Source organism: Seriola lalandi, unplaced genomic scaffold, assembly GCF_002814215.2.
Source record: "Seriola lalandi dorsalis isolate HSWRI2012SDOR001 ecotype SW California unplaced genomic scaffold, Sedor1 jcf7180002054973, whole genome shotgun sequence".
In the NCBI taxonomy this organism is placed as follows: domain Eukaryota; kingdom Metazoa; phylum Chordata; class Actinopteri; order Carangiformes; family Carangidae; genus Seriola; species Seriola lalandi.
Window position 1 is genome coordinate 502,148 of NW_019525523.1, and position 72,089 is coordinate 574,236.

At 38.2% G+C, this 72,089-nt stretch overlaps 3 protein-coding genes across 8 annotated transcripts in view; 1 reads left to right on the forward strand and 2 right to left on the reverse strand.

Annotated features, from left to right (window-relative positions):
* Window positions 1-1,961, forward strand: part of fgf18a (fibroblast growth factor 18a) — a 9,211-nt gene extending 7,250 nt beyond the window's left edge. For 2 of the 3 annotated variants that reach the window (XM_023396212.2, XM_023396213.2), the window contains exons 4-5: window positions 1-59; window positions 226-1,961. The exon at window positions 1-59 is cut by the window's left edge and continues 48 nt beyond it. In XM_023396212.2, the coding sequence (XP_023251980.1) occupies window positions 1-59; window positions 226-498 (332 nt within the window). In that variant the 3' untranslated portion in view covers window positions 499-1,961. The remainder of the gene's footprint in view (window positions 60-225) is intronic. The other variant, XM_087171056.1, reaches the window with a different exon arrangement.
* A 13,051-nt stretch (window positions 1,962-15,012) lies between these two features.
* fbxw11a (F-box and WD repeat domain containing 11a) lies at window positions 15,013-29,340 on the reverse strand. 2 transcript variants are annotated; one of them, XM_023396191.2, is made up of 13 exons: window positions 29,209-29,340; window positions 24,664-24,732; window positions 23,424-23,643; window positions 22,761-22,947; window positions 22,404-22,494; window positions 21,581-21,718; window positions 20,206-20,324; window positions 18,426-18,675; window positions 17,870-17,988; window positions 17,409-17,519; window positions 17,246-17,324; window positions 16,460-16,624; window positions 15,013-16,346 (listed from the first exon to the last, which is right to left on the reverse strand). In XM_023396191.2, exons 1-12 carry the CDS (start codon window positions 29,245-29,247, stop codon window positions 16,463-16,465), a joined length of 1,584 nt encoding a protein of 527 aa, XP_023251959.1. In that variant the 5' UTR covers window positions 29,248-29,340; the 3' UTR covers window positions 15,013-16,346; window positions 16,460-16,462. The 2 variants fall into 2 exon arrangements, with proteins under 2 accessions (XP_023251959.1, XP_087027162.1); XM_087171036.1 differs by lacking the exon at window positions 29,209-29,340 and adding an exon at window positions 28,748-28,979.
* A 1,551-nt stretch (window positions 29,341-30,891) lies between these two features.
* etf1a (eukaryotic translation termination factor 1a) lies at window positions 30,892-39,627 on the reverse strand. 3 transcript variants are annotated; one of them, XM_023396185.2, is made up of 11 exons: window positions 39,473-39,627; window positions 38,965-39,075; window positions 37,435-37,610; window positions 36,459-36,598; window positions 36,181-36,319; window positions 35,821-36,011; window positions 33,577-33,706; window positions 33,287-33,460; window positions 33,123-33,187; window positions 32,882-33,029; window positions 30,892-31,621 (listed from the first exon to the last, which is right to left on the reverse strand). In XM_023396185.2, the coding sequence occupies exons 2-11, from the start codon at window positions 39,048-39,050 to the stop codon at window positions 31,539-31,541; spliced, it is 1,332 nt and encodes a 443-aa protein (XP_023251953.1). In that variant the 5' UTR covers window positions 39,051-39,075; window positions 39,473-39,627; the 3' UTR covers window positions 30,892-31,538. The 3 variants fall into 3 exon arrangements, with proteins under 3 accessions (XP_023251953.1, XP_087027167.1, XP_023251954.1); XM_087171041.1 differs by having other exon boundaries at window positions 39,477-39,601; XM_023396186.2 differs by lacking the exon at window positions 39,473-39,627 and adding an exon at window positions 39,200-39,334.
* Window positions 39,628-72,089: the final 32,462 nt, after the last annotated feature.

The following is a 72,089-nucleotide window of genomic DNA, read 5'->3' on the forward strand; positions in this document are numbered from 1 at the left end:
GTGGCAAAGAAACCAATTTCTACCTGTGCATGAACCGCCGCGGCAAGCTGGTAGGAAAGGTGAGACTTCTTTTTTCTAGAGACACGTTTTACAAAAACATCTATTAATCTTACAGTTTCCTGACCAGCCTCTCTTTGTTTCTTCCAATGTGTGTGTGTGTGTGTGTGTGTGTGCGCGTGTGTGTGTGTGTGTGGGTGGGTACCTGTGGTTTCTCTGCTCTCTCAGAAGGCCAGTAATCGAAGCGCCGACTGCGTCTTTGTGGAAAAGGTTCTGGAAAACCACTACACAGCTCTGATGTCAGCGCGCTACACGGGTTGGTATGTGGGCTTCACTAAAAGAGGTCGCCCTCGCCGTGGCCCCCACACACTCCCCAACCAGCAGGACGTGCACTTCATGAAGCGCTTTCCGCCTGGGGAGCAGCCTGACCTCACCACCCCCTTCCGCTTCACCACCGTCAGCAAGCGTGGCAAGAGGGTGCGCGCTACCGGGCCCCGCTAGTAGTGGCTAACGCTAGCACCCACTGTCTCGTCATCCAAAGCCTTGACCTGAGCCTGGCAATGGCTAACCCAGTCATCTCTTCTGTCACACATGACTGAACAACTCCCTTTTATGGGACAAACATTGACCAGAAACTTGATGAATCATTCACGGGGTTTAGCTTTACACCAACTAATTTGCCACTACAGCCCCATAGTTAGTGATCATTCCTCTCAGTTTTAGTTCCCTTACTGGACCAACTGGACCATTACTGGTCTGTGGCTGGAAGCTCTATGGACCTGGTCTGCTTCCCTTCATTGGCCAGAAATACTGACAGGGAACCTGAAGGGCAGCCAGAGTCCCAGGCTCGACAAAGGCCTTTATTCCCCTCACCACAAAAACCACAAGGCCTTCATGTCTCCTTTTCTGGACCAGCTGGACACTGTCAAGTATGGGATTACAACTGGACCATACAGAGAGAACAAGGGTGGGAAAAGCTGACTGAACAAGAGAGTGGGTGCCTAGCCTACGGATAAAGGGAAAACAGGAAGGAGAAGACAAGAAAATGGTCGAGTGGACAAAGGGAGTGATCTTCACAGATCAAATGGACCAATAATGAACTGTTGACATGTGACGCACTTATTTGTCTCACTGCTAAATTGGTGAGAACCTGTGAGACTGTTGGACGAATGGAAGGATGGATGACAAGAGGATGAATGAAGGAATGATCGCGTGAGTGACTTGAATAAATGAATGTTTGTAAGAAGAAGACAAGGACATGTACGTAAGAGTGTGTGTGTATGTGTGTATGTATGTGTGTGTGTGTGTGTGCGCGCTTGTGTGCGTGAATGAGTGCACCAACAACCATGAGTGAAGCTGGATCACGAGGGACTCTGGAAAGGGACCATGCAGTCCCTGCATGAACCCGTGACAACTCACCGCAGGGACTGAAGCTTTAGGAACTGGAATGTATAAAAACCAAGCTGCACCAAATACAGCCAGCCAATCACAGCAAACCAAACCAACGACCAACCAAAGACAACTGGAGACCTTCTTCATGACTCCTCCCCATGCCCCCCATCCCCCCCCCCCTTCCCCCAAGGACACATCACCCTCAGCTTATAGGTGCCGAGGGTGACGAGCGCAGGGACGAGCACGGCGGGGAGGGGACCTTCTCTATTAGCATTGCTATAGAAACGACCCAGGGGATGATGCTCCTGTGCGATACCGTGGATACAGAGTGCTGCTACCAGGACATTCAGTGGAACAAACCAAAGTCTCATGCATACACACAGGAGAAAAAATATTAAAGGGAACAATTTATTGAAAGTTATATATATTATATATATAAAAGAAGACAGAAACCCTAAATAAGCAATCTTACTATGATGGTTACTATAATTATTATGATAAAATTATTTCATTTATTTATTTCAGCTCTGTGTGCAGCAGTCTTTCTCGACTCAGTAAACCTTACAGAAACATTTCCTGTGTCTCCAAGCCTTTTTACACTGCTTCCTCACACTCTTTTCTCTCAACAAGTTGACTGTAGAAAGAGATTCAAGGTCACAGTTGCTCCATATGTGGTCGGATGACTTTACTGCTCAGTTGGTTGATTGACAAAAAATTGATTGGTAACAATTTTGACAATTAAGAGTAGTTTAAGCCAGCTTGATTTAATTCTGAACTGAATATCTTTGGGTTTTGGAATATTGGTTAAACAAACAAGCAAAATATCACCTTGGACTGGACATAGTGTTAGGCGATGTGATGATTCTGTATATAGCATGATACAATATAAATCTGGCAACCATCAGAGATTACGTCATGGCAACGTTTGCAGAATTTTTGCATCAATGTACCTTCATGTTTGAGATATTTAATTTTACTGGTTAAAACAAGAACAGGCGTTGCCCTCTAGTTATTTTATCCATAAACAACTCTTCACTTGAATTTACTGAACATTTACTTCATCACAATAGACATCAATATTTTAATATGAAATTACATTTACCATGATAGTTTTTTAACCATATTGTCCACTCCTAAGAGGCATTTTATATTTTTTGAATTTCTTTTTTTGCATTTTATAGATAATGACCAATTAAATAAAAGAAATGATCATGTAAAGTACTTACAGCCACAACTGGCTTCAGAATTATTAGAAAACTATATAAGAGATTTAAAAATATTCTCTGGGCAAGTATCAAGGGCCACTAGTAGACAACTATTCTCTCTTCCTCCTAACAGGTATGAGAGTTACTCTGAAGCTGAACAATTTCCCACAATAATTCATCAAACAAACTGGGGAAAGTTCTTCAAGCAGCAGATTTCTAAAAGAGACAAGGCACAAGTATCTTAAGGCCACAGAAGAACAAATTCTCAAGTTTTTGTTGGTTTGGCTTGAAGTAGTCACTGAAGCTCAAACCTCAGATATTAAATTACATGAAAAATTCAAATCTAAGGTGGGCCAGCTTCACTCAGGAACCCCTTCAAATTGCCTAAGAAAACTGTTGAGCCCCAACTGTTGTGCAAAAATTGACAGTGAGTTCCACATTATAAAGTTCAGCAATGAATATGCAGCATGAAGGGTCAGACAGAACAGTGGAAGGGAAACATGCAGTAGCTAGATAGAGTTTCATAGCTGCTTCTCCTCTCATCTATCCTGCTCTTATCCCCCCCTCCCCCCTCCCCTTCCTTCCCTGTCCTAGCAGGAGGTCACTGAAGAGATGTCGCTGCCAAATGACCCAATCATGCCGGCAGACACAAACAGCTGACTCAGGGGGAAAAAAAGGGTTGTACCAGAGGATTCCTATTGCAAGGCAGCAGGAATCTGTGCTGGAGGGGGGGGGCTGGTATAAAGAGGAGACAGTGGGGTGGGAGAGAAACGGGGTGTGGGGGTGGGATAAAGAAGACTGAGTAGGGGGTAGTGGTGGTGGTGGGGTGAGTTGTTCATTTCTGGAACGTTGCTCCAGTTCCACTCGGGAATGATGGAAATATCCCGTGTAGCCAAACCCAGAGTGGAAGGTGTATGGTAATCATGTCGGTGAAGGAATGCCAAATATGTGCGTGAGAACGGAGCTGTGACCTGAGAGCTGCAGGAATTATGGGCCAAAATCCCACAGACCCAGAGGAAGCACACACACCCATATCCAACACATACACACATCATATACTAATGGTGCTCCACCAAGCACAAATCCATCCCACATAACTTATTCCCAGAATTTGAAACATTCTACTATACTGAACTAAACCCAGAAATGCACAAAACCAACCCCACCAGCAGGCCAACTCCCCTCCTTCTCCTAGCTGAGAGAATACACACTGCACAATCACCAGGCAGACGTATTACAGAGCTCAAATACACTCGCCTCAGCTTTGCTATAAATGAACCACTTTAAGCATTTCAAACATACATTTCTCCTTCGCAGTTATGGTGTTTACAAGACTGAGTATGTGATCTACAGTAACAGGTTGTTTAGACTCTAAAGTTGGCAACCAAACAGTCAGAGCCCAGGTCTCATAAACAGATTACACTGAAGAGATAGCTGAGTTCATACTCCCACCTGGTGGCCATTCTTAATACAGTGAACACACAGCACACTTAAACCAACATTTGTTTTTTGTTAAATGACTTGAAGCAACTGTAAAAAGAAAGTCTTACTTACAGGTGCATAATGTCAAACCTATTGGCATTGAGTTGTAAAACATAAAATGTGGTTAGAATTGAAACAAGTTTGAGTTTATTATGACTTGGTGGATGCAAAAAGGCCTTTAGTTATTTTACTCTAAACATTTTTTGACTGTCAAAGTTGTGTTACTGTCAAACACTTTATGTTTATGTTGACAGTCTAAACTAATTTTACCCGATGACTGAAACACTGTTAATGAAGTGAATATAAGTGATTGACCATTCTGGGCCAATATGTTTGAAAAGTAATGAAAGGCCATTTTGAATCAAGTTAGTTAACTTAGTCTCATCTTTACCCACATGCATCTTTCTACTTAACAAAATACTGTAATTTTTCAAGAAACAGTATGTTTATACAACATATAATCTCTTGAGAACAGCTGTGAGCGATTACTTATAGACATTGATTGGACTAAAAGATTTAAAACTACCTACATGTTGCTGTCCATATTGATAAATACAGCTGATAGAACAGGATTGCAGCCACTTCTCACCTACATAGGATCATTTAACACAGAACTGCAGAAAATGTAGTGATCTAAATGGGTGTGTGTTGGGTAGGTACATCCTGGCTTCTAAATCCTGGATATGCTACACATCAGTATATTATGACATGTAAACACGTTATCCAGGCATTCTTTCTTGGTACAAAACGTAATAATATATTAAGTAATAAAAACGAAATAGTATGCTGAAGCATTAAAATGTGATAGTATAGTAAGTTATAGAAACGTCATGCTAACACCATAGTACAGTAAGTCATAAAAACGTAATATTATAGTAAATCATAAACAACGTCATAGTATAGTGAGGCATAAAAACGAAATGGTATATTAATGTATTAACACGGCATAGTATAGTAAGTCATAAAAAAATATCATAATATAGTAAGGCATAAAAAATGACAGTATAATAAGGCATAAAAACTCAATGTATAAGAAGTCATAAAAACGTCATAATATTGTAAGGTATAAAAATGTGATAGTAATGACATAGTATGGTAAGTCATGAAAATGTCATAGTTAGTAAGTCATAAAAACATCATAGTATACTAGGGCATAAAAAAAGTTATAGTATAGTAAAGCAAAAAACGTCAGAGTATAGTAAGTCATAAAAACTTCATAGTGACGACGTAGTATAATAAGTCATAAAAATGTCATAATATAATAAGGTATAAAAACATGATAGTAATGACATAGTATACTAAGGCATAAAAAAGTTATAGTATAGTAAAGTTATAGTATAGTAAACTTCAAAGTATATCAAGACATAAAAAATGTCATAGTATAGTAAGGCATAAAAGGCGACATAGTATAGTAAGGTATGAAAACGTCATATTACCAACATAGCATAGTAAGTCAAAAAAACGTCATCATATAGCAAGTCGTAGAACCGTCATAGTATATAGTAAGTAATAAAAACGACAAAGTATAGTACGTCATAAAAAACGTCATAGTACAGCAAGTCATAAAACTGATATATTATAGTGAGGAATAAAAAGGTCACATTATATTTAGGCATAAAAACGCCATAGTAAAGCAGGTCATACAAATGTCATAGTATTGTAAGGGAAAAAAACAACATGGTGTAGTAAGTCATTAAAAATGACATTCTATAGTAAGTTATAAAAACTACATGGTATAGTAAGTCCTAAAAAAAACATAGTATAGGAAGTCATGAAAACGAAATAGTGTAGTAAGGCATAAAAAATGTCATAATATAGTAAGGGACAGAAACGTCATAGGAACGACATAGTATAGTAAGTCATGAATACATCATAGTATGGTAAGGCATAAAAATGTCATAGTAACGACATATTATAGTAAGGCATAAAAAGTCATGGTATAATAAGGCAGAAAAACGTCATAGTGTAGTAAGGCATAACAACGTCATCGTGTAGCAAGTCATAGAACGACATAATATTGTAAGTAATAAAAACAACATTGTATAGTAAGTCATAAAAACTACATAGTATATTAAGGCATAAAAAACGTTGTATAACAGTAAGCCATGAAAATGTCATAGTACCGAGATAGTATAGTAAGGAATGAAAAGTCATAGTATAATACTGCATAAAAATGTCATAGAATAGTAAGGTATAAAAACGTCATAGTATCGACATAGTAAAGTAAGGCATAAAAAACAAAACAGCATAATAATTCATAAAAACGTCATATTATAGTAAGTCATAAAAACATCATCGTATTTAAAATTATAGAACGAACATTGTATTGTAAGTAATAAAACCTTCATAGTATGGTAAGTCATGAAAAGCGTCATAGTATAATAAGTCATAAAAACGTCATAGTATAGTAAGGCGTTAAGTATAAAAATGCGTTAAAAAACAACATACCATTGGAAGGTATAAAAAAATGTCATAGTTTGGCAAGGTATAAAAACGTTATAGTACCAATATATTGTAGTAAGTCAAGAAAACAACATAGGATAGTAAATCATGAAAATGAAATAGAATAGTAATGCATAAAAATCATCATAGTATAGTAAGGAATAAAAATGTCATAATTCCAACATAGTATATAGTAAGTTATAAAAACTTCATATTGGAGTAAGTCAGAAAAATGTCATACTATAGTAAGTAATAAAAACAAAATAGTATAATAAAGCATAAAAAAGGTCGTAATATAGTAAGGCATGAAAACGTCATAGTATAGTGAGTCATAAAAAATGTCATAGTATAGTAAAATATAAAAACGTTATAGTACCAATATAGTGTAGTAAGTCATAAAAACTGTCATAGTAAGTCATGAAAACAACATGGTATAGCAGTTTCTAAAAACAACATAGTATAGTAACTCATGAAAATGAAATAGAATAGTAAAGCATAAAAATCATCATAGTATAGTAAGGTATAAAAATGTCATAATACCAACATAGTATATAGCAAGTCATAAAAACTTCATATTGGAGTAAGTCATAAAAACATCATACTATAATAAGTAATAAAAACGAAATAGCATAATAAAGCATAAAAAAGGTTGTAATATAGTAAGGCATGAAAACGTCATAGTATAGTAAGTCATAAAAACATCATAGTATAGTAAGGCAAAAAAAAAGAAATAGTATAGTAAGTTATCAAAACGAAATAGTATGGTAAATATTAAAAACAACCTCGTAAAATAAGGTATACAAAGTCATAGTATAGTAATGTATAAAAACGTCATTGTATAGCAAGTCATAGAACCGACATAGTATGGTAAGTTAAAAAACGACATGGTATAGTAGGGCATAAAAAAGGTCATAATGTAGTGAAGCATGAAAATGTCATAGGATAGTGAGTCATAATAACGACATAGTATAGTAAGGTATAAAAACGTCATAGTATCAACATAGTATAGTAAGTCATAAAAACGTCATCGTATTTAAAATCATAGAACAAACATAGTATTATAAGTAATAAAACTGTCATAGTATGGTAAGTCATCAAAATGTCATAGTATAGTAAGGCATAAAAAATGAAATAGCATAATAATTCATAAAAACGTCATATTATAGTAAGTCATAAAAACGTCATCGTATTTAAAATTATAGAACGAACATTGTATTGTAAGTAATAAAACCTTCATAGTATGGTAAGTCATGAAAAGCGTCATAGTATAATAAGTCATAAAAACGTCATAGTATAGTAAGACGTTAAGTATAAAAATGTGTTAAAAAACAACATACCATTGGAAGGTATAAAAAAATGTCATAGTTTAGCAAGGTATAAAAACGTTATAGTACCAATATATTATAGTAAGTCATAAAAACTGTCATAGTAAGTCATGAAAACAACATAGTATAGTAAATCATGAAAATGAAATAGAATAGTAAAGCATAAAAAGCATCATAGTATAGTAAGGAATAAAAATGTCATAATACCAACATAGTATATAGTAAGTTATAAAAACTTCATATTGGAGTAAGTCATAAAAACATCATACTATAGTAAGTAATAAAAATGAAATAGTATAGTAAGTTATCAAAACGAAATAGTATGGTAAGTATTAAAAACGACCTAGTATAATAAGGTATAAAAAGTCATAGTATAGTATAGCAAGTCATAGAACTGACATAGTATAGTAAGTTCAAAAACGACATAGTATAGTAGGGCAGAAAAAAGTCATAATGTAGTGAAGCATGAAAATGTCATAGGATAGTGAGTCATAATAACGACATAGTATAGTAAGGCATAAAAAACGTCATATAACAGTGAGCCATAAAAACTTAATCGTAACAAGATAGTATAGTAAGGCATAAAAAGTCATAGTATAGTACCGCACAAAAACGTTATATTATAGTAAGTCATGAAAACAAAATAGTATACTAACTATTAAACGTTACCTAGTATAGTAAGGTATAAAAGAACGTCATACTACAGTAAGTCATAAAAACGTCATCATATATCAAATCATAGAATCGATATAGTAGTAAGGCATAAAAAACATCATAGTAACGACATAGTATAGTAAGTAATAAAAACGTAATAGTATGGTGAGTCATAAAAAAGTCATAGTACAGTAAGTCATAAAAATGTCATCATATATCAAATCATAGAACTGACATAGTATAGTAAGGCAAAAAAAAAAAGAAATAGTATAGTAAGTTATCAAAACGAAATAGTACAGTAAGGTATAAAAATGTCATAATACCAACATAGTATATAGTAAGTCATAAAAATATCATACTATAGTATTAAAAATGAAATAACATAATAAGGCATAAAAAAGGTTGTAATATAGTAAGGCATGAAAACGTCATAGTGTAGTAAGTCATAAAAGCGTCATAGTATAGTAAGTTAAAAAAACGACATAGTATAGTAGGGCATAAAAAAGGTCATAATGTAGTGAAGCATGAAAATGTCATAGGATAGTGAGTCATAATAACGACATAGTATAGTAAGGCATAAAAAACGTCATATAACAGTGAGCCATAACAACGTCATCGTAACAAGATAGTATAGTAAGGCATAAAAAGTCATAGTATAGTACCGCACAAAAACGTCATATTATAGTAAGTCATAAAAACAAAATAGTATAGTAAGTATTAAAAACGACCTAGTATAATAATGTATAAAAACTTCATATTACAGTGAGGCATAAAAACGTGATAGTAACCACATAGTATAATAAGTAATAAAAACTTAATAGTATGGTGGGTCATTAAAAAGTCATAGTATAGTAACTCATAAAAACGACATAGTATGTCATAAAAATAACATAGTAAGGTATAAAAGAACGTCATAGTACAGTAAGTCATAAAAACGCCATCATATATCAAATTATAGAACCAACATAGTATAGTAAGGCATAAAAAACGTCATAGTAACGACATAGTATAGTAAGTAATAACAACGCAGTATTATGGTGAGTCATAAAAAAAGAAATAGTATAGTAAGTTATCAAAACAAAATAGTTTAGTAAGTATTAAAAATGACCTAGTATAATAAGGTAAAAAAAACTTCATGTTAAAGTAAGGCATAAAAAAGTCATAGTATAGTAAGGTATAACAACGTCATCATATAGCAAGTCATAGAACCGACATAGTATAGTAAGTTAAAAAAAACGACATAGTATAGTAAGGCATAAAAAACGTCAGTAACGAAATAGTATAGTAAGTTCTAAAAACGTAATAGTATGGTGAGTCATAAAAAAGTCATAGTATAGTAAGGCATAAAAAAAGAAATTGTATAATAGGTCATAAAAACGAAATAGTATAGTAAGGTATAAAAATGTCATAGTAAATAATAAGTCATAAAAATTTCATATTGGAGGTAGTCATAAAAACGTCATAGTATAGTAAGTAATAAAAATAAAATAGCATAATAAGGCATAAAAAAAGGTTGTAATATAGTAAGGCATAAAAAAAATCATAGTATAGTAAGTCATAAAAACTAAATAGTATAGTAAGGCATGAAAAAAGAAATAGTATAGTAAGTTACCAAAACGAAATAGTATAGTGAGGTATAAAAATGTCATAGTAGTATGTCATAGTATATTATAAGTACGTCATAGTAACAGAATACTACAGTAAGTCATAAAAACGACATAGTATAATAAGGCAGAAAAAAAGGAATAGTATAGTAAGTTATCAAAACGAAATAGTTTAGTAAGTATTAAAAACGACCTAGTATAATAAGGTATAAAAAACTTCATGTTAAAGTAAGGCATAAAAACTCATAGAATAGTAAGGTATAAAAATGTCATAGTACCAACATAGTGTAGAAAGGCAAAAAAAAGTCATAGTATAGCAAGGTATAATAACGTCATTGTACCAACATAATATAGTAAATCATAAAAACATCATAGTATAATAAGGCATAAAAAAGTCATAGTATAGTAAGGCATAACAACGTCATCGTATAGCAAGTCATAGAACCGACATAGTATAGTAAGTTAAAAAAACGACATAGTATTGTAAGGTATAAAAAAGGTCATAATGTAGTGAAGCATGAAAATGTCATAGGATAGTGTGTCATAATAACGACATAGTATAGTAAGGCATAAAAAACGTCATAGTAACACGATAGTATAGTAAGGCATAAAAACTCATAGTATAGTACCGCAAAAAAACATCATAGTAACAAGATAGTTTAGTAAGGCATTTAAAGTCATAGTATAGTACCGCACAAAAACGTCATAGCATAGTAAGTCATAAAAATGAAATAGTATAGTAAGTATTAAAAACAACCTAGTATAATGAGGTATAAAAAACTTCATATTACAGTAAGGCATAAAAACGTCATAGTAAAGTAAGTCATAAAAATGACATAGTATAGTAAGGCATAAAAAACTTCATACTACAGTAAGGCATTAGAACGTCATATTATAGCAAAACATAAAAAACGAAATAGTATAGTAAGTATAAAAAATTATATGGTATAGTAAGGTATAAAAAACTTCACATTACAGTCAGGCATAAAAACGTCATAGCATAGTAAGTCATAAAAATGTCATAGTATAGAAAAAGCATAAAAAACAACATAGCAAAATATGTCATAAAAACAACATAGTATAGTAAGGTATGAAAGAACATCATAGAAGGGTAATTAATAAAAACGTCATAGTATAGTAAGTAATAAAAACGTCATATAACAGTGAGGCTGAAACGTCATAGTAACGAAACTGAATAACAAGGCATATAAAAGGTCGTAATATAGTAAAGCTTTAAAACGTCATAATATAGTATGTACTAAAGACGACCTAGTATAGTAAGGCATAACAACATCATCGTATTGCAAGTCATAGAACCAACGTACTATAGTAAGTAAAAAAAACAACATAGTATAGTAAGGCATAAAAAGGGCATAATATAGTGAGGCATGAAAATGTCATAGTATAGTGAGTCATAAAAACGACATTATAGTAAGATATAAGAAGTCATAGTATAGTACTGCACAAACACGTCATAGCATAGTAAGTCATAAAAATGTCATAATATAGCAAGGAATAAAAAATGACATAGCTTATGTCATAAAAAGACATAGTATGGTTAAGTATAAAATAACGTCATAGTATAGTAAGTCATAAAAACGTCATCATATATCAAATCATAGAACCGACATAGTATAGTAAGTAATAAAAAAGACATAGCATAATAAGGCATAAAAACGTCATAGTATAGAAAGGTATAAAAACGTCATAGTATATCAAGGAACAAAAACGACAGTATATTAAGGCATAAAAAAACCTCATATTGTAGAAAAGCATAAAAAGTCATAGTATAGTAAGTCATAAGTACGTTCTAGTATAGTAAGTAATAAAACGATCTACAATAGTATGGCATAAAATCGTCATAGTAATGCCATAGCATAGTAAGGCATAAAAAGTTGTAGATTAAGTTATAAAAACGTCATAAAAACGTCATAGTACCAACATAATATAGTAAGTCATAAGAACTTCATAGTATAAAGCGACAAAAAAACGTCATGGAATAGTAAATCATAAAAAAGTCACAGTATAATAAGTCATACAAACAACATAATATAGTATGTCACAAAAACGAAGTAGTATAGTAAGGCTTAAACATTCATATTATAGTAAGTCATAAAAATACCAGAGTATAGCAAGTCCTAAAAAGGTCATAGTACATTAAGTCATAAAAATGTCATAGTATAGTAAGGTATAAAACGTCATCTTATTGTAAGTCATAGAACCAACATAGTAAAGTAAGGAATAAAAACGATATAGTTCAGTAAGGAATAAAAAAAAAATGTCATCGTATTGTAAGTCATAGAACCAACATAGCACAGTAAGGAATAAAAACGATATAGTTCAGTAAGGAATAAAAAAAACGTCATAGTATAGTAAGTCATAAAAACTTCATAGTATACTCAAGCATGAAAACGCCATAGTATTCAAGTCATAAAAACATCAACGTATATTAAGGCATAAAAACGTAACAGTATAGTATGTCATACAAACTACATAATATAGTATGTCACAAAAATTAAATAGTATAATAAATCATAAAAACCACATAGTATATTAAGGTTTAAAAACAACATAGTAAGGCATAAAAAATGTCGTAGTATAGTAAGGTATAGTAAACGTCATAGTACCAACATAGTATAGTAAATCATAAAAATAACAGAGTATAGCAAGTCCTAAAAAGGTCATAGTATAGCAACTCATAAAAACGTCATAGTACATTAAGTCATAAAAATGTCATAGTATAGAAAGGTATAAAAACGTCATAGTATATTAAGGCATAAAAAAAACCTCATATTAAAGTAAGGCATAAAAAGTCATAGTACAGTAAGTCATAAAACGATCTAGAATAGTATAGCATAAAAAACTTCATATTATATTATGGCAGAAAAACGTCATAGTAATGACATAGCATAGTAAGGCATAAAAAGTTGTAGATTATGTTATAAAGACGTCTTAGTACCAACATAGTATAGTAAGTCATAAAAACTTCATAGTATAAGGCAGCATAAAAACATCATAGTACCAATATAATATAGTAAGTTATAAAAACTTCATAGTATAAGGCGGCATAAAAAACGTCATAATATAGTAACGCACATTAATGTCATAGCATAGTAATTCATATAAACGTATATATATATATATATAGTATATTAAGGCTTTAAAATTCGTATTATAGTAAGTCAAAAAAGTTGTATTTTAAGTTATAAAAATACTTAGTACCAACATAGTATAGTAAGTCATAAAAACTCCATAGTATAAGGCGGCATAAAAACGTCATAGTATAGTATGTCAAAAATCCGAAATAGTATAGTAAGTACTAAAAACAACCTAGTATAGCAATGCATAAAAAATGTCATATTACAGTAAGGCATAAAAATTACAGTAAGGCAAAAAAATGACACTGTAAAGTAAGTCATAAAAATGATATAGCATAATAAGTCATAAAAACGTCAAATTATAGTAAGTCATAAAAACGTCATAGTATGGTAATTCGTAAAAACGACATATTACAGTAAGGCATAAAAAACAACATAGTATAGCAAGTCAGAAAAACGTAATAATATATGTGACAAAATACGTCATTGTATTGCAAGTCATAGAACCGACATAATATGGGATAAAAACGTCATAGTATGATAAATCAAAAAAAGGTCAAAGTATCAAGATAGTATAGTAAGTCATAAAAACGTCCTCATATTGAAAGTCATAGAACCGACATAGTATGGCATAAAAATATCATTGTATGATAAGTCATAAAAACGTCATAGTACCAATATAGTAAATCATAAAAACGTCATCGTCACCGACATAGTACAGTAAGTCTTAAAAACGTAATAGTATAGTAAGGCATAAAGACGTCATAGTACTTTAAGTCACATAAAAACGACATAGTACAGTAAGGCATAAAAACGTCAAATTACAGTAAGTCTTAAAAACGTCATAGTATATTAAGTCATAAAAACATCAAAGCATAATAAGGCATAAAAGTGTCACAGTGTAGTAGTCATAAAAACGACATAGTATAGTAAGTCATAAAAACGTCATGGTATATTAGGTCATAAAAATGAAATAGTATAGTAAGCAATAAAAACAACATAGTATATTAAGGTTTAAAATTTCAGATTATAGTAAGGCATAAAAACGCCATAATAAATAAAGTCATAAAATCATCAAAGTATAATAAGGCATCAAAACGTAAAAGTATAGTAAGGCATAACGTTATAGTATAGTCAGTCATAACAACGACATAGTATAGTTGGCCATAAAAACTAAATAGTATAGTAAGTAATAAAAATGAACTAGTAAATCAATGCATAAAAATGTTATAGTGACCGAAATGGAGAACAATACATAGTTAGCTATACATAGCTAGAATGACATACACAGGGATGCGAATAACCAGGTTTCACATGCTCCATTTCAGCATAAAATCCCAAATATGGTAAAAAAAAAAAACTAGGATAAGACTCAAAACCAGAGGTTTTTATGGTAAGTATGAACGTTCTTGCTTGACCTTGGAAACAGGAATTTTACAAAAAAAAAAATATTTACATAAGTACACTTTCCATGCGTTTTCATTGAGCTTTCGATTACATCTTCCTCCATCTTCTTAAGCAGTTGTAGTTTGCTCAGTTAACTCCTTGCCTGTTGAGTTGGTCAACCAATGGTCCAGAAAATTGCAGAAACTCGATCTTGAGTTAAGAATTTGTTGTGTCAAGTGTTTTTTGTCAACTAGCACCAATAACCATCTAAATTCTTTCTTTCCTGCTCGTTTTATGAAGTAAAAAAGGAACAGACTTAAGTTCTACTGTGTGTTCTACACTCTACTACTACATGTCAGATAGAAATTCAGGACAAATCCACCCACACATACACACAGACAAGAACAGACAGACAATTAGACACTCATTCATGTTACAGTTGGCTCAACACTCCACCACTGTCAAGTACTTTATTCACAATAAGGTCATTTTCTTCTTTAAAAAATCATTTTTAATATACAACACAATTTTTGACAAGACAACTCCGTTTACAGCTAAATTTGAGCTCTTGAGTTCCAGCTTCTCTCATAACCAAAGCAAGCACGTAGTTGATGGGGGAGAGAAAGATGGAGTGAAAGGGACAGATGAACAAGGGTCAAAGTTAGAAGAAAGAATGAGGAAAAAGACAGTGAAAGAGAGAGAGGGAAAGAGAAAGAGGACTACGCTTAGTATGATTTTTGTACTAAGAACCAAAATACTCAAATAAAATTAGAAAATAACAGTAATAAAAAACAGTAAGAAAGTAAGAGTTAAAGAGAAAAAAAAAAAAAAAAAAAAAAAAAAGCAGAGGTGTACCAGGACGCTGTATCCAAGGCAACCTCACATGCATGTCTGTCTGACGCTTCTGCTCTGTTCTGCCGTTTCACAAGTCCACATACACAAACACACACTCATGCAAACTTGAGTGTGTGAGCCCCCCGTATTCCAAGCGAGTGTGCATCTCTGGGGGTTAGAGGGGAGGGAGCAAGGGAGGGGGGCGGGGTGGAGAGAGAGACAGGGCGAAGTGAGAGGGAGTGAGAGGGAGCAGGGAAGTCATCCCCGACACATTTCTCCCTCATTCACTCCCTCAATCTCCCATCCTTCCCTCCTTTCCTAGAGCTGAGTAAAGAGTCTCTGTCTCCCGCATCACAGCTCCGGTCATCCTCTGTCCAACTGTGCCACTGTGTGTCTGTTTGTGTGTGTGTGTGTGTCTGTGTGTGTGTGTATATATATGTGTGTAATATATATAAATATATATCTATAAGCGATTCCATATCTGTGGGAACCTGTTTTGGCAGGTGTTGAAAACTGAGGAGCAGAAGCTGCTTTAAGTTTCTATCAAGGGGACAAAGGGGAGCTTGTGACTTATATAAGATCTACGTTAATACTGTCATTAGTGTACTTTACAAACATAAATTAAGAGTAGAAGGTGAACTTCTTGGGAGAGTTGCGTTGGTTCTGTAGTAGGGCATCTTGATCAGTGTTGACCTGTGTGTCTGTGCGTGTCTGTGTGTACATGTCACGGTACTGGCAGGCAATGGGCACAAGCTTAAGAGTCTGTCAGAACGGGCAGGGAGGTGGAGGTGGCGGGGGCAGGGTGGGAGGTGGACAGAGAGATGACGAGGAGGAAAGAGAAGAGATGGGCTCCTTTCCATGATGGACGCACCCATCAGTCAATCAGCCCTGGGCTCCTCCAAGGAAGGGTGCGGTGGATGGCGCCACCTAGGGAAAAGAAAAGTTACACAAAAACTTAGCAAACACATTGCCTGGATATGATTCTCTGAACTGTTTATCAGCGAAGAGAGAGTTTGTGTGTGTTTGTGTGTAGCTTGTACCTGCTATCTAGAAATGTAAGTGTAGGTGCGGGAGGGAGACCGTCCCTCTGACTGGCCGTTGGTCGAGACGTTCAGGAAGTCCCAGATCAGAATGGTGTCGTCATGAGAACTGCTGATGATCTGAAACTCATCGAACTGGAGACGGAACACACGGCCAGAGTGCTCCTGAAAACACACAACACATTAGGAAATTATGTTTACATATTGTGTGCATACAAGCAGAACATGGACTCTAAAACATGGATGTATGTGATGTCACCATCGCAGCTGAAAGTGCAGGTTAACCAACCAGGGTAAAACTGTTAGTGTTAGCTGTGACTGTTAGTGAACTTGTGAGTTCAGTTCTGTTTTGCTGCCAACACAGTGCTGTTTTTACAGGACCACATCCCCTCCAACACAACAACCACAAATAAATTCTCAAAGTTTGGCAAATGCTGGATTTCCCCCATAATTTCATGTGAAAAGACAGGGTTTAATGTTGTATTAGAGAGAATTACAGAAAAACTACCAACTGAGTGATCACCTCTTTCATATCTCCTAAATGACCCTCACAATCGGCAACAAGATACACGAGTGAAATTAACCGTTACCGGCAGTTAAAACCAATGTGAAAATCACTATGTATTTTGAGAGAAGTTTCAAGTTTGAATTTTTAAAAATCCTTTATAGCTGAGATTCTTTTAAGCCGACATCTAAATTCCTTGAGAAATACAGTGGTTTAAAGACACTTGTGCATTAGCTCCATCAGTTAGCCATGTGGCAACACATTAAATCAATGGTGCTCACCACTAGAGTGCGCAGACATAATGTGCTGGCGGGGGCTCGTGGGTCGAGGGCTGCCTGCAGGTCCCACACCTTGATCTTACTGCAGAGAGAAACATTGAAAGGACAGAATGTCAGGAACAGATTGAGTCTCTGTGCACAAAACCGTGTGTGTGTTTACACTCACCCGTCGTAGGCGCCGCTGACAATCCTCTTGTTGTCGAAGCGAATGCAGCGCACCAACTCCTCATGACCTTCCAGCACTCGCAAACATGCCCCGCATTCTATGTCCCATAACCTGCAGAAAAGAAAAGCCTTAGTGCACAAACACACAGTACATAGTACACAGTAATCATAGCTCAAGTATGATTTCAAACGACACTTCACTGTTGGATTATTCTTCTGGCCAACTACATTTTTATGATAGATTGTGTTTTTAGCCTCATCAGTGTTTGGGTAAGAGATCCAAATTGATGTTACAACAGTGAATAAAGTGCCAATCCTTGTTCAATTGATTTCAACAATGTACATTTTAATATTTCAATATACAATCCATAAATATCGTTAGCAGACAGCAAACACTAAAGGCTCCAACAAAAACAACTTGGTTGAAATTTGCTAGTTTATGCCTAAGTCTCATACACGTACCGGATTGTGTTGTCAGATGAGCCACTGACCACTAGACGATCTCTGTACTGTAGACAGGCAATACCCCGCTTATGACCATTTAGAGTGCGCACAAACTCACAGGTGCTGGTGCTCCATACCTACAGAGTCAGGGTATTACAGACAGCTTTGTAAAACAATGACCATTATTTAATGAGATTAGTACAGCTTAACAAACAAACAAACCAAAACACTCACTGGCTGGATTTGAAGCTAGAGAGCAAATCTGACATCTAGTTTCATTTAGAGTATCTTATAAGTAAATATCAAAAATTTTCTAATGTCCACCTTTGATTTGTTTCCCCTCAATCTTTCACATTGCAAGTTGCTATCTTTCTTTTCAGGCATTCACAAATTCGCCAATAGCTGTAGAATACAGAAAAACTAATAAGAAACAATGTCTAGTCTAAAAACTGTGAATTTGGAAAAAACCCTCCATGTGCTACGGTTTTCAGTAGATAATGATATATAATAAAACCTACGCTGCAGCAACTATCAGAGACATATTTCTAGTAATCAAGTCCTTAGCCGTTGTTACCTTGATGGTGCGGTCCCCCGAGGCGGACACAATGTATTTGTCGTCAAAGTCGACCACGTTGACCGCAGCCCGGTGTCCCACCAGGACCCGACGTAGGCTGATGTCAGTGGGTGAGGCCATGTCCCAGACTGCAATTGAACGGTCCTTGGAGCAGGTGACCATCAAGCCATTGGCGAAGCGAAGGTGAAGAACTGCCTCATTGTGGTGAATCAGTGTGTTCAGTACCTCACCCGTCATTACCTCCCACACCCTGTAGAGGAAGAGAGATGGCAGGAGAGGGGCAGAGTGAAACAGGAGGAAGTAAAAACAGAGGTAGGGAGAGATGGTAGGGTGGTCAATTGATGAGGGCAAAGGTGAGAGAGGGATAAAAAGAAAAAGGTGGAACATGGCAGGAGGGAAAATTATAGATGTGGAATGAGAGGGGGCAGGTGTGAGAAGGAGGGAAGGAATGACAAAGGGGTGAGAAAAGTGGAAAATGATAGGAGTAAGGGGTGGGTAGGAAAGAAAAATGAGAGGGGGGCAGCGGGAAGAGTGGTCAAAATGATAGAAAAGAAGATGCAAAGTGGAAAAGACATGCAATGGGAGTGAAGGAAAAAGGAAAACAATGGAGACATGAAAGAGAATTATGTTTATTAGTTTTACAATGGGGAGTAACTCAGAGTTAGCACGCACACACACGCAGAGGAGTGGCTGTGAAGAATATGTTACTGAACAGCACTGCTGGGCATTGAGAGTCAAATGCAGAACACACTGGAAAAGCTGACAACCAGACCTACAAACAAAGTGCCTGTCAAGCTGTTGCTAAGGAAGTGAAGTCACATTTTCCTTTGATACCGCCCAGTGAGTACGGCTGAAGTGTGAAATAATAAGAGAATTAATGTTGAGCTTCTGTGTGCAGTAGCCAAACAAGTGTCAACATACACGCACAAGCCAGGTCTCTAAATATCTGCAATAAAAACATACCCCACTATCTCTTGTAATGATAGTAAATCTAACTCATGAAATAATAAACTTCAGTGTTTTATATTCCATCTGATATACAGTAAACTGTAAGTAGTATATTTACTGCCTATCTGTGAGGAGCAGCTGTAGATTGGATGTTAACTGATAGTAAAACTGGGGGCTACACAACAGGCTGCATTTTGGGTATTTTGGTCATGACTGTGTGAAAAACAGACTATAAGCAGACAGGGTGTGAAATCATAGATGTATGTCTACAACAATAGAATCATATTTTGACAACTGTAATCAATTTGTTGCAATAAGGTAAGGTACGCATATTGTATTTCTCTGTTATTTTTCCAAAATTAATATTGTGCAGTCAACTACACTGACAGCAGAGATCCATGTTAAAGGCAGGTTTTAAAACCTGCTGTTTTTGGTGTCATACAAACAATGCCAGTGGTAGTTTTTTACATTTTGCTATGTGGATGGGCTATTAGGTATATTCTTCATGAATTTCCCCTAGGGGATAAATAAAGTATCATTTATTTATCTATCTATCTATCTATCTATCTATCTATCTATCTATCTATCTATCTATCTATCTATCTATCTATCTATCTACAGATGCAGTCAATTGTGGGTGACACTTGATACTTGACAGTACATTGTGTTCAAGCTGAAAAAAAGTTTAGTAAATAGAAAGAAATGATGGAGTAATCATCCAGACATCCAGCCTAATCCACAATGAATGAATAACAACTTTCTCTTCAGTAATGTAAATCATTTTTATCTTGCTGATTTTATCTTACAGATTGATGTAAGATGTGTCTTGTACCTGACAGTTGAGTCAGAAGACCCAGTGACGATGACCCTCTCATCATACTGCAGACACAACACTGAGCCTGTGTGACCGGTCAGTATTTTCAGACACTCCAGAGACTGCTTATCCCAGATCTGTAAGGAGAAAAGACAGGAACACATTGAAGAGAAATGTGGAAGTGAAGCAGAGATCAACAGAGGAGGACACAGAAAAAAGGAAAAAATAAGTGGTATTGAAAAGGTTGCAGATTTGGGTCAAGCTAAGAATGTGATATTCTTACAGCAGTGTTCATGCACTGTTCATGCCCCATTTCCCCAGTGCTGTTCTGAGCTCTGTGTGTTTATGTGCGCGCGTGAAAGAGAGCCAATCAGCTCTTCTCTGGGTGCGCGTAAGCCTGCTCAAGAACAATAAGACAAATCCACTCTTCTCCTCCCTCTACCTCCCCTCCTCTTCATCATCATCATCTTCTTCTCTTCTCCCAGGCCAAGCAGATAAGTGGAACACACAACGGGTCTGGAGCTGAGCCCTTTTATCCTATAATTCACTTGTGTTATGTCTCAGTGTCTGCTGGTTTAGCTCAGCGCCATAGACAATAAGATGATAAGCCACAGTGAGCCAGAAGAAAAAATTAAATTCATAAACACACACACACACACACACACACACACACACACACACACACACACACACACACACACACACACACACCACTTTTGGCTCTCTCCACTACTGGTGCTTAAATGCACAAATGGGATCAATGTTAATTACTTCTACAAGTCGGTTTGGACCAGTAGGGCAGACTGATACATGCCCACAGAATGTTCTCGCTGCCTCAGCAGCAGGAAACAACAAGTTGTGAAACTTTAAAACTGGCTTCATTTTTATTTCACCTCTAAATCTTTTGACACAAACCAAAATGTCAATCAGGCTCTAATATGGATCAAACTAATCACTCCTGAGAGATTGAGACACTGAGTCATTAAAAAAGATTGACGAAACGGTGGGGCAATACTTTTGTACAACTGTTCCCATTCACTAAATCAGCTGGTCCTGATGAGTTTCATACCCTGCTGCTCTCTGTCGTACAGAACAGGTGCTATCGGCTACAATCCAAGGAAATAAGTATTTGTTTCCAGGAGCTGTCAATGCAGTGCTCCTTCTTATACCCTCCACTTCAATACTGATGACAGGAGTGACTTAACATTAGATCAGAAAGAAATTATGTTTTATGTAATCAAACAATCTTTTATTAAATTGAAAATCCAAGTATCTGCTAATATGTCCACTCTACACACCACATTGTTAGAAAATGGGCCAGTGGGTGGCAGCATGCAGTGGAAAAGATAACAATAAACTGTCCTAGATTTTTTAAACTTTAAAACACACATACCTTGATGGAATTGTCCCTAAGGCCACTGATGATCTTGTCATCGTCGTACTGGAGACAGTAAACCCCTTTACTATTTTCTGAGCGACACTGAATCCTCTGCAAGTTGTGTCTGCCACATCGCCAGTTAGCCTCAATAGTCTGGAGGGAAGAGAGAGAAATAATGAGAAAGACAAATTCAAACACAAACACAGGACACATCTAAAGACAAGACACAAGATGCATTTCAACAAATATAAGATGGAGTCAAATATCATGTAATATAATGTTATTAGGGGGGACAGAAATATGTGAGATCTAACAAGGTGGAAAATGGTCTTGGGATCAATGTAATGAGAATGTAACAACAAGATTATTAACTCAACTTTATCAATTAGCTGTTATCAACATTTTCTGTGTGAATGAAGAAAGGTTTTGTAAACCATTCTGTCTAAAAAAAAAAAAGAAAAAAAAAAAAGAAGCTGCTACACAAGCGTGAATAAACCTTTTAAATATATTAGAACACTTAAATTAGACAATTAAATGTAACATTCCAGTCAAGTTAGTCTATTCACCTTTTAAGGGCAATAAAGAAGTCAAGTGACAGTCAGTGATGCATACCGTATACACCTAAAAGTGTGTTATGTCACTCTCAAATATGAGTCAAGAGCAATCACTTCATTCAGTTATTGTTGTCTTAAAAGACTTCTTACAGCCCCCACAGATGAAAATGTGGCATTTCAACATAAAATATGGTGTAATAATGAAAGCTGTGCAAAGTACTGAAATCTTATATTCTTTATCATTTTCAGTTAATACTAAAATCCATTTAGCTGCTGTGTCTTACCTCTATGTCTTGAATGATCTTGGGATAAAGGGAGTGATAGTAGGAGTTGGGTGGGACTTCTGACGTGCGGTTCTTGAACAGGTATTTCTCCCTAGGGCGAAGAAAAATATGAATGACGGCTGCTTTGTGTCAACTGGAATTTTTTTCACCTATAAATAGACACTCAAGAGCAACAAAATCTAATCTTACTTTCTCTTTCTCAGCCTTTATTCTAATTTAATTAACTAAAGACAAGACTTTTGGAAACAAATAGTCTCTTAACCAGCATCCACTGAGTTTCTGCCATTGTCAGACATTTTTTATATTTATGTAATACAGTAATAGGAGAGCCACCTCTGTGTGTGTGTTAAGTCTCACCACTGGTGTCTCTCTGACAGGCCTTTCCAGAGCGGGTCGGTGCGGACCATGCGTTCGATGAGCTTCTTCCACAGCATACCCTCAGAGATGACCCTCTGCCACTCCTTACACACCAGCTCTGCCGAGCACAGCGAGCGTGCATCCAGGAAAGACAGGATGTTCTCCGCTATGTGATCCAAGCCTTGGGCTAGAGAGAGGGAGAGACGGAGCAGAGTAAATGTTTGCTGCAAAATTAATAGGATTTCATCTGACCTGTTTCTCTTTGCCTACGGCTCATTATTTTGTTTTTGTTTTTTTTTCAAAAATAAGCTGTGAATTTATTGGTATTTATTTCTAATATAAAAAATCCCAAAAGAATCTGAGACAGAAACCTAGGTGAAAATTTTAGGACCACCATTTGTGGTATAAAATCCATTTTGATGCTGCTGTGTTCATTAGATAAGGGCCACATTTATTCTAAACAACAAATTCATCACTTTTGAATGTGCAGACATAAAATCTGGAAGATAATTAGCTTTAAATAATTTCTCTTTTATAAGTGAATAATAAGGGAAATCCGTGATGAATCTTATATGTGTCACACTGTGAAAACACAGACTGAAGAAGGAGCTCATACAGTCGAGTTGTTTGTGCTAAATGTTGCATTTAAATCTGTATTTGTACCTGGCAGCGCAGTGATGAAGTCCCTCTGCAGCATGGGTTTGAGGTAGGAGTTGATGTGGCCGTGCTGGTAGTGGCACATACGGGAGATCAGGCGCTCGACAAACTCCACCTGGTCGGCCTCCGACCACTGGTCAAACAGGGCGATGCAGTGTTCCTTCTCCTTCTCATAGTTTCCCTCTGATGGACGCTTGCGGGACCCCACAACAGGACCATTACTAAGCTATATAGATCAGGGGCACATGCACATTTATTAGACTTTTTTTTTTTTTTTTTTTTAAATAGTAACTTGAAAGATTTATATGAAACAGTCAGTCAAGTGGGGGCACTCTTCTACTCTGGGTATTAAATAGAAACTCATTTGAGCTGTATGCTAAATTTTGTTGCCCAAAATGTTACTTCTGCATGTAGAAAAACATTGGATGGCGGCGTCACCTGTAGCCTGGCGAATATATTTGAAATCTGCCGAGTCAACTCACAGTTACCGCCAGAACAAGGTGTAAATCTTAGATTAGGAATGACTTGAAAAATACAATTTAAATCTAAATCTAGTTACAACAGTGGCACTAACACAATAACACTCAAATAATTTTTCCATTACTGAAGTGAGTGTGTCAGATTAAAATGGGGATCGAAACAGGAGGTTGTTGTGCTGGGCCTTATGACGGTCCCTGTGCAGGATCAAGAGGAGTCTCTTACTGTTGCAGAATTGATTAAGTTACAAGTCAATTTTCATTGCCATGAATTAAAGCTCGTTAAACCACCCCGCAGTGGTGAGGCTTGTGTGTGTTGGAGCAGGAGAAAATAATGCTTCAAAATAAATGTTCATGTCAACAACACTTGTCAACATCAGTGTGTGGTGTTCATCTGAATGGAGGCATGAAGTGATCACGATATCCATGAAAAAAATTAGTGTCACAGTATGTTGTCCAAAATAAATCATATTCAATATTATTTAAATTTTACTTTCTCAAATTTTCAATGATTTTTCATGAAAGTTTTAAACTCTGTATCATCAACCTTTACATGAAGGTTTGCTTGTTTGGGATATTTACCCAAAAGTGAACAGTTCATACATTATGGATTATTCCTGCGTAGCAGATACAGTAATGTTTGAAACACTGTAAATTCAAGTAAAGTGAGCTGCAGATCTCGATTCTTCAGCAAGCTGTGGTCATGGATAAATAAAAGATTCACCCACACATACACACAGCAATGGGAAAAAAAGGATGCGCACACACACCTTGAGAACTGTGTTCTTCTTTGGCGACAAATCGTCCACAAGGTTCTGTGACTCCATCCCTGATGTGTTCTGTAGAAAAAGAACAAAACAAAGAAAAGGTGCAGGTTAGTGTTTTATTCTCTATGTGTCTGTATTAAAAGGCACTGTGAGAGCCAGGGCAGCGGTGTGGATAGCGCTGGACACAAGAGTGCCACAAACACAGCCAAGGAAGGGTAACCATTATGACTTCTGAGGCGTGCACGCACAAACACCCGTGCATACACACACATATGGAGTGAAAAAAACTGAGCACTGCAACAAAAGGAATCTATCTGCTTTCTTGTCTGATGTGGGCTAAGTAGTCTGGGCAGGAAATTAAACTGCAGCATCTTGGGTATGTCACTGGCAGAAGCTCAAGCATGACTGTAATGAAACTCAAGTCAGATACTGGTCTTAAAGCATATACAGAGGACAGAAAAAACTGGGAAGTAACCAGATCCCATCCATTTCTAGCATGACTTAAGTCATACAATGATCTGAGTCCTTTACAAGTGCAAGCTAGGGAAACTTGAATCATTCTAACTACAGGGTTATGGCACAAATCACATAGCACGTATACTCAGTAAGGCAGCAATACTATATTGTTACATACATCATTTCATGCATACGCCACCAACATGGAGACCTGCTATCATCTTTGCTGTCAAATAGTTTCAGTTCTGACTGAGGATACGCTCGACTATTGATGTTAGGAGGCCATCTTCAAACATCATGTTAACATTTTCATCAAACTAGCATGTCCATGAACTATGAAGGCATACACTGCAAACTTTCCAGAAATGAGCAGGAACAGCACGACCGTGTCAGAGCATAACTACATGTGAAACAACAAAAAGGGGCCTAATCATTATTATCATTATCAGTATCATTATTGTTTGCCGGTTCACTTCTATGTGTTGATTATTTCTAACAATGTATATTCCCTTTCACCAGATATGTTCAAACTAATTTGAGGAAATGGGACACACAAAGTCTTTACCTAAGAGAGGATCAATTATATTGCATATCTGAGCCAAGGTCAGTCTTTGAAAATGACTATGTTGGCAAAAAAGCTAGAATACAGGCCTGCCTGTCTATATATTGTAATAGCACATCTGAGGGTGTTTCTCCAGAGGCTCAAGAAATGCCATTGGTGGTCTCTACCGGAGACTTATCTTAAAAATATGATTGCAGAGTTATCTAGATATTCTTTATTATGTAAAACCAAGAGCTGCATGGAGCAACAGCTGCTCCAGGTTGTGCTCATTGCAGTTGTCCATCAAACTGGGTGATGCTGCTACATGTGGAGAGCAAAACCAACAGATAACATTAGTGGTTGCCATTAAAACAACCACACAACCACACAAACAAACAAACAAACGGTCAGGTACCAAGACCAAAGCAGACAGGACAAGAAGCCAAAACGGATTTGTTGGTGATGATGATCATGCAGAGCAGAAGAAGAGAAGGGAGGAGAAATAAAAACAGACAGACCAGGTTTGGCCAAGCAGGCAGGCAAGCAAGCATGTAGCCTCTCAGAGCTTGAAGGAAGACCCCCCACCTCGGCCCTCACACCTCCAGGTAGAAGGGGAGAAAACTTTACTCCTCAATGTGGGGTTATTCTCTGGTACCCCTGCATCCTTCCTCGACTCACACCAAAGTTCTTAGGAAGTAGACTACTATTCAAACTCATCTGAATGTAAAAGTGTGCAGTTTACATTATGGGGCACAATCATTGTTTGACTTTTTATCCGTTCTGAGGCCTGATTTAGATGCAAGAACTGTGATTTGACATGATTATAAAGAAGTGAATTACAGTTTTCAGAGCTAAAAATTCAGTTCAAAACACAGCGAAATTGAGGGCGCACCAGAGAAGAACCTGAGAGCAGTGTGCTTCCAACAGGGAGGAAAGGACAACGGAAGGTGAGGAGGTAGGAGGGTGAGGAGGGGTGAGTGGGTGCTGTCCGCACCAAGGTGGTATGAGGAGTCGTATGGAGTGGGCGAAGAAAAGTGAAGGGTGAGGAGATGGCGAGGGAGGAAGGGAAGGGAGAGGAGTAGGAGCAGCAGAATTAAGAGGAGAGAGGCAGAACCTGGTTGTGAGCCCGGGTGGAGGGGATGCTCTGCAGGCACCTGAGTGCACACAAACTCTCAGCCACCGAGGAGCAGCCCAGCCAGAGAGAGCGAGGCACAGAGCACTGTGTGAAAGAGAGAGAGGAAGGGAGGAAGGGAGGAGGAGAACGAAGTGGACAGGGTGAGGGAGGAGAGAAAGGGAAGAGCGAGAGACCAGAGATGGGAAGTAAAGGAAAAGAGGAGGGGGGGTTGATGAGGGAAGTTGAGGAGGAAACCAAAGGAGGGGAGTGAATGGATGGATCAATGAATGGACAGATGGATGGAAGTGGTGAGGTGTTGGTGAGGAACAGGACAGGTGGTGTGTGGAAAAGTGTAAGAATACAAAAATAATGCATAAATAAGGTTTGGTTTGAAATTGAGAGGAGGTGGGTGTGTAATCATCAAAAGTGAGGAGAGAAGAAGAGGGGAGGAGGTAGTGAGGGGAAAAACCAGTATTAGAGCTACACACACATTGGCACAGTGAGCGCAGGAACACACACTCCTTCACACACAAGATACAGACTGATAAACATACACACAGAAGCATTATTAGACATGAACTGGGTGGGGATAGGTAGAGGAGAGGGGGGGCAATGGGATTAATTGTCAATTATTGTCACTCTTGTTTTGACAGAAAACCCCACCCACTGTTCTGCCATCCCCACTCTCATGAGTGGTTAGTGAATAACACTGGGACAAAAAAAAGAAGAAAAAAAAAGAAAATCAAAAATCAAATTAAATACACGGACACAACCCAAACAAAATTCAAATTTTTCTCAAACCCTGCACCTGTGTATAATATTTCCTCAGATTAAGTGCAGGGAAATAGAGATGAGGTGCAGAATCCATGAGCTAGCCACACAGCATGTCTCTTCATCCTATTTGAACACTTAGATTTTTTTTTCCAACATTGATTTCTTTTATAATATGGCTTTTTAAACTTTTTAATTATTATTATTATTTATCTATTTCGACTTTTAGACCAAATTAATGCTCAACCAATTAAATACCTGGAAACCAGCGCATGTCTTATATTTTATTTATTTTTCTGTTATTTGCTGTTTAAATCTGATGAGCTCTTAAACACTTTAAAGTCTGGCGAGAGTGTAATCTACTGGCTGTTCCATTAGTAATTTATCTCTATACTGGAATTTAGTTTCTCACAGCGATCGCTATTCATGGTCTATAAACATCTGTTGTGCTTGTGAATAGGACCCTTTAGTAAAAATAGGCACGAACCACTCACTCAGGCACGTTTATGTCCCTCAGGATATGTCTGGTCCATATATTCTACTAATCTATCCAGGATATGATTTTCTCAGCATATCTTGGTATTAGGTCTGCATGACAATACCAAGGATTTGTTTGGCTGAGAAACTAAAGGCTGTGCGGTATATCATATATGGGGTATGAATACCGGCCAAACTAAATCTATCGATTTGAAATTTAATTGACAAAATACATTTATGCCTTATCTTAATTGACGTCTTCTTTACGACCACTTTGACCCCTGTAACGTTAATGTTAGCCATTAGTAGGCTAACGTTAGCCTAGCTTGCTAGCATTTCACGGTAGCTAATCATTTCACAAGAAACCTATGTTACTTGTTGACCAAATCTGGCCGTTTACAGAGGAAAACGAAGCCATAGTGATAGTTCATGTTTATAGTTACCGAAAGATCTTCTATCGCCCTGAACAATTGACTGTTTTGGTATGGAAATGGCTGTCATGTATACCTAGCATTTTTAGCATCCTAGCTATTAAGCTAATTGCTACCTCGTTTATGTGAATGAAAAAGCAATACACTTCCTTCTACGCACTTTAAAAATATAAACAGACAAGCACCGCACTACTACAATTTAAGCTACAATCAGTTGTGCTGTGGAAACTATCTGACTGCTCCACACATCTATTACAATCTAGGCTGTCTTACCATAAACTAGATAATATAACATACCCTTAAATTTACGTGGTTCATCGCCTTCTAGCCAGTGTTAGCTGGATGGCTAAGTATCAGACTGGGCCCAGTTAAAGTGGCGCAGCGTCACCGCAGTGAACGCTAACCCGAGAACGCTCGGCTGTCTTCGGCCGACGACTGTACATCAACCTTCTAATTTCCCCGTTGATTACCAATTTAACCCAAAAGAACATATGTTTTACATCTATCAGATGTTAATGTCCAGGTCTTGTTTACCAATCCGACCAGTACGCGGAGCATTCTTAGCAAAATGTATCGATAATTTCAGGCCCTCCCTCTGGTTTCTGGTCCCCCCCACCCCCCTCCTTTCTCTTCCACCTCTCCGGACAAGCCGCCTCAGCCAGTTCCTACCGTCGAACCGAGCCTCGGCGCTTTCCCTAATATAAGACTGATACTGAAACCTTCGGGTGTTCAAGATGCCATATCGAAACGATTCTTACCATCAGTTCCAACGTTTTGTCCTCCATCTCCGGCTCCATGTTGACGATCCCCCCCGAAACTCGCTCTGAAAATGGAAACCCAGCCCTGCGTCGGCGGCCCGCAAATGCAGAGACGTCATTCACTTCGCTCAACCACACGCTCCGGTAGGGCAGTGTCAAAGGGTGGGTGGGGGATGGGAACGCCCATGCTATGAAAAAGACACGCTAATTGGACGGATTTTGTCAAAAGGGGGGGTGGTTTCATTGCTTTGCTTTTTATTGATTGGCTTACCGTGCTACCAAGGCTTCCCCGGTGACTCCCCCAAACAATAGGGCAAATGGATGAAGATGCTGTTGCTATCCTGAAGAGGAATACACTAAGGCAAAATCAATCATCCGCATAGCTTTGCTATGAGATGCTGCAGGATGTTGGCTCTTTTAATGTCATGTGTGATCAAAGGAAATGGTTATTTAAATTCAGCTCCATAAAACAGTAGCATAAGTTGTGAGGCAAGGATTCAAGGTTCAATATTTCTATAGATTTGAGATATGTTAAAATACAATTTTTTAGAACAGGTTTAGGTGTCAGTACATTTCCATCCAGCTGCATATTTTAGTAAAGCCATACAGGATCATGCATGGTTAAAATTAATGCAATGAATAAGAAGAGGGATAATCAAAGGTGACAGTTGTTAAACCAAGGGCCTCTTGCAAAAGTTAGAGTCACAGAAGTAACTACTACAAAGTAAAACCTGGAACTGCCTGAGCATGGACTGATGACAGACGACCTGTTCCAGACTTTACTAGGCAAAGTTATCCAGACAAGAATGTTACTGTCATCATTTACCTTAGTTAACCTTTGTTGATGGCTTTTAAAGGAATCCCACATGCATGAAAGAAATATGGTTTCCAGTTAATTGACCATGTTTGAATTACTCACATCCCAAAGTTGCAGAATTGTAATGTAAAATGGAAATGTTTTAATGCTTTAATGTGCATGTTTTGTTTCACTACACCCAGTAATGAAAGATTTCAAAGTCAAACTCCTAATTGCAGTTTTACTTCCTTAGCTTTTCCTGTGAATCAATTATTTGGAAAAAAAAAAGGGTATAACGTGCATGTAACAGCTCCTTGGCTAGTCCTGTCTTCACAAATCTTTATGAATGATAATTTGCCCTTATCTTATTTCAGTGACAGAGGCAAACAAATGGCAAATGCCAAAATCTCATTTTCTAGAAGACCAAGGTATTACATTTAAAACTATATCCACAGGAATGCATTAACAAATTTAGATTATAAAATTGATTTCTGATTACATGAAGCCATCACAGATTAATTTACAAATGCACTGAAATGTCATAGGTGGAATCTGGTAATTGGGATTCAAATACTTCAATGGTGAGAGAATTCAATTTCATCTAAACACATTATCTCATATCAAGGGGGACATTAATGAATACATTTATCCAAGAGCTATATTATTGCTGTCTTCAATTTAAAATTATTTCACTTTCAACATGAGGTGGTGATCTTCATCCAAATAGACAAGTGAATCTCCTAAATGCAGTCACACATACCCATCACTCACACAAGACTATCACAACATATTCTTTTGATGTCAGGAAAGCAGAGAAAAGGTCCAGCTTTCCAGGAAAAGACAGACACAGCACAGGATTGAGACCACAGCAGATGAGGAGGTAGCAATGGTTTTCAGCAGTTCAAATTTAATACTTTGTCCCCCTTTCTCTACAGAAACCCAGGTAAAAAAAATCCCCCACTCTCATAAAATACAACAGCAGCAGTTACCAGTAAAAAAATGAAATGCAAAAAAAAAATAAGAGAGAGAAAGCATAGAGGGGCGAAGAGAGAGAGGGTAGGGACATGATGAGGCAAGAAAGGAAAATATATTTTCTATATGTGAGGAGTGAGTCCAAAGTTCATCTTCAGACCGGGTTAGGGGCAGCGAGGAATCTGGGAACTTGCTGTTGTGTTCATTCAAAATGGAGGGGAGGAGGAAAAAAAAAGAACAAAATGAGTCGAGTCCAATCCAACTAGGGGAAGGAACCAGCACTCTAAGGCAGGGATTTATTCAGGAAGGGCTTTCTCCCTCTCTGGATGAAAGAAAATCTCACTCCTCTTCAGCCTGTGTGATGTATTATGTCGTGTGTACAGATGAAATGTATGTGCAAGTTTGTGTATGCAACAGGTAAATTGGAAGGTGTGTCTGTCATATATATGGTCAACACGATTGCACCTCTCACTTGCTGCAAGAGAGGTGGCATTTTTCTTTCCTTATTTCTTCATTCATTCCTTTGCTTTTCTTTTTTATCCCAATATCAGTCCCCGACTACCTAGTAGTCATCCAAATCAAAGAACTCATCGTCCTCTCCTTGGTACTCCATGCCCTGGAAATCCACCCTGTACCGAAGGATACCTGAGGAACACATAGATGATAGATTAACAAGGGTAATATGATGGCTAGCCAGCTTATATCATGTTAGGTTAGGTCATGGAAGCATTAAAGAAAGAATTTGTATTAGGATAGGCTAATCCACATTAGCTATGGGGGTGGGCGTATTAGTATCTAAAAAGCATGAATTCCTGAAATCCTCTTTTTTAAGTGCTACTTAGTGAATTATGAAACCAAGAATATTGTATTTGCCTTTACAAAAAGAAAGAAATGTAATAACTGTTTGAATGTCTTTCCTTCTTTTCTTTAGTATTTGTTTCTCTCTTTAAAAAATACCGCAATTGAACTCATTTGATTTGTCATCATCAGCTCAACATTTTAGACGCTCATTTGTCCTGCTATTAGTTGTGTATCATAACTGCAAGAATACAAAGGACTCCATAATACTAATGTCTGTCACAACAACACATCAGTATCAAAAAGGCCTTTCCTGTAGCAGGAAACCATGTTAAATATATTTTGAATATTGTGACTTATTATGGAACTGATGTTCACAGTTATGACCGAATGGTTGGCATGATGAGTAACACTCTTATGGATATGCAAATTATGCTTGGAAGCACATTCAATCACTTGGTAAAGAAGTGCTAATGTGAAACTTATTACTTACTTATTGATCACAGGGAATTACTTGTGCTTGTAATTTGCCTCCACTATGCCTATTTCTGTAACCCCCCCCCCAACCAAACTGAAGAAGCAACCTCTATGTATAGGTTACGGTGCAGTTCAGTTCACAGGCTTAAGCCAATGATTATTACTAGCATGTGACATTCATGCAATCATATAGCCATGGCTATCAATATCTTAATTATTGCTGATGTCCATAAAATTAGTTTGGGTAGATCAGATTGACTGTTATTTCTAGCTAATTTTTCTTGTAACAAAGCTTATGTGGCTAATAATTGTGATGCTTATTTTGTTTCCTAAACTATTCAAGTTTAAAAAAAAAAAAAGAGGTGGTGAAAGAAAACCAAAAGCATTTCAAAAAGGTTCCCATCATATTTTGCACATACCTACTTCAGCACAGAAAATACATCAGGAGACAGGGAGGCTTGAACCTGACCTCTCCAGTTGGAAAGCAGTACAACTAACTAAGCCACAGAACAAACTAACTGAATGAAATAACCACTGAGCTAAAGATATCCTCCCTTCTTCCTAACTTGATGTTGTACAAATGTGCAATCCCAGGGTCATAAACTCTATCATAAACAACTGTGTGCTCACCCCCGATGCCTCCAAAGCCCTTGACGAACTGGGACCCTTCCTGGCTCTTGTCTGTGACTATCTCCAGCGTGGCTCCAAATTTCTTGTAGTTGTTAGCAAACCACTCCAGCAGCGGCATGCTCTCGATCAGCTCATGTTCCTGCCCCGTCTAGAGAAATAAACAGAGTCAGAAACACTTGGCATGATGAGTAATTGGTCTAACCTAAATCACATGGATCAGTCCTTTCCTTGCAGGGCTTACCTCCTTGTCTGTGAAGTGAGACTTGTCTTTCTCTTGCTCTGGCGTTAAGTACAAAGTCTTCTCATCTGAAAATCAAAGCAGGAACATGAAGATTATAGCATCGCCAAAATATTTATTACCAAGTTTCTCAGCAATAGTAGGTGTTGCATATGTGGTTTGTGTACCGTTCTCTGCTCCGTTGCTCTCTGCCCCATGCACACGTAGAATATAACGCATAGTGTCTAAGTTCTCGTAGACTATGAGGATCTCCACCGCTCCCATCTCCAGGGCTTTGAGTGTGTCCTCCACACCAAAACAGTACTTCCCCGTGTCCTGACTGATCTCATCAAAGTACCGCCCTGCAGAGAGAGACAGCCATTAGGAAAATCTCAAGCACAACAAAAACTCTTCTTCTTTAGCTCAAACTGGTGGCACCTGTAAACTGTTGTTCCAGTGCTTCAGCAGGATGACTTACCTATGAGCTTCTTCTCCTGGATGAACTTGACATTAGAGAGAACCTCTGCTGAGAGCTCAATAGCCTGGTTGAAGCCGTTCTCTCCTCCATAGGAGATGTCCACTAGCTTCAGAACCTTGGCCTGTAACCTCTGTAGAAAACAAACGCACGCAAGTTATACACTATAACTATTACACAGAGATATCCACAGATAAGCACAAATCATTATAATCAGAGGCATCCTTAATATAAATAATAGTAATTTAACTTTAGCCCTTTTATTAAGCAGCTTGAGATTCTAAATCATTGCTCAGGTGTTAGTGCACCCCAAGAACTGCTGACCTAAGCCCCAAATGAAGTCTGAGATATGCAGATCATTTTCAAACATGTTTTTTGTTGCTCATGTTGTTCTGTCCTTTAACCAATATACTATATACTTCACATTAAGTGTATTGCTTAATAATGAATGTGCTTTACACTTCAATTACTAATGTTTGAGATGGTTGAGGTGGGTATTCTCCATTATGGAATGGCTGTACACAGCATAAATAATTGGTTTTGAATTTAAAAGGCCTATTAGCACCTGGAATTATTTGCCTCAGTTGTGAGAAACGCCCAGTTAACCCCACTATACAGTGTCAAGAAAAAGTAAGTGAACCCACAAATCGTTGTATTTTTCTATTGAACACATCCTTCAAAAATTCATAGTGTAGGCTGGGGAAAGTATATGAACCTCTTGGCTAGTGATATCAACAAAAGCTAATTGGAATCAGGAGTGATCAAATCTGGAGTCCAATCAATGAAACAAGATTGAGGTCTGTGTGTTAGAGCTACTTTGAATTTTGATTTTGCTATTCAAGAAATATCTGTTGATGTGAACCACGCCATGCAAAAAAGAGATCTCAGGATATTTATGATCAAGAATGGTTGATGAGCACAAAGCTGAAAGGGTTACAAACTCATCTCAGAGTTTAGATATTCATCTGTATACAGTTAGACAAACTGTCTATAGAGTTAGCTCTATGACTACTCTCCCTAGCATTGGGCGTCCAGCTGAATGCAGGACGATCAGTGAGGTAAAAATGAAGCACATAGTAACAGCCAAAGGCTTAAAATAATCATTGGAGCTGGTTAACATCTCTGTTCACAAGTCTACCATGCAAATCATGGTGCATGTTTAAAAAAAAAAAAAAAAAAAAAAAAATCATAGCTGAGCCCCTGAATTTTGCCATAGAGCAGCTTGACACTCCACAACACTAATGGGGAAAGTTTTTATGGAATGATGAAACCAAGACTTAATTGTTAAGGTTAAGAACATGCAGCACTATGTGTGGTGTAAAAAGTGCACTGCATTCCAACATGAAAACATCATCCTAATGGTGATGTACAGTGGAGGGAGCATCATGATTTAGGGATGATTTACTGCCTCTGAGCCTGGACAGCTCGACATCATCGGGGGAAAATGAATTCCCAAGTTTATCAAAGTATCTTGGAGGATAATATCAGGGTGGCTGTCCACCTGTTGAAGCTCAGCAGAAGTTGGGTGATGCAGCAGGACAAAGGCCGTGAACATCAAAGTAAAACTACAGAATGACTTCAAACAAAGAAAATCCACCTGTTGGATTCAGAGCGCAGACCTTAATCCAGTAGAGATACTGTGGAATGACCTGTGGAGGGCCGCTCGCGCCAGACATCCAAAGAAAAAAACTGGTGCCAAAGGATGTTTGACCAGTTATTAAAGGGTTCACTTACCCTTTCCACCAGCACTGTGAATGCTTAATGGCTGTGTTCAATAAAAGCACAAAAGATTATAATTGTTTGTGTGACGTCTGCTTAGGAATACTGTGTTTGTCTACATTTGTGACTTAGACAAAGATCAGATCACATCTTATGACCAGTACATGATATTTTTATAAATGCCTTTATGTTTTTATTATTACTGTACAACAGAGATATTTGTTTTTCTAAATCACAATATTAAGGATATAAAGACAATTGAGTTGTCTTGACTACACATGTTGATTTAATTTTGCATTTATCTTGTCTGTTTGTATATGTTGTGCATTTGTTGCTTTCCAAAGATGGAAGAAGTCAGTCATTTTCTGAATTATTCGTGTATAAAACTAATCTGAGATTCTAATTTTCTAAGTAGTTTCTAAATCGTTTGGAAAGCCAATCATTCACGTTTATTATTTGTTGATATATTGCATAATAAATACTTTTGATGCTGCTTTTTAAATCAGAAATACACAGACACAGACTTACTGGGTCGAACATGTCAGACTGGCTGAGCTCGGTCTTGAAGTCGGCAGAACCAGCCAAGACCATTCCTGCCACATTGACTTTGTCGTTGGACACAAAGAGCTGGACAGCCGTCTCAGCCACTTTTCTCACATAGTTGTGCCTCTTCTCCATTCTCAGACGAGCAAAACGCAGAGCAGACTGCCCTCCTCTGCCTGGAGGAAAGATAGAGATAAGACACAGTGTCTTTAGAATGCTTCTTTAAGGACAAAACTAAAAGCCACAGACAAATACTGAGTAGTATATATAAATTCTCTAATAATCCCTGATGTGTAGCTGAAAATATTAAAATTTCAGAGTCGTGTGAGTATTGTGGGTCAGTACCGTGCTTCTTGGGTAGGTCCACAGTGAACTTGTGCAGCACCTCTCTGGTGTTGCCCTGCAGTGTGCCAAACAGTGCCCCACTACCGTCAATCACAATAAAGCCAAACTTACTGTCGTCAGAAAGCAGGGCTGTCAATGCCTGTGTGTTAGGAGAGTGAGGGAAAAATGGATGATGAAAACGTGACAGAAAGCATGCAAGACACCAAAAGAGATGTTTACATCCCAAGAATCTTCTCTACAAGAAAAATAACCAACAGAAAGCATGAAAAGGCTCTCACCTCGGTGTGGAACTTATTGTCGCAGAGGTACAGGGAAGTGTTGATTGGCTTAAAAGGCTCAAAGTCGATATTGACTTTTTTCTCCTTGCCTTCCTCTGTCACAATGGTGCCACAGTACACGACCAAACCATTTGGTGGCACTGGTAAGAGAGAAAAGTCAGAGGCTAGATTAGACAAATACTAAGTTTTTGTACAAAGAGACAAAATGTACAGTTTCCGAGGGAGAAGCCAGGGGTGCCACACAGTGCAATGGAGTTGTAGAGAGACACCGCACAGCATCATCAAGCTTTCTGAGGATGAAGTATGCTATTGTGTATGTTGGCTCTGAAAGGCCACAGTAATCTGTGACAAAATACCCAACGTTTCCCCTGTTGTGTTTTTCTATTACGATGTATGCACCGACACTGTACCAATGGGTAATACACACCCTTCCTTCAAACGTTACAGCCACCTACTTTGTAATTCAGTGCTATAACTACCACATCAGGTGCCAGTTTAATCTCCTTTACTAGCTGGTTCGAAGCATGTTTGATATGGAGGAAGAGCACTGTCATGAATGGTTATGTCCAGTCTATTAATACCCTTACCATGGGCTAATATTAAGATGTAAAAATGTGCATGCTGAGAGAGATGCTGGACAATTATATTTACATGATTTCTAGATCAATTTAGACCTAATGTATATGAAAACCTGTTCATGTTTAGAAATCTGGACTTAAGTGTACACAAGCACAACAATCAGATGACAATGTCTATTACGGATGATTATTTGACAGCTTTTGCCTCAGTCACTGAAATTATGTTTTTATATTTGATTATATGTCAATTAACCACTAGATCTGACTTTCAATCTGGCCATCACTGGAAACATGAGGATAATCTTTATGTAAAGACACCATGATCAATCAATCAATCAATTCTGTCCACCTATCCCTGAAAACCAAGGTTTTATTTATGTTTTCATTGTAACACATACCCTTGTTGTAGAGTTTTAGTCTTTGCTGTACAGAGGTGATGGCCCCGAGTACAGAGAGCCTGTTGACTCGGCTCTTGATGTTGGAAGCAGTGCCAAACTCATCAGCCAACATTTTGGCCACTCTGGATATCTGGTCCTTGGGAGGGATGATCAGTGAGATCATACTGGTGCCATTACTATAGGAGAGAGAGAGAGATGATTTAATTTATGTTTACACTATGGAGTATCTACCAATACACTATAAACATTGCTACTTTACCACAACACAATAACATAATTAAACTCAATGTCAAAATGATACTGGCCTGACAGGCGTTATCCACTCTAACTATAATTAACTTCTATTAATTTTAACTGCAACTTTGACCTGTTTATTTTATCAATTTCAAAATAACCATCTCTTACTCTGTCATTTTGTAAACACACAACTTTCCCTTGCAAGATATCACCTTGACAAGGTCTGAAAGGTTGAGGGACAAACAGGGTGAGCTTTCAGTTACACAGTATACAATCTCTGCCCTTGAAGCCAAGGACCGAGTTTCAGTGCCACTGCTCTACACTGTTGTCCTCCATTCACTACCTGTCAAAAGACAAAGCATACCAGTGCAGACTGACACTGCACGCACACACATACAGGCGCAGGTAACAGCAGCTGGATGAATATAGGGCAAATGGTCAACTGTGTGTGACATGGCAGGCGGTGGAGCACAGGACAGCAAATTCTGCGCAACACTAGACGACAAGCTGTCGCAGAGCAAGCTTCAAGCCAGTGTAGCAACACCCACATTATATTTCACATGCCGTATTTGATAATTCAACAAGGCCACAATGAACCTACCGGCAAACAACTGATCTGGATTTCTTTTCACCTGACCATTATGTAGCCGGCAAAGCTTTAATGTATCACTGAGTAGCTCGGCTGCCATGAGGTAGCTAACTTAGTGGACTCTTGAGGGAATTAAGGAGCTCTTTCTAATGATCTGCGTGTAAAAAGGCCTGGCAAACGCCGTTGGAGGTTTGTGAAATGCTTCTATCGGAGCATGTGGAAGTGCAAGTGTAAGCTAGCCGGCCTTCCTTTCTCATCAACGTGCTTTCTTGTTAAAGATAACCATGGCGGCCTCTCTCCAGAGATGACGTCTATTAGCGAGTGTCGTTAGCAACACAGCTAACACTACAGTTACGAGCTTTATACCCTTTATTGGAACTTGAGGCAACACACCCCACAATGTCACCTATAACACATAACCGTAGACAAACCAAAACACATATTCCTCCAAATTAACACAATGTTTCCGACCTCCAGATAAGCTAAATGCGACAGCAGTTAGTGCTTAGCAATTAGCAAGCTAGCAGCAAAAGCTACTGTAAGCTAAGTTATCTATGCTAAGCTAACCACTCCCAAATTCGGCCGCACTTATCCGATCTCCAGCTGTTGCAGCGGTCCACATTCACACCATCAACCGAAGCCATAAAGCCTAGCAGAGTCTGCCGAGCTACAACACCGATACACAGCTCAAACTGATCCCTTACCCACGGGCAGCTTCCAAACTTTTGATCAGCTTCTTGATTTTCCATATCTCCACGTTCCTGTCCGCCGCGCTGGGGTCGTCCGCCATCTTTCTGCTGTAATCGCTTCAGCACCTGAAAAGACGTGAAAAAAGAAGAAAAAAACATATGCGGTAAACCGGTCAGGAACCAGATTGACCGATATTCACAATCTTGTTAGGCAGACAGAATATTCGTCCTAACTAGCTGGACTAGGTACCTCTCCAAACTAGTGGCACGGTGTCCGTTAAGGCACCTGACCAGCTCTGGCAGCTGTACTGACCGTGAGAGAAAGATCCTTCCCGGGCTGTCTCTGTCAGTACAGTGCGCGGAGAATAACAGGCCTACAGTCTGCCAGGCCCTAGCGTCCACCCTGTTCTTATCTAATACGACCTACTTTCCACCCGTTCCCGTGGAAACCAATTGGAAAACCAACCGTCAGCTTTTCAAACATTGAGTATATATATCTGAGTAAATGGGACCGTTACGGTACCTGCCTCGGACAACGCCGCTCCACTCCAGTCTCGGTCTGCTGCGCTACGTCGGGTCGGTGGTCCGAGGAATGACGTTGCCTTCCCGACCGGTTTCTCTGCTCCACACGCTGCGCGTGGTGCTATCGACGGGGCTCACATGTGGGAGGTGGTTAGAACTGTGGCGTTCACTTCCTGGAAACCACATAGAAACCAATGAAATCATTTGGTTGCTGTGTCAATCATGGCAATCTAAACAAAGATCGGAAAGAAACTAAACGCATCATCGAAGCTGGGCGGGCGTCCTTAACTGTGGATCGTGGGATTTGTAGTTGGTCAAATTTAACTGAAACACTTCAGTTGAATTAGTAGGTTGCGCAAAACTGAGACAGTCATATTTGTTGTTAATCCTGTGGCCATTTGCACTTTAAGTTAAAAAATGTAAAACTTAATTATCATGTCCTCTTAGTGTAGTTCTAAACAAATTACATCGTCATTACTTATTTTATGACAGTGTGTGAAGAGTGACATCTGCTGGCCACTTTGAAAACATGCTTGTCAGATAAATTATTCTTTCCAACCGGAACTACGCAGATTAGCTGCTGTCAGCCTTTTTTTTTGTTCACACGTTTCCTCGAACACATTCAATTTCTAGTTCTGAATGTGATTTTGAGGCCAATTACACACAAGAACATTATGGCTATAATGGCTATTGATTTACCTTTCAAAAAATTACAGAACCACACATAATATAGCCTAATTTACCACTCTCTCTTGTTGATAGGTTCACTGTTCTTCAATCTACTCCATATTCAAACGTTTTGCTTCTTTTTGCACAATCTGTCTGATGACTTTACCTTTGAGAAACAAAAGACTCCAACTCTCACTGGGTTTAGACTCTGTCCAACAGGAGAAACATTCCACCTTCAAAGACCAGAAGTGGGTAAACTGAGGGTAGGTGGATAAACTGTAGTGACTGCTTTTTTGAAATATTAGAAAACAAAATTTCTACACGGGAATTCAAGTCTAACTCCGAAAATTTGTGATGCAACAGGTGTCTTGAAGATTACACACATGAGAGCTTTCCTTTGTACCGTATGTCCGAGTCAGCAGAGTTCAGCCATCTTTTTTAGCCTATATATGTGTTTCGACCATGTGGCTTCCAAACTGCTGAGTGGGCTACTGTATTTCAAACCAGGGATAGGTCAGCCATCCAATTAATGTGACTGGTGGTGTAGAAGAAAAATAAAATCTTGCAGCATGTTTTCAGCCTAAGCCAGGCAGCTCAGTAATCCAGTAACCTTCTGGTGCTGAGGCTGATGATACAGATTCAAATTATTGGGTGAGACATTGGGTGAGCTGTGTGTGAGCCTAAAATTGTAGCGTGAGTGCGGTGTAAGAACAGTGTTGCTCTGAAAGGTTTTAGGTCATTGCAATACAACAATTAGCTGCTGAGCCTTCTGTAGATGAGGCCAGTCATATTCTGTGAAATATCTGATGAGAAACATTATGAGTACACTTACTACATATTAAAGATATTTGCAACTAAAAGCTACTGTTCACTGTGAATGATACATTTATTTTAATATGATGGAAATATATGCTATATCCTTTGTATCGTAGTTGTAGTCCTGTCTTTAGACCCTCTATTATTAGAAAAATTTACAAAGCAAATATGGATAACAGTTGCATGTGTTTTGAGTACACTAGCAGGAAAGACAAATTGTGCAAGCCATCTAAACATTAAATGCATATATGAATCATTGCATTTCTACCTGGAAACCTGTTTAAAATGTGCTTTAAAGATCTCCAACATACAATTTTTACTTTTAATGAACACATTGGGCTCCAGGTCTGATGTGTCACTTTCCCTGAAATGCTTCAGTTTCATATATTAAAGGTTTATTTACAGAGTATATTCACCAGAAGAATATTGCAGTAAGGGCCTAAGTCAGAACCAAAATGGTAAATATATATGTACAAAATATGTGGACACTAAGTCTGACATATTTCCTACACAGAAGCAGCATAGATTTTTCTTTTACACAGAGAAGTGAAAGAATACTAAGACCTTTACAGATTTGGACCACTAGATGACAGCATTGGTTAGTCAAAAAATGAATGATTTCTACAGTATCTCACTTATTGATATTAGCTGATGAAGGAGCATCAGATCCCCGGTGCTTCTGTTTTGTGTATTGCTTGATGGGACACTCAGAAGTCAGGTCTTGTTGTGTATTTGTCACACTAATTGTTAGACTTTATTAGGATGCCATATGCTGGATATTAGTCACTGTCTTTAGTGAATTGTGATTGTTTCTGTCAGAACAAACATCTGCTTGTGCATGAAACAGCAAGTCCAAGGATTATCCCTGTGGTATTACCCATCTCTGGTGAACTAGGGGAGTGGGAGGAGGTGGGTGTTGTTTTTGTCAGTATTTGGCACTGTCAGGATGGCTACATCACAGAGAAAAAGTGATATAGCAGTTTCTGCAACTGACTGCCTCCAAAATCGTCCAGCACCAGTATCAGTGCCAATTCATCACCATCTGTCGACCATCAGAGCTGTAATGATCTGTCGCTTGGAAATGGATGGTGCTTGCTGCGCCGTGGATGGGAGGTGTCCTGGCCAGTACTTCATTTCACTTGGCTGTCACACACAAGCATTCAGAAGAGCAGAGATGGTGGACAGGTTATAACATACCCGGGACTTTAGCTAAATCAGACAAAAGAGAGGAAGTCATTTGTGAGAAAGTGGTTTTTGGACACTCAGATGTTTAAGGTTTATGTTTCTTTTGTGTTTTGTCTGATATTTTGTCCTGTTTCATACCTTGGTCCTGAATAAACAACATTTGATTTGAAATGTATTTTTGTATAGTTGCAAAGTCCTTTAATATTAACTATAACTTGAACTTCTTAACAGTAATAACACACTCGAAAATATAACCTCTAAATTAGATAGTAAATGAAAACTACGGCTTACTGTGTAAATCTATATGGTATAGCCCAATGTCTTCAATCTCACTTATACTTATAGTGCATCACTTTTAAGACCAAAATTAGATCTCTGTATGGCTCTTCAAAGCAACTAAAGGCCTATAAAGAATGATGCGTTCTCTTCAAAGTATTACAGTGTCCGAGATGCACTCTACTTGGCTTTAATAATGTGAATTGATTTGATCATTTTTGCAACAGGTATAACTTTACAGCGCAGTTCTATGACGTGTGATGGGTGAGGTATTGGACTTGGATACTCAATCAATTATAATTCACTTGTATGTAACTGTTATGTCATGATTGCTGCCTTTTCCTGAATGTCACATTGTGCTCTGTAATGTATCAACAGCGACCTTCAATTTCCTGGTAATGATGTCATAATAGGAGTGACGAAGAGTACGTGCCATATATAGTGACCAGGCCATGAGTAAGGCAGAAATATTGTGTGGGTGGTGTACATAGGGATGCGTGCGGGACAGTTATGGAGAGCGTGACCTAAAACAGATGCCAGCAGGTTCAGGGGTTCCATTTTCCCATCTGTGGCCATCTGCTTAAGAGTTGCGGAGAGAGAGGGGTGAGTGAAGGTGGAAGGAGGGACTCTCGGCGGTATTCAAGGACACAGTCTTATTTGTCATCAATGTGAGTGACAGAGAGAGTGAGGAGACACTTGTACAAAGAGGCAGGCAGTTGCATAATCAGAGATAAATGAGCACATTGACATGGAGGTCTCAAAATGTCTTGGCTGCATATCAGAGACAACTAACATCCCTGACCTGTAAAAGTTAGTCAGACACAAATGATTAAAAATGCTTAAACATAAAACAAATCAAAGCTCTGTGACATCTGTTTCCGTGACTCTTGTAACCTTCCTGTCACTGACGTGCTCAAGCTTTGATGCTTCTCCTCCCATGAAAACTTCATTTGCTCCTTGGTGTGTGCAGCGCAGCTCTCAACACAGATGAGAAAACCTTTGAACTCCTCAGAAGGAATTAAGCAGCAGTTATTCTCTGCTGACCAGCTAATCTGTGACTCAGTATGTGTCTGTCTCTCAGGCTCTCTTTCCCTGTCCTCCCCAGTGAAAGAGAGGATCATAATTGTCAGCACTTCAATAGCTTGCTTATGACTTAAACCAATCTTCTTAGGATGTGCTGTATGAGTATGAGAATGTGCCACTGCTGGTGTCTGGCAGCCATCTCCTGCACCACTGTGAGATTTTGGTTCTGGGACAAGTGTTAAGATTTGGGAATGCAGTAGCAGGGGTGTTTGAGTGTGAGTATGTTTCTTTGCAAATCTCAGAGTTGACATTCCTGTCACATCCCTGGCTCTCTTACTGCTCTCCACAGAGGCAGAGGGAGATTTACGGATCTCTGTCCTAATATTAAGTGGATTAATCAGGAATGGAGAGTCAAGGTTGTCATAAATATAAATTAGGTCTTTTGAGGCATAGGGCAAGATATGCTTCATGTCCACAAAGTGTAGGCTATTAGGAGTTTATCAATGCAGTGGATTAAGACCAATAACCTCAATTTAGAGGCCAGGACACACAGTCAGTCTTAATGATGCATTGGAAAGGGGTTAAACCCAAAGGTAATATGGACCAGCTGGCCTGCCTACACCACTCACTGACCCAGGGCATAATCCAATTGTCTTTCACACCTCAGGGAGTGAGGAGTTCAATGTATTTTGCAGTTTAACTTAGACTTTAAAAGCCTTTTTTGCCTTATTTTCTGTTTCTGTAATATATGTTGAAAAGACAAGCAGCATTGCTTGAGCAAGCAATGTGGTAGCTGTCACTGTTAGCCTGGAGGATAGTGCTGTGTTCCAGTTGACACATCCAGCTGATAAAGCCTGGATTCCACCCATCACTCCCCCAGGAGAGATTACCAGATGCTCCTATCAATCTCACAGCTTTCCCAGGGCCTGATGGTATATACCTTTTTGCCAGCAATCTACAACGGAAACAGAATACATGTAAACATTTGTACATGCAGAGAAACATATATTTATTTATGCAAAAATGTACCAAATTCAGCTGTTCTGGAACATCTGTTCCATCAACCCCTGCCACCTGCATAAACACTGCAGTTCTTTATCCGATGGCTGCACTCCTTTAGCTCTTAGCACAATTAATGAAAGGTAGAAAATGGATGGAATTGGTTTGAGATGAATATACACTAGACGGAGTGCCCATTTGTTTGCTGGTGTGGTATCTCTGGGCACCAGATGAGAGGTCTTGGTTGTCACTCCCCAGGAAAATCAAGTTTTCATACCAGTGAGCTCAGTACATGCACTAATCCATGCCATCACTCATGCAGCGCAGCTTTAAACCAGTCTGAAATCATTACATCGGAGCCACTGCCATGACAACCTCACAGATAGACTGATAGGGAAAGGAAGATGGGAAGAGGGGATGAAACAGGGTAGAAAGATGGTGGAAAATTGATTTTCCTTGAGCAGCATTAATCAAATTGACTGCAGAAAGGGCATTATCAGTTCAATGGATTTAATACCGCGTATTAAATGAGGACAAAGGCGTGACTGGCGAAGCGAGCTTACTTTGAAAGATGATGACGGGAATGATCAAAAGTCAATGCCATTTAGATGACATGCAAACGTCTCAGAGTTAAATTATTTGTACAAAACTCTCTTAAATGCATTACTCACATTCACTCTAGTATAAATGAATAATTATGTGGATTACATTCTTAAAATGCTTTTAAAAATGCATAAGTTTTTCTGCAGTGCTCAAGTGCTCAAGTCATTGAATAGGTCTACAACCTGTCTATGCCTGCGAATTAGCTCTGGTGTGTCTGCAGCTGGCACGTGCAGACATGCTGTTGCTGAAATGAGGACACTGAAGAGACAGAATGGGACAAGGAAACTTAAATTTATTCAGACAAACATTGTGGAACTGTAACAGTAAAACCAAACACTTCTCCATTTCATTAGAATTTCAAAATGATGAAAAACAAGACTGAAAAATGTGTTCACCATGTTCGCAGTTTGGACAGTGAACTTCAAACATCTCAGTTTATTTAAATGCAATTTCACAATGTCACATTGCAAATCAGTGTCACATGGCCTGGACTTGAGATTTTAGTCTTACAAAGTAAAAATCTTATAGTCAAAGAAGCAAGAAAACGATTAGCAAATATGGTGATTTGGTTTGTATTTCTAAAGTGCTGTAAAATGTTTGTGTATCAGTTGAAAAGTGCATGTGTTTGTGTTTGTCTATAGCCCCACTCAGGACCATTCACAGCCAAAGAGTGAGACTGCAGTCAGCAGAACATGGTATTTCACCAACGACATCTTGAGAGGATAACGGGGGAACGACCAAAACGAACCTCAGCAGAGCAGAAATTAGCTTATTTGCCTCTTAAATGAGAGAATCAATATCTTACATTCAAACATACAAAAGAGAAATTGATGGAATTGAGCCAGTGAAAGAGGAGTGTAATAGATGGCAGAGGTACCGGGTTGGAGATGGAGACTGAGTGAAGAGGAGAGAGGAAGATCAACAGGAAGGATACAAAAGCCTGAGATAGATGGGAAAAGGAAGAGTGTCAAATGTAGTGTCTCGATCTTTTTTAAACAAGCTTCAGGGATAATTAAAATTTTGCAGGAGGACTTTAAATCTGTTTGATTGACAGGAGCAATAGCAACGCTGACTGAGTGACTGACAGGAAGATTTATTTATAGCTAACTACTATTCTATTATTCAAATGCTGCTAACATTGTGCCCATTAATCAATTTGTTTGTGTGGCAGATACAACATGATTTATATACCATTTTTTGTAGTAGGCTACTCTTCTGATTTTAAAAGACAAGCAGTATTTTCTTGCTTGAGTATCATTTCAGAGAAATGAACATTCTATATGGTGAAGGGACAACATTTCTATAGCACTTAACAGCTTACCTCTCACTCATCCAATTCTGACTAATTCTACTCAGTAAATTATTTCATTGCTTTCTCAGATAGAGTTAATAAATATAAGAGACTGATGCAAATGTATTTTCTATCAGTAGACACATCACTTCATACTGAAATAAACATGAACAAAAGATGGTGCTTGAGATTCTTTGATGAAAAGATGAACTGTGACCTGTAAGATAACAGTTTGTTTATCACAGAGGAGATTAAACACTAGTGTTTGTATTGCATTACATGTTCCAAGTTTAATATAATGATCCTTACGACAGGGACTTCTAAAAGAAAACAGGTTCATTATATGTTAGTTAGCTTAATAGAATCCAGAGACAAATTTTGCTAATCTGAGTGATTATTTTAGCACATCAGGAGACTCCAGAGGGAGAGACTTGAACTTGCTTTAGACAGGCATCAGACTTCGATAGATCAATCATCATTACTTTCTCAGATTTTTCTCAGACACTTTGGTGCTGCAGCGTTTATGTCTCTATTTTCAAAGCTGACTGCTAAACTTTTATTTCCCTGTAGGTCTGTGTGAAAATGGAGGTGTTTCCAAGGTTTTTAAGGAGATAAAAATTCAAGGCAGACGGCCCTGTTTATATAAAGAACATAATTGGGCGAAAAAAAGCTAGAAAAATCAGGTCATTTTGACTAATGAATATTTTTACAAATTAATGAAGGTAGCCAGAGTGCACTGCTCTACGTGTCATGTAATCAACATTTCTGTTCTTCAAGTTTTGAAGAGAAAGAAAGAAGATTATATGTAGCATTGTGATAACAGCAACAGCCAAAATTATCAGTATAATATCATCAAGATAAGTTGTTATCCTTCTATTGTCTGATATGTATGTACAACTTGACCTGAACATCCAAATAAAAAACAATCATGCTTAAACCTATCTGTTTTTTGAACTCTCCACCATTCATCCCCAGTACAAAAAAATACAAGCAATTCAGAACTCAGAAGAGTGACAGTGATGCGGGAACACTGCAAAACTTCAAAAGCAGCCCAGTTGTGAAATACAGAAGAGAGTGCGAGTGTCTCGTTCAAAGACAGAAAACACAAACCAGAATTTGGCTTTCCTGGAAGAGACATCAAATATTTACTACAGTGCATAGTAGAGTGATATTCCTGGGCCTCACTGACTGGGACCAGAGGATCTGACCATGACACACAGAAACAGATGGGAGGCAAAGACAGAGCGAGGGGAAACAACTGGTCAAAGGGGAACGAGACAGCGTCTTTGTTAAGACGTGTTGATCTAGGCAAGATGGAGACACTAGTGGTATGTTCCATTTGAACCGGGAAGTCTGAATTACTGAGTTCCCAGTTGGAAATTCCAAAGGGAACCCCCTGAGGTTGGATCTTCCAACTTGGAAAGTTGGAAGATCCTCACCAACCCCAACCTCAAAATCCAAGATGGCTGCTCCGCACATCTACAGAAGCAAAAGCTGTCGTAATCTACTGTTTATTAGCACTTGTGTCTCAGTAAATCAATCATTCATACTTTCCAACTTCTATCCATCTAACATTCCTGCTGTTTTGTTTATGTGATGAAAAATGCTGCTATAGCATCGTATAGCTAACATCTTTTCTATTAGTAAGAGACTTAACATGATTAAATGGAACTGAAAATGAGGACACAAGCAAACAAGCCTACACTCAGGAGATCCCACTGCAGATAGACTTTACATTTATTTTAACAATGAATCATATGGCTCCCTGTAAAATGAACATGCTAATGCAGCCACACTTACAAATATTAAAGACCCAAGACTCCAGGCTGATGCTTCAGTTAATGGTTTCAGTTTGCCACTCGCTCGGGTATCCTCCAAAACAATACAACTGTGAGCAGCCGACACAAGCTGACTGAATGATACCTACACAGTGTGACATTGTGGTAAAGTGAACAAATGGCTGGCAGAAACAAAGTTAACATCTGTTATGCCAAAGAGACCTAGATATTTTTTCAGCAGCTGGTTGACCAAACAGGAAAATAAAGTGAGCGAATTAGATTTGCATTTGGCAGGTGAGTGGGAAGATTACCCCACTCAGGATGTCCATGCAGCTTAATGTTAGAAAAGTGTTTTCTAACACGTTTGTGTATTTTACTGTTTGTGAAATTGTCTCCTCTCTAGTGTTAAAAAACCCACTTTAAATGGTTACTGTTCTCTGTGCCACCTGCACTTCTCTCTATAATACACCTGTAAAAGGCAGTACACTTGTAACTGTGATTTTCACTATGTTTCAGTATAATGTTTAAAGAGAAGCTCTGCAGCAGTCCAGATTACACAGGCACAGAGATGACAGCCTCACAGTACTCCACCTGCATCAAAGAGCTAACTCTGAAAGATAGACCTACGGTACTTTGCAAATGGTGCAACAGTGGATGGATGGTGGTATTTTTTTTTTCACATGCATAGAAAAGGGATCGGAATCATTCACATTTTTGATTATAAGTGACAGGTTATGGATTATTAGAAATCTAAATCGTATATTGCATACTTGAAGTAAAAAAAAAAAAATAAGAATTGCATTCTTGAACAAAGCTGTCAGGTCTTTTCATTTGTATTCATGTCCTTGTTTTGTTTTTCTAATACTTCATATACATTTAATACTACATTTGCACACCCATGATGTAAATATTGCCTACAGCTAAAATCAGTGCTGTGGTCTTGTTGTCATATTACTCCACACACCAACACTGTCCAGTGCTGTCGTGACACTGGATAAGCTTGAGGGAGCCCTCCTCAGTACATCAAGGAATATAGGAGCCTAGAGGCAGAGAGGAGAGGAAAAAAGCAGCGACAAAAATATGAAAGGGAGAAATGTCTTGCATATTAAACAATGAGAAAGACAGAACAGACAAACAAGCCTCTGCGCTTTACTCACATCAAACTCCTACCTGCGGCCAAAGGTATCATAACGAGCAATCACTTATCACTGTGAAAGCTGTGGGACCACAGCAATACATCTACTTAAAGCCTGCTAGTCACCTTCAATACACGAAGGCCATCGCTCAAGCTGTGTATTGCTGTGAGAAAAAGACCAATATACTCAGTAAGGAATGACTGTAGCTAATAGGACCAATATGAAAGATGTCCTGGTTCCTTTAAATATAAGAAGCAAGTACATGAAATATACAGTGATGTCTTATTTTATTGTGGGTGTAACATCAAAGGCGAGCATGTTGTACGTGGATACAGATGTGTGTCCGACAGCTGTCACTCAGCTAAACTGACCTGTGGGTCTCCATTGATTTTGAGGATTGGATCATAATTTTCTTTGGCAATGCAGTCCTACAAATACATAAAAGACACTTTCATTTTTTATTTATTTTTTAGCTTTTAATCATTCTGCCCTTGACTCAAACGTCTTTCTCTTAATCCAGTCAAAGTATTCATTTTTTTCCACAAACAACCTCTTTAAAAATTTCAATTTATAAAAACATGTCCATGCTTATTAATTCTGTTTCATTCCTGCCATCACCATCCTATTTCCATGTCGTACCTTGTTCCTCTTTTCCCATCATTCTCTCTGCATCAGGCTGCAGGAGGCAACACAGCCACTTACATTTCCATCACTTTCTCTCCAACTCCTGCAGAGAATATCCACTCACTGTGTCCTATTTTTGGACGCTTTGTGGTTGTGGAAATGATTTAAAGTTAAATTTTGTGCTCCAACATTTTTGTTCAGTACACTTTCACTTCTGCATCTTTCATTTCTTCCCCTCTTAACTGCTCCCGGCGCCCCTAAACCACCAACAACTTCATCATACTCGCTGTCAGACCCCATCAGGCTCTGGACCCCCCTCAACTCACCATCAGGTTTCTGGAAGCAGTAACACCACTCGTTTCATGCACAGCTCATACTTCTCCAGGTAGATTGTGCTCAGGTTTGATTGGTCCAGCAGGAGGTCAAAGTTCATGTGTAGCTTGCAGACAGGGAGGGGCATTTGTGAAAAAACTTGAGCATTTTCATGAAGGACAACATCCTGAGAACTAGTATTTTACTTAGATCTGGGAGGTTTTTTTGGCAGCTAATGCCAGGACATTTTTTCAGGTTTGCATCAATTTGGTCATTTGATGAATCACATTAAACCAAACAGCACATAAGAGTTATGCAGTAGGGGGTATAGCACCAGCAATCAGGCAGTGTATTTTTGGTAACACAGATATATACTGTATATATATAGGCTACATAACTTGCCACTCAAACCTGCCACACGAACCAGGTGAAAGAAACATGTTGTACGATGCAGTCATGCTCTGCACTGTTTCCATGGCTACCAACTGATTATGCTACTGTTTAAAAGTAGTAAAATTTGGTCACTTGGGGTACAAACTACAAATTGTTATTGTACCTTTGATAGTACAAACAGTACTAACAAGCAATAAGCTTTTGCACTTCAAAAGGAACAAGTCTGCAAACAGACTGTGCCAAAAGTGCACATATGAAAGTGCATGAAAATTTTGTGCTTAAAATTTGACATAAAAACTCTGATCAATGTGCACTGTGTGAGTACTTTAAAACTATAATTCCGTACACAGAGGAAAGCAGGGTCACATCACCTAATGGAATTAGCATGTGCCTGATGCCGAGTCTTTCAAACATAGGTTCTCAACTGATTAAAAAGAATACAGAGACAAAAAAAACCTTAGTCATGCCGTCATACAGACGCTTTTATCATGTTCCATTTTTTACTCAGTAGCCCTGCCCCCACCCCTTCTGATCGCACATTCAAAAGACATGTTGTGGTTTCCCAATTCAAAAACACTTCTCTGTCAAGTCACTTTTTAGCCCTATTTCGCTGATTTTTCACCACAACACTTGGCATCAAGTATAAAGAGTAAATACAAACTAGATGAACAGTAGAGGGCGGTAATGCAAAATAAATTGCATGCACTCATTACAATAAATAAATCAAGAAGTAAACCCTACATCGTTGCTACATAACTTCCAAGTAAATAAGACTTGGTATCCCAGTTCATTGTCTAGATATTTCACCACTATATCACACAGATTTTGTTGGGGGACACTCAAAACTGAGAGAGAAGGGTTACAGCGAGAAACTGAGGCAAAGCTTTACAGTCAGACACACACACACACACACACACACACACACACACACACACACACACACACACACACACACACACAACAACTGCTTGGTTAGTCTGCAGTCACATGAGTCACTGTATAATAACAACAGTATACAGCAATTACAGCAAATACACATTTTCTATAATATTCATTAAATTGTTAAATTTTTTTGATTGCAGATTGAGTTTAATTAGTCTAACAACAAAAATATGGAAAGTAGCTTATAATTGAAACATTTCATATTATCTTCAAATATAAGTAGATTCAATAACAATCGGAAGCAGAATGAATAAAATCTGTAATCTGCTCTCTGCAGCTCAATAGAAGTAATTTATCTTAAAGCAGGATTTAAGTAGAAACATCTGACCTCACTTCTCCAGCCTAAGAAACTGAGGTATGTGTCTGGTTCATGTTAATATTCCCTTGAGCTTTATTTTTTCATTCTCTCCCTTTGACAGTTTTTGCTGTTTGGACACAAACTTAATTTGTTCACTTTGACATTCCCTCTACTCTTTCCTACTCTGATTCTCCTGCTGCTCTGTCTCTCTCCATCTTTGCCTCTCCACTCTCTTTACACTTTGCACTGTGGCCCACGATGAGTCTCAAAGGAACCCTCTTTTCTGTTTCACTTGGTGTGACCCAAATTGTTTTGGGCAGTCACGGCACTGCTGTCTGTGATGGAAGTCTTTTGCTGGGCAGTGAGTCAGAAAGCTGGAGCAGAAAGCATTTGCACGCTGGGAGGTACACATACAAAGGCACAAGATACACAGAGACAAAATGTCCTGTTAACTATTTCTTTCGGCAGCCTGACAGGGTCAGGCCAGTTTAAAGATGTCTGACACAGACACAGAACTGACATCAAAGTTGTTCCACAGGGAATACATGGAGAACACTTGTACATTCACAGCACAAGGGGGCTTAGTGGTTAAGGGAGACCTTCAATAGAAGCCCCTGTGAGGGGAAGCATTCACCCTGCTGAAGTCATCTTGAATGAGAAACTGTGCCAAACAGCCCTAAAGGGAATAGACTGAGGTGCCTGCACTCTTTGAAATGACAGAGCAAAAACTGAACTCTGTACACAGATCCATAAATATATAAGATTATAACAGTAGACACCTCCAACATAGCTTTAGTATTTCTTTACTGCAATATCTCAGTAGGACACCAAATACTCCAAAACTGATACATCTGTATTTAGTTAAAATCATAATATTGGTCAGGCTCTAGTGGACAAAAGCTCGCCCCAACATAATCTTGGCAACTGTGAAGCTTCCACTGTCCAGACTGTGTCACATGTATGTTGTTGTCTTTGTGAGCCTGTCTGCAGAAAAATTAAGTATAAAATAAAAAATGTAGTTTTGTTTCCTGCTTAATGGATCTACATCAATGTCAGAACTTATTCTATAAGGTTTGCAAACCTTTAGACGAGCATATGTTTAAATAAAGGTATGGGTAAACTGCTACCTGAAGCTTTTGCCATGATAGCAAAGCAGAAGGCAAATAGAGAGCAAACACTGTATGTGAAAGAGCTTCCATAAAGCCGGACGAGATGGGAAAGGGTAAGGCAGGTAATTCATCTTTGCAGCCAAGTTTTGTAGGTCATCCATCTGCCCTTTATGTAGAAGTGTCAAAATCACATATAAGAACAGAGTGCTGAGAGGAGAGGGGAGGATGACATGGAGATGGATAGAGCAATAGAGAGACAGGAGGGAGGGGAAAATGGGCAAAAGTGAGATTTAAACAACCATTGGCACAGAGAGTAGTGCTGGATATCTGATTTCAACTATGCTCATTGATTCGGCTTCTCATCAAATCCTGGATTAAATTCTTGGCACTTTGAGCAAGAAAAGAAAACCAAAATATGCTGAAAGCAAGAAAAAGGCAAAAAAAGAGACTAATGTTCTGCAGATTTAGGCTGCCTTAAAACAGTCATCTGTCAAATGTTTTTGCACTGTGCATGTTGAATATTGAATGAAGTCCAGCATCTACTCTCTTTAGCTGCATTAAAAGTAAATGTGAGAAAATAAAGCAAAGAAGACAGGATGATGAGAGGAACAAAGGAAGAAGACATGGAAAAGGAGAGGAAGGCAGTGTGTGGACTGTATATGGACTGATGAACGAAGGTGACAGTGTGTGTCAAAGCATTGGTTTGTGTGTCCCAGGGCTTCACATGTGCCCAGGAGGAAGTTGTGGTTAACAGCCAGGCAGAAAGCTGTGTGTTTCTCATCAAAAACACACTATTGATCTGAGCCACAAGTCAGTTATCAAACACTGGATCATGGCTGGGAATTAGCCTCCTGCCTTTCCTTTTTTATTTCTTCCCTCCATCTCCCTTGCTCCATCCCTCGCCCTGTCTTTCATGCAGTATTTGTTAACTCAGATCAATAGGGAATGGCAACAAGCAGAGCAAAGAAACAGCTGTATCACAGACACAAGCTCACATATTGAATTTTGTTTCTTTTGAAGACAATGAGTTGACTCATTGAGGCTAAAATAATTGTTACCTCCAATAAAGAAACAACTCAAACCAATACGGTTGTAACTTCCCATGCAAAACAATCACTAACAACTGATGCTGCAAACACTATTCTCTAGTCTCAGCCAAACATTCAAGCTGAAATACAGAACAAAACTGTGTGCTAAGGCAAACTGTGAACAACAACCTGAACTAGAAGGTTACACAATTGTATTGTACAAACAGAACAATTTAGTTTATCTCCAGACTTTTTCAGAGCTTCGTAAACTTCTTTAATCATTTTGAATTTCAAGTCACACACGGTTCTGTTGCACTCATGTAATTGTGAGACGGAAAAGCTATGCAGTGTCTCTAGTTTTGCTGTTTGCTGTCAGAGTTAAATGTATCAGACTGAGCTTTGGTAGATAAAAAATGCACAGGTACTGTACATACAGTAAATACACGTCACAATGGACAAGGAAGCGTCAAAAAGATAGAGGTACACAACTCAACTCAAGGACACTTCCATATTCATTAACACATAATTTCTGCATTGGTCAGCAGTTTTGACACATACACACACACACACACACACACACACACACACACACACACACACACACACACACACACACACAGATTGATTAGCTGGCTAGCTAATGTTTCATAAGTTTCTATTTTATACTACATACCTCTTTGTTCTAATAAGAAAGCTCTTCCAATGAAACGTAAGAACAATAGTAAAACTTAACAAGACTTAATGACTTAATACTCTATATTTTAAGTTACAGAGGTGGGTTAGCATATCGACAGTGTAACAGTGAGAAGTAAATCTAAACAAAGCTAATGACTCACCAGTCTCTGCATTAAACTCAGTCATTTGTCTTGATGGAGAGCTTCTTACCAGTCTTCTCAGTGTTGTGTGGTGGTCTGCTGAGATCCTGACCAGTCAAACAGGGACACAGTCCATCACATTTCACTGAGACTGTCTTTCCATACTGACAGCCATGGAGCTCCAATTTACACTGTAAAAACACATCACGACCTATGGATCAATAAGTAGTCATATCAACATATAACATTACAAGGAATTTTAGATAAAGGCGCAGTGATAAATTTTAAATGTAGCACAGTCTTCAATGTTTCATGCACAGGTGAGGAAAAGATTTGCTGAGACAGGATTGGTTATTTATCTTCGATGAACAGATATGTCCATTAGGCAGCCATGTAGACACACCATTAGACACAGAGATGCCCAGTGACATTCTATTATTCACTGCAGTACAAACCTAATGCAATGCAAAAAGCAAGATGGACTACTTCAGAATGTAATTTAACAGTATAAATCTCATTTCAGGTAAGTGAGGGGTAAGAAATTGTTTGGACTAGTTGGGGGAAAAATCCAATTACACAATCCCTCCAATAAGAATAATGAAAACTGAGATGGGTTATGTAAATTTTGCATATGAGGTGATGCTGACACGTTTTACCAGTGTCTTTTTAGCTAAAAATAAACATGTATACACATGTTTTACAAAAAACATGCCTAACAAAGACTTAGCTTCCACCAAACAGAATTTAAGTTCAAACAATTTTAATTCAAATCACTCAGTTGCAGCCTTCCCTCTTTTTGACAGCACTGCTAATGTTGCTTAATGAAATATGTTGACAAAAGAACAGCGCTCTGTTAACATCATATTGAATCATCTGTCTGGGGAGGGTGGAGGTGAGAGAGCGAACCCAAGAGATAGATGACCTCCCCCAGTCACTGTTGGCATACTGAAAACATCTGAAACTCTTTTCAACTCTCTCTTTGTGGATTAATATCATTGAAAGATATTGAAAGACCGTTTTAACACCTATTTATGTCATGCAAAAAAGAGAGGATGAAAGGAAATAACAGGTGAGGACAGAATCACCTCCACTTGTCCTTACTCTCTAAATAAAGCATCTCTGACAACTGTGTATGTGTGTGTATAATAAAGGTGGTAGCGTTGTCCTTAGACCATGATTCCTTTATCTTTTTGTCACAGCAAAGATGACATGGACAATAAAGGAGAGTGAGAGCAATGAGCACTTCAGAACTGAGACCAAAGATTGGTGAGGAAGAAGGTTTAATAAAAGATCCACTATTCCAGTGTGTTTTTTGGTAGAAAATAAACTTTCATATTACACACTTCGAGAGGTAGAGTGACAATTAGAAAAAAAGCGATGTGACAAAATAATATGAGTTTCATACTGACAAGAAGAGAAACAGAGGGGACATCTCACCCTTGAAGAGTATAGGTGAGGCCATCAGATCCACAAACAGGACTGAAGTGAAGCTTAGAGCACGGCCTACATTTCCCACGAGCACCTGTGACCCATCTGCTTCTACGGCCAAGCCTGCTTCTCCCGGGCTTCACACTGAGAGAGAAACAGTGGGAGAGCCTGAGTAACAACAACAACCAGGGTGAGACTAGATGCAGTCACAACTAATCAGGGAACTCTTAATCTATTGTGCTATTGTGTATCTGCAACATCATTTTACTAAAGTCCTAGTCAAGAGCATTTTCTCTCAAGATGATGGGAACACATGTTGTCTTTTGAACAGCCTGTGGTTGCTCTGTTAAACCTGTATTGTATATTTTTTTGACCACCGGGGGGCAGGAAGAATCACTGCTGCTTAACGTAGCTTTAAAAGCACAATTCATGATCAAAATGTAAATAAAAGGGTCACAGATAACACAAACCTTCAGTCGGGGATTCTTCATGGTATTTGGGCCTATGATGAAATTTATTTATTTAATTTATGGACTACAAACAAACAAACTACCCCAGTAATCAGCATTAACAGTATTTCTTACCTCTGCTGACCACTGAGTCACACCTACATGAAACCATTAATATTCTGTTGCCTGGATGTATTGATGCCATAGTGATTAAAACCATACACCATACCAGGTGAGCTTTTTTGCAAATCTCTCTCCCCTTTTTTCCTGTGTGCCTCTATGCTGACAATCTATTAAATAAAAGCAAAAAAATTCAGAAAGAAACCTTTTCTGGGACTACCCATGCACAAAACATCAGTATGTCTTACTTGGACAACAGACAACAAAACTAAATAATACAAAATAAAAACAAGCATAAAAACATAAAAATAATGAAATCAAGGTTTAAGGTTCAAGGTTCAGCTTTATTTTCATTATACAATACAGGAGAACACAATGAAATCACTCCACGCTACATACACACGGAAAATGTATAAACATATCAAATACTATAAATTAGAATAGACACAAACAATAAAACAGGCGATAAATCAAAGTTAAAAAAATACATCACTTAAGGAAGAAAATAAAAGAGAAACTGTATTATCTTATAAACTACATAATGAATGAAATGTATGATGTTTTTTCTGCAGTATGACAACTGTTTTCTTGCCTCAACCTTACATTCTTCTACATCAATATCCATGGTGATGTTATCGTCGTGGCGCCAAGGCACAGCTGGCGTTCAAGGTGACAAAGATCGAAGCTGCTCACTGACTCTGAGCATTATGTCATTTCACACTAGGCTCGCAGCGCAAACCCAGTTTCAGGTGGCAGACGGAAGGACAGAAAACAAATGAAGGTGGAGGAAGCTGCGGAACGAGACAGTGACAGTTAAAACAGAGACAACAGTGTGGATGAAATAGAGCTATAGTGGCGACAATGTGCAAAACCTGAGAGTGTAAAAGCTATGAGACCATGACGGAAGATGCACTATCAGCTTACAAGAGATTTACACTGGATTTTAGGACAGTGTAACACTGAACTTGGTGGATTTACAAAGAAAATAAAAGGAACCACTGTTTTCATTCATCTGGTATGGTGATCTTTTTTTTTTTTTTTTTTTTTTTTTTTACTTTTATTACTTACACAGAGAGCAAGTCATCAGCATGTGGCTGCAAACTTCATAAGAAGAGAGCGGACTTGTCTCCACGTGGGGCCTAATGGGTTGTTTCTGAGCCACAGCTGGTGTCTGATGTGAACATTAACTAGTTCCTGGCCTGATAACATACTGCGTCGCTGTTTACATGCTTGGTTATTAGTGTTAAATCACACCATTAAATCTGCCTCAGACATGATGCTTTTTTCTTAATGCTATGTAATATCTTTATTTCAGCCTTTTTTTAATCTATTAATCCTAACCTGGCTAAATAAATGTTGAATGAATAAAATAAACATGCGTCATTAACTAAAGACTTGCACATGCATTATATATTTTTACAGCATACAGTAGCTTTGCATCACTCACTCAAGCTAGAAGAATGTCTATTTCTGGTCACTAAGCATTGGATTTTCACACAGGGAGTCTGAAAAACAGATTGCTATTGCAGAATAAAGATGGAAAAATTGTTGGGAAGCGACAGAAGGAAAATGAGACCCACACATATACAATAAAGGTGTCAAAGCTTATTTATATGGTATCAAAAAAACAGATCCACTGGGAAGGAAAGTCTGGTCATTTCCTTTCTCTATGTGACAAACTGTGAAGTCATAAAGCTTCACAAACACCAGCCTTTCCTACTGATGTTTAGGTTTATCAATTTGGGGCTTGGCGTCAGTGCTAGCAATGCTCGAGGTAACATGTCTGACCTCTTCACTTGAAAATGACATTTTCACTGTGAGGATGCAATAACTGGGATAAAGGGATGAGAGAGGAAGGTTAAAGGCAATTTAAGATGGGGAGTGAGTGGACTGAGTGTATGCAACAGCACACACCTGCAAAGTCACTGAGACAAACATCAATATCAAGAGATTCAGCAGAATTTTGAATACAAAATATCTCCTTATGCCATGCATTGAACAATACCTGCATAAATATGCCGAATAAAGGACACCAGGAAAAGTCAAATAATAATGGGAGGGAACGTGAGGGGAGAAATGACCGCATGACTGAACCACAAAAGAGAGGGGAAAGAAGAAAGATGTAGTGACACTGATAAGAGGAGAAGGTCAGGAGAGATGAAAGGGGTAGCGCTGAAGAATGACAACTATACGAGAATGGAGACTATGATCCATTTAAAACTAGAGTGAGCAGCACTGACTCATTAAGTAACCAATCCATTGTAATGTAGGGACCACTTCACCACACTCCAGCCACCTCTCATTTCTCTCTTCTTCACTCATCTCACAATTCTCTATCTATGTTCCTTCCATTGACTTATTTTCTTCTCACACAGAAAACATCAGAGTTTCATTGACAAGTTTGATAATGTCATGACATTGGCTTTGACACTGGCAACAGATTTCAGATAACAAATTTCCAGGACGATGGTACGCAGTATTATAAAACTCTATCAAGGTTTCAATGAAATAAAGCCTGTCGCAGATAAATGACAAAAAGGCAGCAAAATAAAGTAAGTATGTGAGTGTGAAATGAGTGTGATGACTATAGAAGGGACTCCTTCTGTCACGGGTTTTTGCGAGGTAAGTAGGACCCAAATGCAGCTAACACATGGGAGACGGTGCAGGCAGGTTTATTAAACAAAAATCCCAAATCCAAACATGAACATGGCATGAACGTGACATGAACAGACGTGAACAAACCCGGAACTGAAAAGGGGCGAACCGACACAGACAAAGGGGAGCACAAGGACTATATAGACAAGGGAGGCAAGGATGATTGAACACAGGTGAAACACATTAGGGCGGGGCAGACAATCACTACACAGAAACAGGACCATGACAAGAAGCAACACACAGACACTCAAGGAAACCAATACAAAATAAAACAGGAAGTGCAAAAACTCCAAAACAAACTAACAAAAAGTGTCTGCCATAGCAAACCATGACACCTTCTCACTTTGAGTGAGTCAGCTGATTAAAGAAGCCATATCAGTGACAGTGGCTTACAGAGTATTATACTGTGTATATCAGTGTGTGGGCTGCATTGAACTGTTTTGGATTGGTGATGGTAACCCTCACTGTACACGAGGTGTTGTGCCAGTATCATTATAGTGGATTATAAAGTAAAATATATACTCTACTTGTGTATATATTGCAGATATAGTGATGTTTTTATGTTAATTATTTATGTTGATGTTGATGTTAATTAAGATGCATTGTACTGAACATACAATATTTTGATAAATCACTGAGATAAGCAAGAAGTAAGACGCTGGGTCGAAACTCTAATATATCTCTATTCAGTTTTAATATGAAATCTTAATGCAAAGTTAATAACAAAATCAAACTTTTAATTTGTGTAGACAAATCTAGCTAAATGTATTTCCAATGAGTTGACCATAACAGAAAACACTTGTGCAGGGGGGTGTCAAATGAACTCAGTCATAAGATGAATATTTTATGATTGCTGTGGTGCAGTTTATCCCTTGTGTTTCCTGTCTTTTTCACCCACACACCATCCATTATCAAATCCTTTTGCAATAAATCTTTATTTGAATCATCTTTACTTTGAGTCTGTTTTCTGTATTTGGGTTCATCAGTGTTACACAACAGAATATCATTGAGGGTTGCTGGACTACCAGTGGGCATTGCACACGCATTAGTGTGAGTATAATACAGTGTATACGGACGTTAATTGTAAACCACGTTGCGTTCATTAACTTGTAGAGTTGTTTAGTGTTAAATAATTGGCTTCTACTGCTTTTGTGCCGGCAAAATAGAGGTAGCACCGCTAAAAAATGGTGATTCGCGCAATGCATTATCTTTTTTCAGAGGCTGCAGGACCACAAATATGGAAGGAGGGAATGGAGATTTATGCAAATACACAATGAAACTAATTAATCATGGGCAATTAATTGCCATGGTGAAGGTAATGACTGTCTCATCTGTGAGTCACTATCTGCTAGAAAAAGACATTTGAGAAATTAGACACACTGCTGTATAACTTCATCTGACAGCAATCCAGGACATGTCACTTGGAAGGTGGTAGAGGGGACAATATGTACATGATGTTTATTTATACTAGCACATAACACACATTTGAATTCTACAGAGCTGCTTTGTCACAACATTTAAAAACAAAAGACAAAAGCTATTCACAGTTAAGCATACAAACAAAAATGATAAACAATCAATCATGGCATCTTATACATCCACATAGAGAAGAGCCGAAAAATAAAATAAAAAATAAATAACTTTGGTACAGCACCAATCCAAAATAAACAATTACAGGAGTCTGACAGCTTAAAAAAATGTCTGTCTTTACATGGAGTTTTTCTGTTATTTTTAAGTACACTTTCATCGCACTGTCTTACCAGTGATGTAGGGTGGGTGGCAGTGGTTTGAGCCAAGATAAAGTTATCTCTTTTTTTTTCTTTTTTGGACCAATGAAAATATATGCAGCAGGAGAGTCTTTCTCTTTTCCATAGCTCCCTCAGGGATCGTTCCTATAATATCATGCAATGGGTCTTATGTACGTGACTTTCATAACTGTCATATTGGTGACATTTAGTAGAGAGAATGGAGGGAAAGTGATTTCAGTAAAATTGATAGTGCAAAGTGCTTCCACAAAGAACACTACAAAGAAAAGAAAAATACTAAAGTGCACTTCATTGGAGCTCTTTGTTTGACTCCTCAGAACTGCAACTTAATTGAAAATACCAGCAATGCAGTGACAATTATTTTTCACATTATGTTTCCTGTCTTATTGCGTCCCTTGGTGGCTTTTTGCTTGATTATGTATTTTTTCTGACACTAAGCAGCTCACAACGGATCAGGTCCATGGTATTGAATCTGCCAATCAGGCATTTATTATATATTGGCATATATACATACATATATATTTGGCAGTATTTTGAATCTGAAACTTTCATCGTATTCATCATGGTTTTATACAAACCATGACAAATACAGAGACAGGCATTGGCACAGAAAGAGCTAGCACACTCATTAGTTCACAATGTAAAGCAGAATGGAAAGTGCCTGTGGTTGTGGCGCGCTACCTACAAATAGACTTATTTGTTACAGATTCAGTCTGAAAACCTGGTTTAAAAGCATCCATGTTTAATTGCTGCAAGACTTTCAGCTGGGCTCATTTCAGAAAGTTACATTACAGCACAAGCTTGAAAAAATAATTACAGGAAAGATTAAGTGTACCTTTCCCCCCCTTGGAAACCACAGTCTTGTATCTCTCTTTTTTTATTTCAAATCCAATGTGCCTTCAGACAAAAAGTGAGTCCAAAAGAGAAGGATAAGATAAAACACTCCATTCCTGTGTCCTCTAATACTGGACAGAGGCCAGCACTGATTGGATAATAAAGATAGTGCAAGGGAACAGGCCACTTTGCCAACAAGCCTTTTCAGAGAAAAGGAGGTGGCCTCTAATTAATTGCCACAGAGCTGGACATGGGTCATTGGGATGTTTTTTCACAGTGCGTGTGTGTATTTTTGTACTTTTATCTCATGAGAAGCAGCTTTAGTTAGTTTTGTTTCAGACCTTAAGGGTCAGGATATTTTTGTGACCTGCGGTGAGTTTGACCAGACCTAATTTTTCAGGGGTTAGCCCTCAGGTTAAGAAAGAAATGTTGCCAGTGAAAGGTCTTCGTAAGGGTGGAGGGTAGACGCTTGTGTTGTGTTTGCTCATTGTATTTTCTCTGTCCAGCTCCCAACAGCAAATAAAGCAGTTTAAAACTAAATAAATGAAAGCTTCACCAACCATTCCCAAAGGATACATATCTGACTGTTATTAGAAAAATGAGCATCACTTTCAGACCCTTATAAACTAATTTAAAAGGTGCTTTGTTCTTTTACTGGAGGTCTGCAGAGTAGAGCAAGAGATGGAGAGAAAAAATCAGAAAGACAAACAGATCAGGGGGAGATAAAAACCTTCTTCTCTCTCTGCTTTGTGAACATTCCTCAGGGTCTGACCATTTGCCCTGTGAGAGGCACTGGAGCGAGGGATGACAGAGAGGAATGATGGAGGGATGAAAGCACAGAGAGGCCTCTGGGAAGATAAAGTTATAGAACAAATTTAATATCCAGAAAATTAGTATTGAACACGACCATTTGTAGTGTTCATTCCTGTGGCCACAAAACATGGTAAAGTATTAATGTGACTGCAATCGGGGAATGGGTAAGATAAAAAGTCGATTTTCAATCTGATTAAAAATGAGGCAGAGTAAAAAAGTGTGTGTTTTCCTCTCAGCCCCTCACCATTTATTTCGTAATGTGTCAAGGTCAAGTGGGCTTTGGGAAGGTATGATCATTTGCAGATGAGATGGGAAGATCAAGCCTCCTGATGTAGAAAGTGTAGACAGTTGTGAGGAGAAAGTTTTATACAGGATTACACAATCACATAAAAGCACAGAAATGGGTGTCTATTTGCCATCAAACTTGCACTACTAATGTTCGTGGTGCTTATTAATATCAAGTGTATTAAACCAGACATGAAGAGCATAAGCAGCGTTTATACATGAATGCCATGTTATTGGTCTCAAGCAACTCACACATTGCTGTTCAAGCTACATTGCTTTTCCAGTGATGCATTCTCAGATCAATAAATTCTTTCGGACATCCAGCTACAAAATAAACCAGACTAAAGGCAATGGCTTAATCAATAAATTGTCCTCCAGTAGTTGGGATCAGCTGGCTGTTTAGACAGATTTCTTCAAGCGTGGTATTAAAGTCATAACAGACCCAGAGAAGTAAAAGCCAACCTTCAGTCTATACAGTGCTATCTGTAGCATTCAAAGCCTACTTCATAATTGAAAATAAATTGAATATATCCTTATATATCATATTAATCATAAATTACTGCTTTTTTAATTGCACATAACTGTACTTTCCCAAGGACAGTTGGGGGACTCTTTCCAGATCAGACTCACATCACTGGTCATTTTCTGTCTCACAGAAAACACTGTGACTGCTTCAAGCCTGAATAAAAAAGATTACTGGTTTCCTTCCTAACAGACAGTTTTGAAGAATATTTCAATGCATCAGAGTTTCATATTGTTATATTTTAGGCCAAGGTGTGTGACCACAGTGGGACACAAGATTGGGAATATAATAAATATCAAGCCTCCTTAAACTGGGGCATCTAAAATTTAACAAATTAGCTATTTTATGAGAGACAGTGAGGGGATCTGTTTTCCACACAGCAGTCAAAAGCTAATCGCATGACTTTAACACTAATACCAAAAGCTATCCTTGTAATGACTAAATACATAATAAGATCAACATCAATAATGGCCAAATATGCACTTCAAGCTAATGGAGCTAGATGTATGCTCACGGGAAATAAAGATCAACAATTAAGTACACACTAATTTGGCATAATACAGGACTAAATTCAAACCCATACACAGTCCAACACTGAATGAGTGTGTGTATGACTAAAAAAACTGGTATGCACTTTAACTGCTCAAGGTCAGAGGGAAGGACACACTTCCTTATCATCAACTAATCAGGGGCCATATTTATGAAAACCTGTAAGGCCATGCAGGAGCTGTTTAATAAAGCAGGAAGCCTGTCAAGGTTGTGTTGAGTTGGTCTTTGGTTTGGCCATTTAAGGATTTATTTTAAAAAAAGACGTGCTGAACCTGTGATTCTGTCTGTGTGGTAGGAAGCGTTGACTTTGTGCATTCGAGTGTGTGTGTGTGTGTGTGTATGTGTGTGTGTGTGCGCTCATGCCTGCATGCCAGTAGGATGGTTATATCCTTCCTATTACACAGTCAGCTTTGATATCACTTATACTCCAAATCCCAGAGAGAAAGCACACTGACTTCAGAGAAAAACAACTGACTCCCAGCGACTGGCAGACAAGACTGAAACGTTGCTTTAGTTCTACGACAACAAAAAATTCAATGACAGAATACAAATGACAGTAAAGTATGTTGGGGAATACTCATCTGTGTGTTCCTGGCTAAATGAGACACATGTGGAGTCAACTTAACCACTTTTAGACAAATTTCATGTTTATATCCAGAGTATCGTCTGGTATACACATATAAAGGTTTTAGTCCTAAAATCCAACTTCACTTCTGCTTTCTGTGACAAGCTAAGGCAGTATTCAAATTGCTTCTGACCACACTCACATTAAAGCAACCCACAGAATGTATAAGTTGCTACGCCAACACAGATTCTCTGGGGTTAAATTCCCGTCCACTAATGCAAAGTTTCCAGTCTTGATCCATTATTAGCATTAGAACCATTAGCATTCTCTATTGTACACCAGGAATGGAGGTGGCTGCCTTTACTGTAACTGGACAAGGGCTGCAACTCAAGATTATTTTTTATCATCAATTTATTTGCATTGCATTTTTTCAAGTAACCAATTGATTGCTTGGCTCATAAAATGCCAGAAAACAGAGAAAATACCTGTCAAGACCAACAAAATAATCAAAATAGTTGCTGATTAACTTTCTGTTAGTCGACTAGTTGATTCATTGTTTTAGCTCTAAGCTGGACGTTAACATTACTTTGGTTACTTTGTTGCCTTAAATTACCACTTGTTGTTTTCACAAAAAAACAGATAAACGCTGCATTACTTTCTGTCTGTCCATGCATACCTGTAGCACACACCGCCCTCTGTCTGTGTGCCGTCTCTCAGTTGTCTGGCTACAATAATCTGCGGCGCAACCTTGATTAACATAATGCTAATCAGCTGCAGAAAAACACAATGCCAATGGGTCGAAAGATTGATTCTTTGGCACAGATGCAATGCCCCTTTTGCTGCTGCAGTTTAGCATAGCTAGACACCGTGCCTCAACTGAGCCCTGTGTTAATTAAGGCACAACAGTGTGACTGGGAAGCCTTTCTGGCTGCAGGCTCTGTATTTCCTCCAGAGACAGAGCAGAGCTTTAGGGCTGGCCTCCAAACACACTGCAGATACTCAACCAACTGAAAATCTTCTCCTTTGTCACAACTTCGAGTCTGTGTCTTTTTATCAGCTAACTATAGCCATACCAGTCTTTACAATACACACCTATCATTTTTTCTGTTTTATATACAGGCATGTGTGTTGTTTACCTCTTAAAATGGCCAGTTAAGCATCGTGTAAACACCAGGGCGAGAGCTTCATCGATTCACAGCTTCATTTTGGACTGAGCTTGTTTGTTGTTGACTTTGGTTCTGCTCATAAATTGTAGTGGGCTACAAATCAACCGCATCTGGAGCTTCACTGGCACCACATTCAACCACACACACATGCACACTTTGCCATGATCAAATGCCTGGCATCATCTTGGTTTGATTAGAATTTAATCGACTTTATCTCCCCTGAGCAGTTTGCTTCCTCAATTCACAATGCCTTATTGCTTTTTTTTTCTTTTTCTCTCTCCAGTGTGTGTGTCAGTAGACTCCACATCACTGTGACAGGGTAATGTACTGGCGGTCAACGCTTGTATCTGGCTCTAGCTTTCTTTGCATGGTACAGATAGATCATTGAAAGCGGGTGCCTCCGTGAAGCAGAGTAATAATAATAATAATGATCACTGAGGTCGAGGTCGTGGGTGTAGATATTGAGTCTCGGTTGAACCAGAGCCGTAAACAACAAATGTAATGCGTGAAGAACGAGTTAAAAACTGTAAAGACATTACAAAAATGGGATACATTTGTTCTTGCTACATTTAATATTGTTCAGTCTGATACAGACTGTAAGACTATTTACTGTGTTCTTCATTTCGTGTTTTGTTTTTCTTCTCCCTTTATTAATTCCTCATGCTGGAGAAGATGAAATATTTTGACATTATCCAGCACTAAAATGGAGGTGTTTAAGTGAAACAGACATGAGCGGACCCACTGGAAATCATTTTCCCCAGGAAATGAATATCCAGCAACAGAGACAGAGACTGCTTTGAGTGGACGGAAGACAAAGCCTGTGTGTATTTCTATTACAAATATTCAAATGTTGGAAATTAAATATAACTGTTTAGTGACTTTCAGTAAAATCTATAGATCTATATGGTTGTTTAGGCTGGAGGACTTGTGTCAAAATAATGATGCTGTTGTATCTTGACTGAGATATGAGTACAGAATGGAAATGTTATGGAGGATACTATAGGAGTAAAGGACGGGGGCCTGAAGAGGGGGAGCACCTCTCCTGGCCTCCACATCCTTACATTGCTCAACATTGACCTTTGTACAACGTGGCAAGTTTATGTTATCATCTATCTGTACCCAGAGAATGACCATGTATGGACATAAATGTTGGTTTCGCTCTTCTATAGGCTGTTAGGATTTGGCTAAGAGGTGTCAAGGGAATATTCAGCCTATAAATTGTATGAGTTTGGGACAAACGGGGGAGATCCTTTTTGGCCTTGGGTCCTCTCACAGGCTGTTTTTGATGCTTGTTCAACGATGCTGTGCCTTTGTGTAATAAACCTTTTTATATACAACTGAGCCGGTGTCAGCAGAGATTCCTTCATCATCATCACATCATCGCAAGAGAAGAAACAACAATGCCAAGCAAACTGTAGTAAAAAAACAAAAAAACAAAAAACGAATAAATTAGTTAAATTAATTAAGTTTTTGCTTTACCTGAGTTAAGAGTTTTGTCTGATGTAATGTAGAGCGGTGAACTTACACTCAACATTAACTTGATACTTCATGCTCTTGTGATATACTTTTTATTGATAGGTCTGGCTAGACAATGAGAAGATTGATGATTATTAACTGAGTACAAACTGTAGCTTAACAGTGATGGACAATGTCTGCAGTCAGGCATGTCTTTCTTTCATCACTATTTCTATGTACAAATTTCTGAGCACTGTGTTCTGGCTGTGTCTCTGTGCCAGTTTGACTCTCCTGTGCTCCTCTGGACCGGCTGTGATAATGGGGCGCTGCCTGCCATTTGTAATCCTCCCTTTGACTGCGTTCACCAGATAATGCATTACAATCAGAACCTCACAAATCTGTTGGGCATGCCTTGCTGACAGCTCAACTCTTATCTGCTCCCAAGGACTCTTCCTCCCCTCTTGTCTTTCTGCTTGGGCTTAAAGGCCTTTTCAGGGCAACTCTCCAACCATTACAGATGGAACAGAGCAGAAAATATTGCAGATGATGAAAATAAACAAGAGACAAACAAACAAAAAAAATATCAAAGTCTGATTTTGGAAGAAGGCTGCACAAGCCCTGAGGATATCATGAGCTGGACACTGGAATACACTATGGAATGCCACAATGGACTGGATGAGTACAGAAGTATGTGTCCTCGCATTATTCTCATTGCAGTGAGTGTGTCAGATTGTTTGAGAATGAGTGTGTTTTCTTCTCTCCTGTAAATTAGAAATGAAGTAAATGTCAGGACACGGCTGACATTTTAATGACTACAAGGAGGCAGCAGCTCCAACCTGAGATTGCAGCAGTCAGTCACACCTGGGGGGCAGAGAGCAAGGGCAACCACTTGTGCGTTTGGTTGTAAGTTTGTGTAAGCGTGTGTGTGTTTGTGTAAGCCTTGTGCATAAATAGGTATGTTACGGTTAGTGTTTGTGTCATCTCTGATTGAATGTGTGCATCACTATAATATAAGAGCAATATCAACTGAAAAATGTTGTATTAAGTTGCAAAAATCAAAAGTTTGGACAGTGTTTGGTCCCATCACCTGCAACAACACATCCTCTGCCATGTGACTGTCTGCATGAAGCCCAGTGACAGTGATTGTCTGCCCAGGTACTGATCCACAGTCAGCCTTAAAGATCAATCTAGTGACAGCAGCGGTTCCTCTAAGCTTTGAGGACCTTATCTGACACCAGCTTCTTACACAAGAACTGAAGCTAAAACTCCTGCCCAACACACCATCTCTCTCTCTCTCTCTCTCTGCACATGGGTGAGGAAGGTTTGTCAGAGCTGACCCTGTCGCAAAGTCTGAAGTATTAAATTCATTAAACAGACTGTCAAACCCACACACTCACAAATACAGAAACACACAGAAATTATCAACTGCAGTTGCTACAGGCACCCTCAGCTGAATTTCAAATTAAATATGCTGGCCAACAGACCATTGCCATGGTAACACAATGATATTTAGCAGTGGCATAACTAAGTATCACATATTACAGAGACTCTATACTAATGCAAACAGCTTAACATCTCAAACACTCAATTCTAAACCTGCGCAAGGTGACAAAAAGGTAAGACTTTTGATCACACATTCAGATGGTTCACAATGTCCCTGTGTTATTTCAGATGAAAAACACTGCCTACAGTGTTGGCACTTTGGGTCTACTTGTGTTGACATACTGCACATTGTGGCTGTTCAGAACAGAAATAATGGAAATGTCAGAGCGTTTTCCTGCTCAGAAAAGGAAAAAGAGTGGGAAATTGAGTTCATAGTTGCTGGATTATCTAAACCATTTTATTTGGAGGATAGAGAGAATTTGTAATTATCCCTCATTGCACAGGAAAGCTGAGTGTGAAACATATATCCTTGTTTGAGATGTCAAATTTGGCTGATGTATTGAAATGTTACATTACAACTGCCAATGCCTGCCCATCATGTGACCTTAAAGATAACAGAAAGGTAAAAAACAAACAATTATTTTCATTATCGATTAATCTGAAGATTATTTTCTTGATTAAATAACTTGAGGGACAAATATCCATTATAATGACACACAGGCTGAAATATTAAATTCTTAAAGTTTGTTTTATTCAACCAAATATCCGAAACCCAAAGATATTTGATTTTGTATCATATATGACTGAAACCATTTGACATTTTTGCTTAAAAAATGACAAAAAATATTACTCAGTTAACAAAATAGTTGATTGTCAATGCAGCTCTTGAACAGAAACAGGAGACACAAGTGATGGCTTGAGAGGCTATTTGTGAATCCATATTATTTTTCAGTGCTGAAAATGTTTGGACTTGAACAATAAAAAATAAAACATGTCTTCTGATAATCATCACTAAAAATTGCCCCAGCTATTCTATTTGTTGTGTATCTCTGATGCTTGACAGGCAGGAGGATATGCACATATTTAAATTTATTTCATGCAGAGATAAACACGGTCACAAACACACTGTAAATATGAAAAAGATGTCTCAACTGTGTTTTTTTAATTGGTGTAATTTAGAAAAAAGGAACTGATTCTCAAATTATCCATTAATATTCAGCCAAAAACTTCACAAAGGCTCAGAAATTTAGTTTGGACGTGAATTCAAATGAGGAAACGAGACACTAGGCAGATGGTTAAAGCAGTGCATAAGAAGGCTGATAAAACATAAGACTGGTGAGATAATAATGAGCAAACCACTTTACTCAAGTATGTGTGAAATTCATGCAAATAATTATCATCTAAATCCCACAGGTCTTTGGTATGTTGATTCACGATTATCCACACTGGAAAATAATTTAAGATTTGTCTAAGGAACCGCAACACATAAAAACTGTCAGTTTCTCAAGGAAAAGAAATCAGATTGAAATACATAGAGGAGTGTGTACGATAAAATACCAGAGAGGAGAGAGAGACTGAATAACAAGCAAAAGAGCGGGAATAATTACTGTATGCATATGGGAAATGTAAAGACAAAGAGCCTCATATGAGAAAGGCAATGAATGTTCAAAGATAAGAAATAAGATCAACCAGAGTAAAGTTGTGTGTTCAACAGGGACAAAACATATTTGTTTGTTATTATATTCTATTTTTATTTCTCATCATTTCCAAAAGATATACTACATTTTCCTGGAGGAGTGATCACATACTGAACTTGGAGAACTTGGAGGATCAAACACTAGTTTACATAAGTATATTTCTTTGAAAATAACCAATAAACCCCCGTGTCTCAATCACGAAACACAAAAGGAACACCAGAAGCTATCATCACATACACAGTGGAGTCAGTAAACAGTCCATAATGAGTTGAACTAAAGAGATGAGGTATTTCTTCTAATATACACTGGGGTTTGGTAAATTGCCTTCTTTGTGAATGCAGACCAGAACTTTTGGGAAGAGAGCTGAGGCAGAAAAGTAATCAGATGTGCAAACAAGAGAAAGAACTTGATTTAGTAAAACAAACTGACTGAGACAGAAAGTCCCTGTTTAAACAGGAACCCTGTGGATTAAAAATTGGGCCTAAATTTAGAATAGATTATAATGAAATGATACACTTATGAGTCACAGGAGAAACAACATCCTGATGTGTAAATAGTACAAATACCATGGTGAGATGGAGCATATGTTAAGTGAGATTACTTTTTCATTTAACACAACACTGATAAAATATCGCTTCTGTGCCTATTTACACATCCAGCAGATTCAGAGCTACATTATCATTTATTCAGAGTCGTGTTTCTGGCCATCTGAAAGTCCAACATTCACTCTCCTTTTAGTTTGGTTTTGTTCTCCACCAATTCCTGAGTGAAAAATCGCACTCTTTAGCTGTGAATTGCTCCACTATCTTCACCAGCTGTTGTTAATTTTGGCTAACTGCTGTTTGGTGTTGGACAGTTAGCGAAGAATAGGTTTCGCTTTTTCACCAAAAGAACAACACTATGAGAGCGGTGAGAATGAACCAATGCTTCCTGTAAAAGAAAACCATGAGCTGAAAGACACTATAGTGCTCTTGAACTGAGGGGATCATTTCCAATGATCATTTTATGTGGGTTTGTGACTATGAGTGACCTCTTTCACATTACAGGTAGTCATTTGACTAATAGCTGATAGAGAATTATTGATTAATGCAGCTTTACGTTTACTATGAAGAAAATCTTCAGACAGGTAGATCTGCTACGATTAGTCGATTAATCAATTCATCGATTAGTTGATCTATTTTGGACTGTGATTCAGAACAAGGTCTTATCTTACCTCACCATATCATCTTGGGCATTTTTGGCATATTAACAAAAGGGATAATCGATTAAAACAGATTCATCCATAATTATAATAATTTGTTGCAGCCCTAAATAAAAGCAAACCTTTTCTCATTGTGAAATTAAGGACAGGGTTATAAAAATTAACTCGAGCAGAAATAGTCATATCACACATCAACCAACACACCACCGTCTCCAGGTAACTGTTTAGTGTTAATTTGACAGACGGTAAATATCTCATTCAAACTGACCATATAAGGTATAATCAAGCTTCATCTACTGCATTTTAATGTAGACTTTGTAGTAACAAACCCCTGTAAGTTTTCTTCTCTTTATATCCCCCACCTTTCCTGTCACCACAGTGAAGAATGTTTTGACGAGAGAGATTCTCTTTCTCTCATATATCAGGTATAGA

What these genes read in the sequence shown, in the direction of transcription:
- etf1a (XM_023396185.2), bottom strand. Translation starts at nt 39,050, where the DNA reads ATGGCGGACGACCCCAGCGCGGCGGACAGGAACGTGGAGATATGGAAA. An exon ending in AGTTTGGAAGCTGCCCGTGG is followed by an intron (nt 37,611 to 38,964) that starts GTAAGGGATCAG and finishes TCTCTCCTATAG; the next exon opens with TAATGGCACCAGTATGATCT. An exon ending in GGACCTACCCAAGAAGCACG is followed by an intron (nt 36,012 to 36,180) that starts GTACTGACCCAC and finishes TCTTTCCTCCAG; the next exon opens with GCAGAGGAGGGCAGTCTGCT.
- fbxw11a (XM_023396191.2), bottom strand. Translation starts at nt 29,247, where the DNA reads ATGGAGCCGGAGATGGAGGACAAAACGTTGGAACTGATG. An exon ending in CTTCATCACTGCGCTGCCAG is followed by an intron (nt 22,948 to 23,423) that starts GTACAAATACAG and finishes CCCTCTCTCTAG; the next exon opens with CCCAAGGCTTGGATCACATA. An exon ending in TCATCTGACAACACAATCCG is followed by an intron (nt 17,520 to 17,869) that starts GTACGTGTATGA and finishes TCTTTTCTGCAG; the next exon opens with GTTATGGGACATAGAATGCG.